The 72,089-nt window shown below is 35.2% G+C and overlaps 4 protein-coding genes and 1 long non-coding RNA gene across 7 annotated transcripts; all 5 read right to left on the reverse strand.

The window, feature by feature from the left end:
* Positions 1-412: 412 nt before the first annotated feature.
* Positions 413-1,381, reverse strand: LOC132644961 (uncharacterized). Its single transcript, XM_060361658.1, has one exon. It carries the CDS (start codon positions 1,214-1,216, stop codon positions 623-625), a length of 594 nt encoding a protein of 197 aa, XP_060217641.1. The 5' UTR covers positions 1,217-1,381; the 3' UTR covers positions 413-622.
* Positions 1,382-12,959: 11,578 nt separating this feature from the next.
* On the reverse strand, positions 12,960-15,712 carry LOC132599835 (uncharacterized). 3 transcript variants are annotated; one of them, XR_009567037.1, is made up of 3 exons: positions 14,616-14,805; positions 13,669-13,836; positions 12,960-13,550 (listed from the first exon to the last, which is right to left on the reverse strand). It is a non-coding gene; the product is annotated as an uncharacterized LOC132599835 (long non-coding RNA). The 3 variants fall into 3 exon arrangements; XR_009567039.1 differs by adding an exon at positions 14,812-15,712 and having other exon boundaries at positions 12,968-13,836; positions 14,616-14,696; XR_009567038.1 differs by adding an exon at positions 14,812-15,711 and having other exon boundaries at positions 12,969-13,836; positions 14,616-14,701.
* Positions 15,713-17,635: 1,923 nt separating this feature from the next.
* LOC132644240 (uncharacterized) lies at positions 17,636-18,892 on the reverse strand. The gene has a single exon (XM_060360820.1). It carries the CDS (start codon positions 18,890-18,892, stop codon positions 17,636-17,638), a length of 1,257 nt encoding a protein of 418 aa, XP_060216803.1.
* Positions 18,893-23,123: 4,231 nt separating this feature from the next.
* Positions 23,124-23,726, reverse strand: LOC132644241 (uncharacterized). The gene has a single exon (XM_060360821.1). The coding sequence runs from the start codon at positions 23,724-23,726 to the stop codon at positions 23,124-23,126; it is 603 nt and encodes a 200-aa protein (XP_060216804.1).
* Positions 23,727-35,364: 11,638 nt separating this feature from the next.
* On the reverse strand, positions 35,365-35,937 carry LOC132644242 (uncharacterized). Its single transcript, XM_060360822.1, has one exon. It carries the CDS (start codon positions 35,935-35,937, stop codon positions 35,365-35,367), a length of 573 nt encoding a protein of 190 aa, XP_060216805.1.
* Between the last annotated feature and the right edge of the window lie 36,152 nt (positions 35,938-72,089).

A 72,089-nucleotide genomic window follows, 5' to 3' on the forward strand; every position in this document is an offset into this window, starting at 1 on the left:
ATAGTTGTCAGCTTTTACTTGTCTAGTTTGAAAAAGAGAGAGAGAGAGTTCCTAATTTATCCTTATAAATAACTATAATCATTTCCCAAGTAATTTATAATAATTAAAGGGTGATATTGTAAACTTATCATTTATTAGTTGCTTCTTAAGGCTAAGCGCGAAACTGAACAAGTAAAAATGGATGGAGGAAGTACAAGGTTAACTTACGAACTTTAAAGTTGAATTAGAACCAGAAAAATACTCCAATAAATATCAGCTGAATGAAGAACTGAAAATGTGGGTGGGAATTGGTTGGTGTCATAGTTGTACAATGTTCATTCGAGCTCCAGCTTTGAGTTGCCAAAATGATTGCCTCCCACCCATTAACCACAACTTTACCCTCATTGACTGTCGTCAATGTTTATATTACTAGTGCCAGTGTAACGCAGAATCATTCTGGAGAAGAAAATTTTGATACATTTATTTTGCAGTTTGGAATGGAACGCCTCATCTATCTACAAAAATGCCGCAAGGCCTCCTATACAGAAAAAATAATACTAGTGCAGGATTGGATACAAGAAATAGTGAATTCGTAGATTGTCATTAGTGGAAAGCGTCTGCAGCTCTCCATCAACTTGCACCTTTAATTAGCGAGCGTCTGATGGTGTTGTAAAAATGACATTTGTTTTTGCAGCTTTATTTGCTCATAGAACTTTGCAATAAACTCCTCAGCCTTCATATCAATTGCTTCATCGCCGCCACCAGCACTGATCTCATCCTCAGACACCTCGCAGCTTACGTACTCTTCCTCCTCTTCATCATAATCATCATCCGCACCCTTCAAGAAACTTCTCCTTGGAACATCGTCATTGTTATGATGGTACGTTTCATCGTCATAATCATTATCGTTATCAAAATCAAAGTCAAAGTCGACTTGAGGTTTGATGCAGGGAATATTTGGCATCTTGAAACGCAAGGAAGCAGGGCGATGCATTTTAACGTGAATGATAGGGGTGTCATCAAAGGAAAACTCACGCTCTCCATAATGTAGTGCCCTGTAGTGATCATTGGTATGACGGAGGCTTTTAATATATTTAGGAAGCAAACGGAGATCCACAAGGTGCCTGTTCTTGAAAATGCCACCTTTTCTTGCCCATAACAAGGCTAAGCGTAGAACGTTCCAAGCTCTACGAGCAACCACTGATCTCTTGCTCTGCATTCTCGACTTTTCTTGCATGGTTGCAGTTCTGTTTTAAGAGTAGAAAATAGCTGGCAACGATAGTTTGAGATGAGAGTGGCAAAATATAGAGAAAGTGTGTGCACTTTTTGGAAAATCTTTTTGGCTTTTTGTTCTATGTGTTGTTTATGAGTAAAGAGCTTTTGAAATGGTTGTGTCGAGAGAGAGGCAGAAGCTATTAAGCTATATATACTACTAATGCACAGCTAAGAAGTTTGAGAAATGAGAGTGAGCTCAAAAGTTACGCGGTTTGAGGGAAATATGTCAAGCAAGAAATTGAAAAGAAATGAGATGAATTGATAGGGGGCCCCATCCCACACCAATTGACCAAGTCCAACTCCTAAGGCTAAGGCTGGCATAGGGAAGTGTTTGCTGTTCTGTGGGCGGTGCAAACTAGTGGGGCACACGCCTTGTACGCTGCGGAATCAGGGAAAAACGAAAAAAAAAACAAAAAAAAACTTACTACTCCTAGATTAGTTAATTACTACTAACACAGTACTACATGGAACTAATAAATACATAGGAATTTCTTTAATGTAGGAAATTTTTATGACTTAATCATTGTTAATTAGTATGTATGATCTCATATTAATTTATCGATTAAGGTGGTTTATAATTTACTAAATATTCTATGTAACTCACATTCGTGTAATTAGTGCAGACAAAGCAACACGAATACCCGCGACAACCGATCAGTGACATCTACGATCTAAAAGTATTGGGAAAGTGAATAAGTTGTTGCTCCCCTAGCCTTGCCTCTTTCTTTTCCTGCTTTGCTAATCTTCGACCCTCTAAGGCGCGTAAAGCTAGTTGCCACGCGATAAATTACTGTAGTATGGATGTGAATAAGTATTGTCTAAGGAATCAACCTCAGCCCTAAATTGTCTTTCCCACTTTTAATTGACGTACATATCCTTCATTCTGTATTTCTACTTCCATAAATTTATCAACAATTTAATTGCTGCCGCTACTCATCTATTATGAGTACTATATAATTATAAGTATAAATGAGGTAGAAATAGCCATGCATAAAGATTTAGAAAGATTTCTGTTTTTATTCTCTTTATTACTTCTGTTGTTATATTGAATAGAGTGAAAGTGAATCTTCCCCTAGAACTAAAAATAATAATTCAAATCTACTTTTTCCATAGGTCAAGATAAAAAATAACATGTCCTGCATATTTTCATCAGGAAGATATTGTTACGACACGTAAGGACAAAACTACTTTTTCTTTGTCTCTTTAGATGGGGATTCAGGTTCTGTTCAAGAAAATTGTGAAAGGCAATTGTTGCCAGCTACATCTTAATTTGCCAGCTACATCTTAATTTGTCCAAGATTAGGTAATCAATTATGAATACATTTTGCTCCAATCATGTAGCCCCTACTGCCTTCACATTTGTTGGCTGAAATTTTTGGCTCCCAAATTCCGTTGCATTTTTTAAGTAAGCATCAATAGCAGCGAGTTACACATTATTCGTTTATTACTCTTAAAAGAAATACAAGATGACATAGATTTAAAAAAGAAACAAGAAGGGGCTTAAGTTGTATACGCGGCCCCTTTTTATGTTGTTAGATTGCTTTAGAATCAATAATGGTAATTTGATATATCAACTATGTATCGACAACCTAACAGGAGGATAGTTAATTGAAGTTCCTTGAGTAAACATTTTTTATATTGTCAGTATATGATTTAAATTCAAAAGATAAAAGGTCTACAAGGTCATTTGGGCGTTGCAAAATCAATACCAATGATTAACTTAGGGCCCCAATGTTGATAATGACACAGTTTAATTTCGTCAATTGTTTAGGTGAAACTTTGTTTTCACACTAGACTTTTGTTGTTAAAAAGCAAGCAAGTGCGAAGCAACGTTTTCCCCCTCCAAGTACACATTACGTACTTTCATTAGTGTTTTGTTTGAAAACACAACTATTAGTATGTACTTTGGCTTGAAAATTCGACGAAAACAAGCTGATTAATTTGCCAATATTTTCTTTGTGCTAGTTCACTTACAATTTAATTAAATGCTGGCATTGTTGTCTTGTAGTGGCTAGGAATGAATGATTGAACAAAAAGAAGCATTTAAAAAAAATGAATCTGTGGTGGTACTCAAGTGAAGCTTCACAGAAGTACGTAGGAACAGTGTTTTAAAAGGCGAGGGCGTAAGGCGGGCGTAAGCCCCATGGAGTTTTAATTTTTAGTATTTTATAAAATGATATAATTATAATAAATACTTTTAAATAGGTGAAATAACGTAAAAAATTGAAGAAAACTATAAATAAGTGATATATATATATATATATATATATATATATATATATATGCTCCACCCCCACAAAAAAACTAATTAGAACAATCTATTATATGCTACTTACAAGTACCAGTGACTGCTCGTTACTTTTTTGAGATAGTAGAAGACAAGATAAATAATTGGAAAAAAATATATATTAGACATTCTAGCAATAAAAAAAGGTCTTGATTTTTAAATTTAATGTTTCAGTTCCTTTTTAAAACATTTGAGTAATTACATGTTGACTTTTGAGAATTTGGGCATTATATTAAGAACTTATTTAACAAATTTCGTTTTAGTTTGAAGAAGTTTTCTGGGCTTACGCCCCAACATGCCCCAACAAAAAAAACTTGCCCCAAACGCCCGGGCGTATGCCCCGAATTGCTGGGCTTACGCCTTTGGAGACTTTCGCCCCGACCCATCGCCCCGGGGCATTTTTGGTACGCCCCGCCCCAGGGCTCCCCCCGAAAATGCCTTTTAAAACACTGTGTAGGAATACCAATAACAAATAACAACCTAATTAAAAGAAACCACTACTTATAATTCAGCAACAAATTCCCCCTGAAATTAAAGAAGTAAGATGGTATTAATGATTTTGGGTTGTTGGAGTGGAGTCCGGAGCCTAAAGGGTATAAAAATACACGGTATAAACCAAAAGGGGATAGCAAAAAATTTACAGACCAAAACGGGTATAATGTGGAGCAGTCCACGTTATACCCCAATTTTTTTTTCCGTGATTGTTCTGCTCCACGTTATACCCCAATTTTTTTTTTCCATTGTCAGAACAATCACAGAATTTTTTTTAAAAAAATTAAAAGGTATAACGTGGACTGATCCACGTTATACAAAATTATTTGTATAACGTGGATCAGTCCACGTTTTACAATATATATTTGTGAAACGTGGTACTGTCCATGACTCACATTATTGCCCTAAAGTTTCTCAGCTTTCTCCTCCGCCTCTTCCTCCATCTTTTGAAGTTACAGAACCTCTTCATCTCCTTCTCCTTTTCCTTCTCCTCCATTTATTTTCTTTTTAAATCCTACATTACAGTCTAATTTTGGAGCAACTTCTTCATCTTTATCTTTTGTTGCTATTTAAATTAAGGTATTTTTTCTAACTCATATAATATTGTATATTTATAGTAGATGTAGATATCTATTTGTCTTATATATCTTAATTGTTATTTTTTATTTGTGTTATTTTAATACGTATAAGATATATGTTTGTGTTATTTGTGTTATTTTAATTTGAACTTAAGATATGATTGTTAGAAGCATTATTATATAAAAGGTCCGATTAGTTTAGTGGCACTTTGAAGAAATTTGTTGTTATGTTAATGTTATTTTTGTGGATTGTTATATAAAAGATCTGAATAACTAATTGTTTTTCATTGTACTTTTAATGTGATATTTATATAGCCAGAAAAGTGAAACTTAATTGATGCCTCAGTAGCCCAAAAAAAAGATACTTAAAATGTCATGATAATGCTTTATTATATGGGACCTAAGTCTAAGTGGGTGGACAATTATTTTGTCTATACCTTATAGGTATTAATGTGGTCCACTATCAGTGGTTTCTAAATAAGGCGTATGAAAGTTGGCTTTATCTAGCCAGTGCATATTTGTTTTGCTAAAATTGGAATAATATATTTTTTTAATAGTAAGTTACTCCAAATAGCTTGGTCTGAACAAATCAAAACAATGTCACCTCCAGCGCATCTGTGGTTAAAAGCTCTTCCGGAGGAGAAATGGACATTGCATAAGGACAACGGTCATAGGTGGGGGGCTATGACAACGAATGTCTCCAAGTCTTACAACGGTTTATTGAAGAAAACTCGTGGATTGCCCGTTACTGCCATGGTCCGTTATACGTTTAAAAATCTTGTTGATCGGTTTGTTGAGAGAAGCACCCTTGCTGATTTGTTGGCTGCGGATAAAAAGTTTTGGCCGCGCGCTGTTGAAAAGAAGTTTGATGAATACTGGGAGAGGTCCCTAAAGCATACTGACATGCAGCAATACAATGCAACTGAAGGGGTCTTTGAGATTCTGACATTTGCATACGAAGGTAAAGGCGGAAATATCCATAAAGTCTCTGCCGAAGGGAAAAAGTGTTTGTGTGGGAAGTGGAGAAACTACCATATGCCATGTTCACATGCAATTAAATTTTGTGATATCCGCGGAATTCAACCAAAGACATATATTAGCAAGTACTACAGTTGCAGGTTTTACAAGCAAACGTACAGTGGAAAATTTTCACCGTTGGGTGATGAGGCATATTGGCCACCTTCTCCCTTTAGTTTAATTGCAAACACTGAATACGAGCAAACTTCAGGAGCACGGACTACAGCTAGAAGGAGGAATGAAATGGATATATCTCCTGCTCGCATGGCTAGAAAGTGTAGTACGTGCAAGCAAATAGGTCATAACAAGAATCGCTGCCCCGACAGAAATCAGTAGTTGTTGTTGCTTATTGGTTTTTATGTTTTTTCTTAAGTTGTACGATTGTTGTTTCCTTATGTAATCTTCCAAGAATATATAACATGTCTTGTGCCGTTTAATAGTTAGTATGTAATTTAACATTTACTACTCAGTTAATGTGTGACGTTTATTTAACTTATATTTTATTTTTTATTTCTGTTCGCATATATAACACATATTTAATTATTGCATGTGTTACTATATTTATTGAGTTAATCACTGAAATTAACTATATGCTTTAAAAATTAAAAAAATCAATAATTTTTTTTTATTAAAAATACAGCCGAATATGATTTAAATAGAGGCAACGTCTTACAAACTATTTGTAAAACGCTGGGGAAAAAATTAATGAAAGGTATAACGTGGATTGATCCACGTTATACCTTTTAATTGTTTTTTAAATTTTTCCGTGATTGTTTTGACAATGGATTTTTTTTTTGGGGTATAACGTGGACTGATTCACGTTATACCCGTTTTGGTCGGTAAATTTTTGGCTATCCCCTTTTAATTTATACCGTGTATTTTTATACCCTTTAGGCTCCGGACTCCGTTGGAGTGTATGCAGTTGATTGTGGGTTTTGTCAGCTTCTTGGAACTTAGTATGTAATATGTAGTCCCCCACTCGGCCCTGTTTCCTGCCCACTGCGATGTTTGGGGCAATTTATTTCATTCTTTTAGTTTTGCCGTGGCCTTATCTATAACGTTTTCATGCTTTGCGGGACCTTATATTCCACCCACAGTTTCGAACATAGTAACAAGATGTATGGTTGGTTGGAGTCAGGGTTTTTGTTTAAGGTTGTGGACCATAATTATTTTTGCATACTGAATTCTTGATAGATTACTCATTCACGTTAAATGAACTTTTAGCACAAAATAAAGTTTGAGTCAAATTATTGGTTCTGCTGAACCCGTAGTTACTGTTGTGCTTGTTGATGATAGTGTTTAACTGAACACGAAATTAAAGAATGATTTCTTTTAAAGCTTGTGATTTTGTACAAGTCATAGGTATTTGTGTAACTATAAGTCATCTCATTAAGATCAAAATGAGAAATTCAAAATTAAATAATTGTAAAATATAAAAATGTGTATTCTTTTTGGGACAAAAACGATACCATCACATAAATTGAGATGAAGGAAGTGCTTATTTAGAAGTTGGACATACACACTAAACAAGTTTATCTTATATGAGCTTAGATTATTGGTCCCAATTAAGTTCATATAGAGGAGAACTCTTTGTAGTCCATAGACACCAAGTGGACGTATCAAAAGGTGACACGTGGAGATGGTGACATGTCAGATTCGAGTTAGCAAGCAAGAGGTTTAAGGAAAGCATACGACGTTCCGGAGAAGTAATTTGGTAATCGTTACCGGAGACAGAAACTATAAAGGACCCGGACAAGCATGCCAACTCACTAGTGAAACGTCATTCAATGCACAACCATTTCAAGAAATCTCAAATCTTCCTCTAGTCTTAAATGTGCATTAATACCCTTTATTACCACATTGTCAACCCTTAATTACCTTTTATTGCAGCATTAATATTGGTAATTAAGGGGGCATGATTTGTGGATCATGCACCCCATAACTCTAGTATATATAGATGTTCTTATTTCATTGTAAGACATCTAAAACATTATACAGCAGCACGAAATCCAAGAGATATACACGACATACAAATCACACTTGCATTGTTCTTAAGTTTCTTTGCTATTTTAATTCAGATCCAAATAGGACCCAATTAGTAGCCTGACTGGAGCCACCGGTTCAAAGCTATTTCAAGGCTCAGGCTATTCTTAACTTTCTACTTGTCTATATTTCGTTCATATTGGTTTCAATTACAATTTGTCACTTTGGCCCACGCGTCCTTGACCACACACATAAATTCAACTGAATTGATTTCCGGGTGAACAGTTTGGCGGCCATCGTGGGGCTAGGATAATTGTGGTATCATTGTGACCCTGCCAATTAAACTAATTCTCTTTAGATCTTGTTGTTAGATTCAATTGCTGCAAATATGACAAACACTAGTAATGACCAAACTCATCTCACTATTGGAAACAACGATGGAGCAACAGCCTTAGGAAACGATCTAAATTTAGGGGTTATAGAGGAAACAACGCCTGCTAACGAAATCCCCGAAGAAGCAATGCAGATCGTAAGGGAACAACAACGGTCAATGATAGAGGAGAAGGAATTAATGAGGCAAACTATCTCAGCACTTTCTGGCAATCCAAACGCTGGAGTCAGAAGTCCTGTAGGGACACCCCTGACACCAACTGACGAAAACAACACACCCAGTGGAGATCGAATGGAGGGTAGAACCGTTGGGAATGAAGACGCATCCGGGAGCAAGTCTGTCCCGGATGATTCTTTTCGGGCACAAGTCTTTCAATTTATAAATGACATCACCGATAAGCTAAACAAAAGCGCTAAGGAAGAAAAATAGAACGCGAAGGAGCTTTAAGCCCGTATCGATCAAATCCCGGGGACTACACGGGTCCTTGAGGGTTCGGATGCAAAAAACCATGTTCAATTAGCTTATAAACCAAAAGTTGTGCCGGAGTTGATCCCGAAGAGCTTTAAGATGCCGGACATTCCCGAGTATGATGAGATGATAGATCCGTAGGAGCGCATAACGGCCTACACTATGGTTGTCAAAGGAAATGACCTCAAATCGAATAAGATCAAATCGATCCTGATCAAGAAATTCAGCGAGACATTGGCTATAGGGGTTTTAACTTGGTATTCTCTTTTGCCCGAATACTCTATTGATTCATTTGCTACCCTAACAGATATGTTTATTAAAGCACATGCTGGGGCCCGGAAGGTGCAAACGCGAAAGACAAACATCTTTCGGATAACGGAGACCGAGTTACTCTATAACTTTGTCACCCGGTTCAAGAAGGAAAGAATGTTGCTGCCCGTGGTTCCGGATGAATGGGCAGATGAGGTTTTCGCTATGGGTCTTAACCCCTTAAGTTCAAATGCTTCACGAAAACTCAAGGAAAATTTGCTAGAGTTTCAAGCACCAACGTAAAAAGATGCTCACAATCGGTATACGTCGAAGATTCACGTAGAAGATGATCAGCTAGATATGTCGATATCTTTTGTGGCCCGGAATCAAGGTCAATTGAACTTTGATCGGAGGCATTCTAGACATTGATTTGAACTATACTCGCCAGGACTACGGAGTGACAAAAGGTAGGAGTGTTTCCGGAGTGAGTCATTAGAAAACGACTTAGATAAAAAATAGTAATGTCTATGAACATTGGGACTGTCACAATAAGTACCGAAAGCATCTGAAGATGGCTTCAGGACAATAAAAAAAAAGGCACTGTTCCCAAAGGAATTATGTCCGTTAAAGATATCGGAGATAGCCCCAACTGGCTCCAAAATAAAGAAAATGACTGGGGACTGCCAGATAAGCCCCCCAAAAAATAGAAGGAACCAGAATCGAGAATTGACTAGACCCAATAGATGTCAGCACGAGTGCAATTCTCTTGCAATATACTTTAGTTCATTTCTTGTAAACTGTCGTATATGCAAAGTTTTAAACACTTGTGTACGTTCAAAGAATGGAATGAAGAAAAACTTGCACCTTCTAAACATTCTCGTATATGTCTGAATGAAACCAAATCATTCTTAGATTTGCCCAAATGAATAGGAGACGTCCTCTTCATACGCACCGAAACATAAGGGTCCTCTCTTATAAAGACGTCTAGTTAAATGGCTAATAGGCCGGATGAAAATTCTTGGTCATTAACATTCCCGGCTTCGAAGGCTGCGAGGTTATAAAAATTTCGGGTATAACTAATAACCCTAGAGTCACGAACTCTAAAATTAAAAGTTTCGGGTACAACTAAAAAACCAAGAGTTAAAACTCAAAGATTAAAAGTATCGGATGAACACTAAAAATTTGAGATCAAGATTTCTATAGTGGTGGTACTTTTTTAGCACCAACTGGCCGTTGACGTAAGAAAAACCAGTGGTGGAGTCGTCATCTGAATCCCTGAGTCCTGCACTCCTTTTCCCTTCGCCCGGTTTTTGTCCCTATTGATTTTTCCCGGTAAGGTTTTTAATGAGGCAGTCGCAAGGGTGGTTTCACGACTTTCTAGCAAGAAGGCGAAATCTTCTACTCCCCCATCACGTCTCAGCGAGTAATCGAAAAGTGAAGGGACTATCTGTATAGGGCAAAATTCGTAGACACCAAGTCAACGTATCAAAAGGTGATACGTGGAGATGGTGACATGTCAGATTCGAGTCAGCAAGCGAGAGGTTTCGGGAAAGCATACGACGGTCTGGAGAAGTAATTTGGTAACCGCTATCGGAGACAGAAACTATAAAGTGCCCAGACAAGCATGCCAACTCACCGGTTAAACGTCATTCAATGCACAGTCGTTACACGGAATCCCAAGTCTTCCTTGTCTTAAATGTGCATTAATATCCTTTATTACCATTCATTGTCACCCCTTAATTACATTTTATTACAACATTAATATTGGTAACTAAGGGGCATGATTTGTGGGTCATGCACCCCATAGCTCTAGTATAGATAGAGGTTCTTATTTCATTATAAGATATTTAAAACATTATATAGCAACACGAAATCCAAGATAATATACACAACATACATTTCACACTTGGATTGTTCTTAAGTTTCTTTGCTATTTTAATTCAGATCCAACAAGAACCCAATTAGTAGCCTGACCGAAGCCACCAGTTCGAAGTTATTTCAAGGCTCAGGCTATTCTTAACTTTCTACTTTGTCTATATTTCATTCATATTGTTGTCAATTACAAATTTCATTACTTTTTTTTTATCACTTTGATCCACGTGTCCTTGACCATGCTTCCGAGTAAACACTTTTGTTGCAGTTGACAGTATAAATTAAAACTAGCCATCTTATTGTACGCGTAACCTCAAGGTTACATTGCGTTCAATAAAACCTAATATGGACCAATTTTGTATTAGACCCTGGGTGTAGTGGTAGTTTAGTTCTCGAAACTGTCTTTTTTGTGAATCCTTGAAATATCGAATACGTCTGACGTGTTCTCCCATCTTAGAGCCTGTTTGGATTGGCTTACATTAGGTGCTTTTAAGCCAAAATAGTTTTTAGACACTTGATTTATGACAAAACATAAAAAATAAGTCAAAAGCCGTAAGCCAATCCAAACGAGCTTCGCTTCTAAATTCTAGTGGAACGAAATATATGTTGAGAATTTTTATAGTCAGACTCCAACTAGCTTAAACTGGTGCATAGTTTATACTCCCTCTATTTCAATTTATGTGAACTTATTTCATTTTTAATCCGTGCCAAAATGAATGACCTCTTTTCTAATTTGGAAACAAATTCACTTTATAAAATGATTTACAGCCACACAAATATTCAAGACTTATTTTGAATCACAAATTTCAAAAGTTTTCACCCTTTCTTAAATATCGTGTCTAGTCAAATGGGTTCACATAAATTGAAACGGAGGGAATATGTTGTTTGTTTTTGTTGGAACTTGTAATTCAGCGAGCTCATACTACTTTCTACAAGTTGTACTGTACTACTATCATCATAGGCGACGGAGGTGAATTCAACCTATTCTAAATCAATACTCCAATTGGTAAAGTGTATATAATATTAAGCTGCAAACATACATTCGGTTTAGTGATGATAAAAAAAGTACTACTACGCCCCGATTCATGTGATACTAATTTTTATTAGTTAATTTTAAAAAATTAACATATTTTTTATATTTTGTAGTAACTTAATTAACTTTAAAGTATTTAACCCTTAGTGTGATGATTTATTGGCACCCACATATCTATGACTTACTCCCTTTGTTCACTTTTACTTGCCACCATGAACTTTGCACATCCCTTAAGAAATAATAAATGAAATGCATATTTTATAATGATGCCCATATTAATTGGTGTATAATTGTACTGGATTTAGAAAATAATTTGGAATGAGCAATTAATGCTAAGGGTAAAACAGGAAAAAAAACTATTTTCTCTTGATATTCGAAAGTGGACAAGTAAAAGTGAAAATCTATTTTTGAAATAGTGGACAAGTAAACGTGAACGAAGAGAGTATTTTAGATCTCATATTCCAAAAAAAAAAAAACTTTTCTAATATCATGTCCAATCAAATAGTATTACATAAACTAGTATACGTACTTACGCGATGCGCGATCAATTGATATTTACTTTATATGAGACAGGTTATAATAGTTAATGCTTATAAAATACGAACCAATATTTAGCCACTATTTCAAAAGTCATTGCTCGAATATTTAGCCACTCTTTTGATACGGAAAAAAAAATTCTCGATAAATATACCCCTAACTTTGTATATGAATTGATATTAACTTCTTATCATGTATGGAGTATTGTCTAAAGTCTTCACATTTTTCACATTTATGTTTTTGAGATCCTAATACTTTCAGAATTCACATAGTTTAGTTTCTCTTACCAATGTTTTACATTCTAAAGCTAAGTTTTCAAATTTCTAGATGTAGCTTTTGACTTTAAACATTTGTTTTAAAAGGTTAATTCAATGTCTCTTCTCATGCCAAGTATTTGCTAAAGAACTTGAGATTTGCAGTTCTATCCCAAGTTTAGTTCAGGTACCGTACCACTATCTTTCAAGTTTCATTTCGAATTAGTACTTGACGTTAATCTGAAGCCATAGATAATATGGATATCCATTTTATTCATAAGTTAATCCATATTAAATATGGACCGTTAGATATTTTATCCATTTTTACTTAATCAACTTTCAACATGTCCATATCCGACCACATCAGCCTGTCTGCCACTCCTAGCCATAAGATCAATAGATCTAAGATCCCCCAAAAGTGAAAAGATGTTGCTGGTTTATTATTGACATGGTGGCTTATAATCTACAGTGACCAAGGAATCGCCTTCAGAAAATAATTGCAATACATATATAGTATCAACGAACCATCTTGAATAGTGTAAGCTACACATTTCCTCATTTTTAAAATATAAAATCAGTTTGACTTAGCTGGCTATCTTCTCGAACCAAAAAATACTCTAGATATATTTTTTGCACACAATGAAAGAATATTTACATTCTTAAGATCCATTTTCTCTAAGTAAAGTATAGTTTAAGACCGCCTTTGTAGTTTTTATGTCAATACTCTGCACAATCTTTGAAATATTTCATAGGTATAATAATAAAATGTCCTTCAAAAGGCACTAAGATATTCTTGAAATGGAAATGGAAATCTTTTTTATACGAAGAGCACAAAGTATGTATGAGTACTTAAATACTGATGCACAACTATAAGTACTTCTTTATGCAGATGCTATTTATGCATTGTCTTGGACTATCCAATTCTCTGTGCATGAGTGGCTAATACGCCAAGAACCAACCTTTGCATAATCATGAAGGAGAACCGCACAACCTACAAGCAATGAGCTTATTGGAATTCCATAAGCATTTTCTCTGGTAAAAATCAAGATCATAAGACTGGTAAATTAAAAGGATGATATATTTTGAAACAAAGCTGCATGCTAGCCCATCCTGTGTGCCAGATTTCTCAATTCTTCTGAGAGGTGGGAAAAACATGATAAGATAATCATATGCAATTAGCAAGAAAATAAATAAGCATCTATGCATCCCAAACCTACAGTCATATTTTACAGAAGAATTGGACTTAGATATACCTCTCTCGAGTTTAGATGATGTCGATGATTGGGAGCATTGTCGTAAGGCAAAAAAATCCCCTCCATGCTTCTCTTTGCTCTGTTTCTCTTCGGAACTTAGGCTCATCTTCGTTAAAGTATATACATATACTAATATATCATTCATTATATAGTCCGCTGCATTTGAATCTGCTTATGTAAAAAGACACTCAGTAAGTAAATATAAGAAGTAAGCCGACATGCATAAAAAATTGCAAGTAGATACAAATAGTTTTTTTTTTTAAAAAAATAATAAAAAATTGTGTGATAAAAGGAAATACCTTTCTTTATTGTCATAGAAGCTTAAAGATTGATTTTGAAAAATAATAACCTCAATTGACTTTTTATTAAAGTAAACTAATACTCCCTTCATCTCAATTTATGTGATATTTTTCGTTTTTCGAGAGTTAATTTGATTAAACTTTGAAACTAAATTAGCTTAGATTAACTCAATATTTTAAGATTAAAATTTATATATTTGAAAACTACATGAAAAGTACTACAGTACGATAAGTTGCAACTTCTCATATATCAATTTGGTGAAAAAAATATATATTTAATTATTGGTCAAAGTTCATACAATTTAAATCTTTGGGAGTGAAAAGTACTCACATAAAAGGGGGGTTACCGGAGCCGGAGTTCCATTTAGCAATAAAAGAAAAAGAAAAAAGAAGTGAGAGAGGGAGTATATGCTAAAATAAGGCAGCAAATATACTAACCTCAATAGACTTTATAGATTGAAAACAGACACTTATGAGTTTTCACGGCTTCTATTGATATGAAATATATGGTGTTGTGTTCGTGTGTGTAGATATATAGAGACTCAAGTTGGGTTTTTCTCATAAATATGCAAATGACTAAATGGGGTCGGGAAAAAAGGATTGAAAACTTGTAAAATCTACTTAAAAGGGTGGAAAAAAAGTACTTACAGTTCCAACAGTAATTTCCCTGATATGAAGATCAATCTCCGAGTTTTCTGTACTGCATAGCGTTCTTCTAAGCAAGTCCAACTGTACTGAATACAAACAGGACTTTGTAAAATTACGATGTAATATTGACGTTGTTTGAATCTCAGATATCAACTAATTACATTTATTTATACAAAATAATAGTGGAAGAAGGAACCTGATATTAGTTGTAGATTCTTTAAAAACACACACACACACACACACACAACTTTCTGGTTTGGATTTGCGAAACAGAGCAAAAATTGCTTCGCCTTTTCTTGAGAACCTAAAATTGCGGAATCGATCAGTAGAATCTGAAATGAAAACATGAAATCTCGCTTGAAATATGAAATTTTTAACCCATATCTTGTGAAGTAAGAGTAATGGCCGGAAAACGTATTGATTCCGTTCAAGGTGTGGCATCGATATTCAAATACAGAGAAATTTAGACGTGTATAAGATTGATGTTGAGTTTGAATACTTCTCCTTTGTTGATTGTTGATTCATTCTCTAGTTGTCGTACCAATGAAATTGAAGACGTGAAGAGCAACATTTTTTTTCTTCCTGAAAATATGCGGTAGTCCTGGAAACTGTTCTAGTTTACTCATGAAAACTGTTTATTTAATGGCTGACTCTTTTAGTTATTGCAGATTCAGGATATGCATTTAGAAAATTCAAAACTTTTACTCCCTAAAAAAAAGGAGTTCAAACATGGAAAAAGATTGGAATAAATGAGATCGTGGTAAACTATTACGGCTGCAAACAAATAGGAGGAAGTATTAATTTTTTTCCTGAATGAGCGGTTTTAATTGTTTTCTATCTATTGCAGTTTTCTTTTTTATTTGTTGAGTAATAGTAATTTGCTTGTTGAAGTTTTTCTTCAACTGTTGCAGTTTTTTATTTATTTTTATTTTGTATTTTAAATTCTTATTTTACGGTGACGACACTTGTCATTCTTACATGTTTTTGCCTCTCCTATTATTTATAGATAGATTAGTAAAAACGAGCAGTAAAAAGAGCGTCATCATACAACCACTTAGCTTAGAGAGGTCATTTTGGGCATCGCAGATCAAAGCCAATGATTAACTTAGGAACCGAGGATTGATGTGACTAGCATTCAATTTGTTAGGTTTGATTTTGTTGAAACCTTTGCTTTCACCAGACTTTTTGTTCTTAAAACAAGAAGCAAAGTACCGTTACTACTAAATTTATTCTTGTGTTTGAAAGACCCAACAATGTGTTTAATTTTCTTTTGAAAATATATTAGAGAACAAGCTGCTTAGTTTTTCTATCTGATTCATGAACTATATGTTGGCATTCTTGTCTTGTAGCATGATTAATAGGAAGCTTGCGGCGATTGATTGATCAGAAAACGAAAGGTGTTAATTAAAAGTTATTCTAAGGGTCAAATGAAGCTTCCTAGAAGTTCGAGTACCAACATAAAACAAATACTGCTAACAAACACTTACAGTACTTTTTTTAAGGAAAAGAAGAAGATGTTGGTTTTTTATTTTGTTTTATTGAAGGGAAAATACGTATGTGTTATGATATACTTAGAGATATTCTACATTAATTGTGGATATTTTTTTCTTAGTTTAGGAATCATAGAATATTACGTTAGGTTCAATTTGTTTTCTTGTATAACAATCGATGAATTTTCTCTTTTATTTTTTGTCAATGAATTGGTTTATTGATTCTTTTGAATTTCTCGTTTTCTATATTTCTAATATAGTAAAGAGCTAGGACCCCTAATGTTATGCACATTTCGTTGTTCGCGGCCGAGTAAAAATCATCTTTCTAGTGAGAATCTTAGTTGTCGGTGAACAAATAAAAACTATCTTTTCCGGTAAAACAAAGGTTAGACATCCTTTCCATTGTTAGCGAGCAAGTAAAAATCATATTTTCGTTATTGGTTAGGGAGTAAATACATCTTAAACATTCGTGGTTAGCATGCTAATTCATACATCGGTGGTAAATGTTTCAAATAATTTCTGTAAACGTTCGTGCTGAGTATGGCTAAAAGCCTAAAACCATACATTGTTCGGAGTAATTGTGGAATGTGGAAACCTCTTATTTGCTTGTTCTCGAGACAAATCAAGAAGTGAAAGAATATAATCCCCGGGGAGTTAAAGCAACTCCATATAGGCTACCTATTGGTTTTGGTCGAATCAATCTAAATATCCTATGTGTCCTCCGCTATTCGGTTTTAGCATTCTGTCACAGTTTTTTTATTTATTGTGATATCCAGAGTGCTATTCATTAGCTCATATGATGTCTTCAAAAGAGTATAAAACATATATATCGAGATTAATTATCACTTCACAACACACATGACTCTTGGTTTTCACCAAGTCTCAGCTTCCTAGCCGGTTCAATGCTCTAGTAGTCAAACTCAATCTGGTTTCTTCTAACCGCCTTGAGTTTATGTCTTCAAAAGCGTATAAAACATATATATCGAGATTAATTATCACTTCACAACACACATGACTCTTGGTTTTCACCAAGTCTCATCTTCCTAGCCGGTTCAATGCTCTAGTAGTCAAACTCAATCTGGTTTCTTCTAACCGCCTTGAGTTTGAAGGGGATGATAAGATATATATTAGAGATATCCTATGGTAATCCTGAATATTATTCTTAATTTAGGATCTACATTAATTATAAATTATTTTATTTTATTTTATTTCTTATTTTTCTTGTCTATAAATACCGATGAGCTCTCTAATATTTTTATCAATAAATAGAGATATTCATTTGCTAATTTCTCGTGTGTTTTCTATGTTTCGAAAAATACATATGCAATTGCTTGTGGTTTTGTGAGGTTCTTTGAATGTAGCACCCGATTGAGCCGGTTCTTCTAGTTTCCTGCCCGCTGGTCAGAGGCGGATTTTGGATTTTAAGGTTGTGGGTTCCCAAAAAAATAAAATTAACATGCGATAATAATCAGACAAAAAATAAGTATTGAAATTCTTCATATAAATGAAAAGTAGCGAACCACATTATCATTACAATTGTACTCGACGAACTGCCATCTTTTGAAAACAATTAATGATTGCTTCATTAGGTACACTTTCAAATACTTTATTCTCTATATAACAAAGTAAGCAATCATTCAAAAATTCATCACCAATTCTGCTACGCAAGTCATTTTTAATATACTTCATCGAAGAAAAAGCTCTTTCCACCGTTACAGTAGCGACAGGTAATATTAAGCTCAACTTTACAAGCAAATAAACAAGTCTCCAAGTCTTGTGCAAATTTGTTTTAACCAATGTCTCTGAAAGATCTCCATGTCTTTTCAAGTTAGAGAAAGCATTGTTCACTTCTCGTACGTAGTCAATATAGTTGTCAAGCTCAAAACTAAGATCCTCAAGCATGGAAACACCAAACTCATCCCGATAATGTGTAGCAAGTTTCATAATCCTCTCTTTATCATAATTTGCAAAAGAATTATCCGGACTCAAACTAGCTATACCAAGAAGTAGATCGGTATTCACTTCATCAAAACGATTGTTAAGCTCTGCAAGTTGCAAATCAATAATAGCATTAAAAACTTTTACACGCAAATGATGAGAATATTTAACACTTGAGCTCTTATGCTTTGATTTTCCAAGAGCATAATTTTTATCTATTTCGGGGATCACAATATCATGCTTGACACAAAATGAAGAGACGTCTTTTACCAAAGAATCCCATTTAGACTCTCTCACAGATTGCAATTGTCTCTTTGTGAAACCAACAAGGTTCATCGCACTTACGATAGCTTGATCTTTTCTTTGCAAGGCCATATTCAAATCATGTGTTGCCAACACTTTCAACATCAAATGCAATGTATACACAAACTCATAAGATCTTATGTCATCTACTAAACTTTTTGCTAGTGGTCTCTCTTGATAATTTGAACCCTCCTTAGCAAGAACTCCAAGTACATGAATAATTGAAGAGAATAAACTAATAAAGTTACGCACTGTCTTAAAATGAGAGTTCCAACGTGTATCCACTGCCCTTTGAAGCCCAAGTTCTTGATTCAATCGACTTCCTGTATGAACTTCACCAAGCACTAGTAGTTCCTTTAATTTTTCTGCTTGATCGTCTCTAAGCATCTCCCTACGCTTAAAAGAACCCCCAGCAACATTCAAAACATTAGCAAGAATATCAAAAAATTGATCTACCTCATGATGCTTCTTTGTAACAGCTACAATAGTCAATTGCAATTGATGAGCAAAGCAATGTGTGCAATATGCCGAAGGAGAATCTTTCATAGTCAAAGTTTTAAGACCATTGATTTCTCCATGCATGTTACTAGCTCCATCATAACCTTGTCCCAAATTTGAGATGAACTCAAATTATGTTGTAAAAGTAAAGAATATATTGCGTCTTTCAACGATCTTGCAGATGTATCTTTAACATGAACAACACAAAGGAATCGCTCCATTAGTTTACCCTCTTTGTTGACGTACCGTAAAATAAGAGTCATTTGTTCTTTATGAGAGACATCCTTAGACTCATCAACTAATATCCCAAAGTAATCCTCATTCAAGTCTTCAACAATTGCTTTCACTGTTTCTTTTGCACAAGAACTCACAATGTCTTTTTGGATACTTGGACAAATCATGATGTCATTTTGTGGAGCATTTTCTAACACAACTTGTTTCACATCTTCATTCTTATCCGCATACCACTTTAAGAGATCTAAAAAGTTTCCTCTTCTTGAAGAAGTTTTACTCTCATCATGACCTCGAAAAGGCATTCCTTCTTTTAAAAGAAACCTTGCAACATCAATCGAAGCATTCAAGCGAACCCGATATTTTCCTTTAGTTTCCTCATTTTCCTTGTCAAAACAAGTTAGAATAGATTGTGCTTGATTATCTAAATCTAACATCATCTTGAAACACCGATAATGAACACTATTCACTTCACCCACATGTTTATTAAGTCTTTCTAAACCCTTATTCCAACTTCTGAAATCATCCACTGTGAAAGGATCGCCTACTTGTTTTCCATATCCTCCCGTCTCATTTTTAAACAAGTAACAACATAAGCAAAAAGCTGCATCTTTGTCAATGTTGTATTATAACCATCCAGAATATGAAGTGCCAAACCAATCAGAATGACAAGAACGTGGTTTTCCACCAAAATATGTTACTGGAAAAACAAAATGATCATCAGGTTTACATGGACCCTTGTTAATGTAATATCTCCTCACTCTATCACGTAGATTAGGAGAATGAGATGAAATTTGTTTTCTTTTAGTAGGATCAGATTCAAGAGGACCCAAAGCCAACATCTTGTCTTTACCTGATGGTCGAGAAGGATTGGCATCATCGACGTTGTGAATAACTGGACTTTGTCGAGAGCTTAGTGGAGGAGAATCTGAAGTGGTTTGGGGCTTGAAAAAATTTGTGATCATATCTCTCACTTCATAATTTCGACCTATTTAAATACAAAATTTTAATTTAAAACAAATTACATTCTAGGACCAAATATGAGCTTTGCAACCTTATCACAATATGCACAATATTTACTATGATATGTGAAATAGAAAGCAATTGCAATATTGATGACAATGTCACAAACTCACAATCTACACAACAATCACAATCATAGAATGTCACAATCTACACAACAATAGTAAAAGAAGAAAAATACTTTACATAGAAAAGAGAAAATAAGCTTACTATGCAGGAGGAGAATGCAATGGCATGGAGAATAGGAGATGAGAATGAGATTGAGCCTTGACTCTTGAGCTTTGGGATAGAAACAAAATGAGAGATGAGGATTTAGGATTTTTTTGATACTTTGTAGAACAATAGAAGAGAAGCTATTTTTAACCCTAGCTTTTCTTGTTTCTCATTTGTTTGGTTTCAAATTTAATTTGAGATATTGGGATTTGGGTAAAGTAATAATTTATTGGTTGATTCTTTTTAGTTGACTTTATAATGTTTTTTTTTAAAAACAATAAAAGAAGAAAAAGAAGGTGACATGTTATGCTGGGTCTCTGTTTTGGTCGCTGCTGCCTGCTGATTCAGAAAAGAAACGTGACTGCTGCTTTTAGAAGCAAAAGAAAGCAGTTTTTTATTTAAAACAATGAGAGCGCCCAGTGGGACTCGATCCCGCATCAGCTGGGAGAAATCCCCTCTAGCAGTCTGCCCTTTACCGTGTAATCATCCATCATTTTAGTTATGAATTCCCCACTGTAAATAATTATACTCTTCAAAATTTACAATATAAAAATAAAATTTACGAAACCCACACCCGTTAATGTAGATTCGCCCTGCTGCTGGTATATGCCTGTATTATATTGGGGCACTATATATATTTCATTCTTTTAGCTTTAGCCATATATATGGGACTCATCTAAAAGCGCTCTCATGATTGGAGGTCCCACAACCAACAATTGGCAGATACTGAGTTGAGATATTTTTAAAAGGTGAAAGTGCCAGTGTTTGAATTTATCCCAGGTTAATTGGACTAGACAACTTTTTACACCACTTTATGAGTTAAGCCTTGCTTCCTTGATAATATAACATAAATTCCTAACATGGAAAAAATAAAATTTGGACATATACTACAATGTTGTAAATCCATGTTCTGCTTCTGGACCCAAAAGGGTGAAATATTTAGAATCCGCGATTTTTATAGGATAAAAAAAAAAAAAAAGTTGAACCAAACTAACAAAAAAAAAAAAAAAACATAAGTAGGTTTCATGCACTAATTTAGTGCGTGAAAGGACCAAACTGTAAAAATAAGAGTTTGGCCTTTCACGCACGAAATTCGTGCGTGAATGAGCCCGACAAAAGTCGTGCGTGAATTAGTATATTTGTATATTGGTTCAAGTCTACATGGATATGTAACCACATCTTCAATGTGATAACAAGCTACAAATAATATATTTTATGGTATATAGCAAAAAGAACGATAATTTCTATATCTACAAACAATTTAATTTTAAACTTTTTATTTTATCTTTAATGAGATTATTTATAACTACACAAATATGTATGACTTGTTTTAGAGTATAAATTTTAAAAATTCCCCTTTCTTTCTTTTTTAAATTTTATGTCCAGAAAAAATGCATCACATAAAATGAGACAGAGGGAGTTGAAATTATTATATATTTTATTGTTCTCGATTACTATATATGATGATAAGCATTCCACGAAAGACTTTTACGACGACATCGTCCATGTTAATTTTTCTTAACCACAACTTGGATCATTTTAGTTGTTGTGTTCAGTAGCTTCGACGAATTAAAATGCTTATAAAGCTATTAATTTAAGGATCAGGGTTGAAATCTTGGAATTCAGCGGTAACGTATTTATATCTTATCACCATCTCTGTGCATGCTTAAGTTTCTTAATTATTTTTATACATCAATCAACATTCAAAATTAACTTGATTGAATCGCGTGTCATCATTATCTTTAATCTTCATTAATTATGATAAATACAACAATTACAAGTAAATCTCTCGCTTTAACATTAGGTATAATACTTACGTGACGACATAATTAAATATGTATTGAACTTGTATATGTATATATGCCGAGGCGATGTACCAAACAAATATGCCTAGGCGGATACTAGATATCAAATTTATCTGAACCCGATACTTAACATAGAGAGTAATTTTATGTGTAAAAATTAACTAAAATTATAACAAATAGTAATAAATATGAATCCATAATTTTAAATATATAATGAATTCAATATGAAGAACTTTAAAAATTAAACTCATCAAACTTAAATCCTAAATTCGCCTCCACAATATATATTAATATAAGAGTTGGAGGTTGATGTGGTTAGAAAGAAATGCAGGCTCGTGAATTAGGTGGATATTGAAGTTGACTTGGATTTGAAGAAGTAAAGGAAAGGGACCATTTGACACTTACATAGCTTGCTATCACATTGAAGATGTGGTTACATATCCATGTATACTTGAACCAATATACAAAAATATACTAATTCACGGACGATTTTTGTTGGGCTCATTCTCACACGAAAATCATGCGTGAAAGGCTAAACTTTTATTTTTACAGTTTGTTCCTATCACGCACTAAATTAGTGCGTGAAACCTATTTATGTATTTTTGTGTTAGTTTGGTTCAACCTTTTTTTTTTGTCCTAAAAAAGTCGCGATATTTAGTCTTTTGAATATGATCGAGCTAGGATACATAATGCAGATAAATTAGACGATTTTACAACTGAAACCAGTATTAAAGAGTACTCTGATAAATTTCCGCTGAAACAATAGCGTCATGTTTGGTCAAAATTCTTCTCTTTTATTCTCGTCAACGTTTGTTTAACAGTCTGGACATATTTGATGCAGAGTTACTTCGAAAAGAAATGTATTTGAGACCTGCTTTTATCAGTGGAAAAATGAATACCTCTTCTATGTACAAAAATCCCGCAATGCCTCCTATATAGAAAAACAAGTACTACTACTAGCTACTAACACTTGACGTCTGCAACTCTCCGGCAGTCAATTTGTATCTTTAATTAGCGAGTGTCGCATGGTATTGTAAATATGATATTTGTCTTTCAAGTTTTATTTGCTCATAGAACTTTGCAATAAACTGCTCAGCCTTCATATCAATTGCTTCATCGCCGCCACCAGCACCAACACTGATGATCTCATCCTCAGACACCTCGCAGCTTACATACTCATCCTCCTCTTCATCATAATCATCATCCGCACCCTTCAAGAAACTCCTCCTTGGAACATCGTCATTGTTATGATGGTACGTTTCATCGTCATAATCATTATCGTTATCAAAATCAAAGTCAAAGTCCACTTGAGGTTTGATGCATGGAATATTTGGCATTTTGAAACGCAAGGAAGCAGGGCGATGCATTTTAACGTGAATAATAGGAGTTTCATCAAAGGAAAACTCACGCTCCCCATAATGTAGTGCCCCATAGTGATCATTGGTATGACGGAGGCTTTTAATATATTTAGGAAGCAAACGGAGATCGACAAGGCGCCTGCTCTTGAAAATGCCACCTTTTCTAGCCCATAACAAGGCTAAGCGTAGAACGTTCCAAGCTCTACGAGCAACCACTGATCTCTTGCTCTGCATTCTCGACTTTTCTTGCATGGTTGCAGTTCTGTTTTAAGAGTAGAATATAGCTAGCAACGATAGTTTGAGATGACAGTGGCAAATTATAGAGAACTTGTGTGTACTTTTTGGAAAATCTCTTATGCTTTTTGTTCGAGGTGATCTTTATGAGTAAAGAGCTTTTGAAATGGTTGTGTTGAGAGAGAGGCAGAAGCTATAAAGCTATATATACCACTAATGCACAGCTAAGAAGTTTGAGAAATGAGAGTGAACTCAAAGTTACGCGGTTTGAGGGAAACATGTCAAATAAGAAATTTAAAAAAAAAGAGATGAATTGATAGGGGGCCCCACCTCCCCCCCCCCCCCCCCGCCCGCACCCAAACAAACCCCAAATTGACCAAGTCCAACTCCGAAGGCTAAGTGTTAGTTGGGAAGTGTTTGTTGTTCTGTGGGCGGTGCAAACTAGTGGGGCACACGCCTTATACGCTGCGGAATCAAGGAAAAACGAAAGAAAAAAAAAACTTACTACTCCTATATTAGTTAATTGCTACTAACACAGTACTACATGAAACTAATAAATACATAGGAAGTTTCTTTAATGTAAAAAAAATTCTATGACTTAATTATGGTTAATTAGTATATATGTATGATCTCATATTGATCGATTTAAGGTGGTCTATAATTTACTAAAAATTCGATGTAACTCACACGTTCGTGTGCAAAGCAGTACAGACGAAGTAACACGAATATCTTTGAGAGTCACTCTCAACTGGTTGGTGACTTCTACTATCCAGAAGTATTCAGAAAGTGAACAAGATGCTGCTTCCTTGGCCTTTCGTCTTTCTTTTCATGCTTTGCTAATCTTCGACCCTCAAACGTGGGTAAAGTTAGTTGCCTCACGATAAATTGCTGTAGTATGGATGTGAATAAGTATTTTCTAAGGAATCAACCTCGCTCACGAGCCCTAAATTGTCTCTCCTACTTTCAATTGACGTACATATCCTTCATTCTGTATTTCTACTTCCATAAATTTATCAACAATTTAATTGCTGCCGCTACTCATCTATTATGAGTACTACTCCCACTGTCCCAATTTATGTGACACTATTTGCTTCCTGAGATTCATAGCTTGTTTGACCAAGTTTTCAAAATCAGCTTATTTTAAAAAGTATTTTTCTAAAAAACACTTTTGCCGAAAAACAGTTTATGTTTGGATAATTAATTTAAAAGATACTTTTAAGTAGCAATTAGTGTTTGACCAACCTTTTAAAAAGTGTTTCTAAGTGTATTTTTTGAAAAATATTTTTGGGCAAAAGCTATTTTGTTTTAGCTTCTGAAAAACTGTTTCTGCTACTCCCCACAAGCACTTATTTTCTTCCAAAAGTTTGGCCAAACACTTCTTTTTTTTTCTTCAAATAAGCACTTATTGAAAAAATAAGTACTTTTGGGGGGGGGGGGGGGGGGGGGAACAAGCTTGACCAAACGGGCTATCAAACTATATGAACTTTGACCATCATTTTAATATGTATATTTTCATCAAATTGATATGAGAAAAGTTGCAATTTATAGTACTTTTCGTGTAGTTTTCAAATATATAAATTTTAATGTTAAAATATCGAGTTAATCTAATCCAATTTAGCTTCAAATTTTAGTCAAATTGACTCTCAAAAAGCGAAAAGTGCCACATAAATTGGGACGGAGTGAATATATAATCATAGTGTTACTTATTCTACTTATTAAGTATACATGAGGTAGAAATACCCATGCATAAATATAAATATTTAGAAAGATCTCTGTTCTTTTTCTCTTTATTACTTCTGTTGTTATATTGAACAGTGTGAAAGTGAATCTTCCTCTAGAACTAAAAAAAATTCAAATCAACTTTTTACATAGGTCAAGATGAAAAATAACATGTCCTATATATTTTCATCAGGAAGATATTGTTACGACACGTAAGGAAGGACACAACAACTTTTTCTCTGTCTCTTAGATGGGGATTCAGGTTATGTTCAAGAAAATTAAAGTATGAACGCCAATTGTTGCCAGCTACATCTTAATTTGTCTAACGTTAGGTAATCAATTATGAATACATTTTGCTCCAATCATGTATGTAGCCCCATTACTGCTTTCGCATTTGTTGGCTGAAATATTTTTGGCTCCCAAATCTGTTGCATTTTTTGACTTAAGCAGCAATAGCACCAAGTGACACATTATTTGATTATTACTCTTAAAAGAGTTATACAAGATGCGATAGATTTAAAAAAAGAGGAAAAAAAAAAAGGAAGGGGCTTAATTTGTGGCCCTTTTTACGTTGTTAGATAACTTTAGAATCAATTATAGGTAATTTGATATATTAAGTATGTATGACAACTTAACAGGAGGATAGATATTATTTATACCTAGCTAGTTAGTTAAATGAAGTTTCTTTAGTCAACATTTTTATATTGTTAGTATATAATTTAAATTCAAAAGATTAAAGGTCAACAAGGTCATTATGGGTGTTGCAAAATCAAAACCAATGATTAACTTAGGATCCCGATGTTGATAATGACAAACTTTAATTTGGTCATTTGTTATGGTGAAACTTTGTTTTCACACTAGATTTTTGTTCTTAAACAGCAAGCAAGTCGAGGCAACGTTTCCCCCTCCAAGTACACATTACGTACTTTCATTAATGTTTTGTTTGAAAAACACAACTATTAGTATGTACTTAATTTGGCTTGACAATTCGACGAAAACAAGCCGATTAATTTGCCAATATTTTCTTTGTGCTGGTTCACCTACAATTTAATTAAATGCCGGCATTGTTGTTTTGTAGTGGCTAGGAATGAATGATTGAACAAAAAAGAGTATTTAAAAAAACGAATCTGTGGAGGTACTCAAGTCTTCACAGAAGTACGTAGGAATACCAATGACAAATAACAACCTAATTAAAAGAAACCAATACGTATAATTCAGCAACAAATTCCCCCTGAAGTTAAAGAAGTAAGATGGTATTAATGATTTTGGGTTGTTGGAGGGAGTGTATGCAGTTGATTGTGGGTTTTGTCAGCTTCTTGGAACTTAGTATGTAATATGGAGTCCCTCACTTAGCCCTGTTTCCTGCCCACTGCAATGTTTGGAGTCAGATTTTTTGTTTAAGGTTCTGGAACATAATTATTTTTGCATACTATTTCTTGATGGATTACTCATTCGTGTTATATGAACTTTTAGCACAAAATAAAGTTTGAGTCAAAATTATTGGTTCTGCTGAATCCGTAGTTATTGTTGTGCTTGCGGCCCCGATGATAGAGTTCAACTGAGCACGAAATTAAGGAATGATTTCTTTTAAAGCTTGTGATTTTGAACAAGCCATAGACATTTGTGCAACTATAAGTCATCTCATTAAGATCAAAGTGAGAAATTCAAAATTAATTAATTGTAAAATATGAAAATGCATATTCTTTTGGGGACAAAAATGATGCCATCACATAAATTATTTGACCATTTTAATATGACTTGTATTACGCACCATTTTAATGTGCAATTTAAGTGTTGATTTGACAACACACCACACATGACAATTTCAGGAATCTATTTAACATGAATGTTGGACGAGTGAAAAACTCATCAATTTCATAAGTCTAAGTCTTACAAGTCACTGAAAAAAAAATCAAAGTTCATAGAAAAAATGTCTCAAAATGCTTCAACTGTTAGGGTTTCACTATTTTGGGATGGAGATATCGTGGAGGACAATTACTTCGTTCGTTACAATATCAAACCAAAAGCCCATGTTAAATTTCCAACAACTTTAAATTATGAAACACTAGTCAGTTACATGCACAAACTATGCATTAATGGGTTTGCTCACTGCCGGCCAGTGATATCCATAGATGGCACGCATGTATATGGTGCGTACGACATCAAGCTCCTAATTGCAGTAGGAATGGATGCCAATGGGTCAATATTCTCTCTTGCTTTCGTAATTGCTGCTAACGAGAGCAACGACACATGGGGGGATCTTTTTGACCCATTTGAAGACTCATGTTATTAAGGATCGTACGGGCATATGCATGCTGTCTGATCGTCATAAAGGCATATTACACAATATGGATAATTTGTCGGGGTGTCAACCTCCCCTTGTTTACCATCGCTATTACTTAAGGCACTTGAAAGCAAATTTGCAATCAAAGTTTCACAATGGCACTCTAAAAAAATTGATGTGGGAGGCTGCGATGGAGTATCAACAAAGAAAATGGGCTCCAAAAATGGATCTGATCAGGGCAGTTAGTGAACCCGCATACATTTGGTTGATGAAGCTCGAAATTGAAAAATGGACGCTTCAGGCTGATGGAGGCAAAAGATGGGGCATGCTCACAACAAACATCTTAGAGTCTTTCAATGGCTTGCTGAAATATGCTCGGGGACTACCTGTCACCGCAATGGTGAGAATGACTTTCAAGCAGGTTGTGGAGTGATTTGTGGTTAGGACAAGGCAGGCCAGAGCGATATTAGCTGAAGGCGGGACATGGATGCCAAAGCCCTCCAAAAAGATAGAGCATTATAGAAAAAAATGTGAGCTTCACCAAATGACCGAGTATGACCCCATCCAACGTGTGTATGAAGTTAGGATGGGTTATTACAACTGTAAGGGTCGAAACGTGCATACCATTTATGAGGAAACAAGAACATGTACTTGTGGTAAGTGGCAAACGTACCACATGCCGTGTTCTCATGCTGTAAAGTGCTTCGAGAGAATGAAAAAAACGTTAACAAGTTATGTGGCAGGGGAATACAAGGTCCGCAGTTACCTTAGAGCATATTCCGGTCCATTTCATCCACTTGGTAATGAAACTTATTGGCCAAACGAGACGTTTTCGATGGTTGCTATCAAGGATTACATCAGGAAATTGGGCATTAACTCACGTAGTCGTAGACCCATCAAATAGATGTTAGTGAAAGAACTTACTCTCGTAAGTGCTCTACATGTAAGTAATATGGCCATGACAAGCGTTCGTGTGGGCAACAAGGTCGTGGTCGTACAACCATGTCTCGAAGTAATAGAGCCTCTAGAACTTAAAGATTGTATTGTTATTGTAATTTAGTATTGTATTGCTTTGAATTAGTATTGTAATTTAATGGAATGAATTATTTTTGAATTAGTATAAACCTCTCGTATTGGATGAATTATTATTAAATAAAATATTTATATTTGTACATTCAAATATAATATTTAAACATAAAGATAACAAGTTTCCAAACAATACAAAATACACATTACATTAAAAAAATGCGGATTACACAAAAGACATAGCAAAAACAAAAAAGACAAAAGAAAAATAACAACATAATATAAAAAATTAAAGGTAGATCAAAATATTTTTATTTGTACATTCGATTTGACTAAATAATAAAACACTTAAATTAAAACCCTATAAAATATGACACTTAAACTTAAAGATGATAAGTTTCCAAACAAACAAAACTTACGTCGGGGCACTTTACAACCCCTAAAATGACGATCCAAACGTTTAATTATACTTGATGTAATGAGCCGACATTATTGTACGCAAAAAAAAAAAGATATTAAGTTCTATATAAAATATTGATATTTTGAGGTTTTGAAACATGACTAATTTTTGCCCAAAGTATAAAAAAAACGTGATTTTGATAGGTTAAAAAAAAAAAAAAGTAGCCACTTTTGCCAAACTCAAAAAGTTACAGTTTGGTCCTTTCACTGTGCGTGAAACCTACTTATGTAATTTTTTTTTTTTTGTGTTAGTTTGATATTTTTTTTCCATACTAAAAAATCGCGGACTCAGAAGTTTGAGTACCAACATAAAACAAATACCGCTAACAAACACTTACAGAAATACTTTTTTTTGGGAAAAGAAGAAGATGTTGGTTTTTTATTTTGTTTTATTGAAGGGAGAATACGTATGTGTTATGATATATTAGTGTTATGATATATTAGAGATATTCTACATTAATTGTGAATATTTTTTTTCTTAGTTTAGGCATCATAGAATATTACGTTTGGTTCAATTTCTTTTTTCTTGTATAAAAATCGATGAATTTTCTCTTTTATTTTTTGTCAATGAATTGATTTATTCATTCTTTTGAATTTCTCGTTTTCTATATTTCTAATATAGTACAGAGCTAGGGCCCATAATGTTATGCACATTTCGTTGTTCGCGACCGAGTAAAAATCATCTTTCTAGTGAGAATCTTGGTTGTTGGTGAACAAATAAAAACTATCTTATCCGGTAAAAGAAAGGTTAGAAATCCATTCCATTGTTAGTGAGCAAGTAAAAATCATCTTTTCATTACTAGTTAGGGAGTAAATACATCTTAAACATTCGTGGTTAGCATGCTAAACCATTCTTCGGTGGTAAATGTTTCAAATAATTCTCAGAACTCGGTCAGTCTGATTTTCAACTGCATACTTGTACTATCTCTCTCTCTCCTCTCTATCTCTTACCCTTTCTCCCCAACGGTAACTTCCACCCCACCCCCTCTCTCGCCCCCTAACGACATTACCGACCAGGTACCTCTCTCTCCCCCCTCTCTTTAACCGACGAGCACCGACGGCAGGTTTCCAGCCAGATCTCTCCCCTCCCCTCTTCTCTTCTCTTTGCTTTTTTTTTTTTTGCTTTTTTTTTTGTTTCTGCAACCGGAAACCCCTCTCCAGTAGGTTTTCGGTCGGTTCAGCACAGGTATCCAATTTTTCCGGCGTGAACAGTAATCTCGGCGGTGAACAGTAATTTTTTTGCTGTGAACAGGTTCTTTCACCTGGAGTTGGTACCTCCAGTGGCCCATAAAATTTTTGTCCTTTAGCCTTGAATTTTTTTGCCTGCTGCTCTTTGCCTCTTGACTTGCATTTTTCCCTTTATTCCTCTCACTTATAGTGCTATCATTCTTGGCATAGTGGCCCGACTTGCCTATAGTTTCTTGCTAACTTTTGCTTCAGTGTTTATTCCAATTTGTTTTAGATAAATTTTTGAGCAACTTATTTTGCCTTAGTGGCTTCAGTGAGCGATGGTAGACCAGGGTCATGTTTTCGGTCGGGGACGGGGGCTAGGGTTAGGGGTGGTAAGTGGGTTCAGGGAGCGTCTAGATTAAGAGTATGGTCCTGGAACATTGGGACTTTGACAGGGAAGTCCATAGAGCTAGTTAAGATTCTTAAGAAGAGGAGGATTAATATAGCTTGTGTCCAAGGGACCAAATGGGTAGGATCTAAAGCTAAGGATGTGGACGGGTATAAGTTATGGTTCTCGGGTAAGTCGATGTATAGGAATGGGGTAGGCATTTTAGTAGATAGTGAGCTAAGGGACCAGGTGGTAGAGGTTAGGAGAGTCAATGATCGGATGATGGCGATTAAGTTGGTCGTGGAAGGGTTTACATTGAACATTATTAGTGCTTACGCGCCACAGGCAGGCTTGGACGAGGAAGAGAAGAGGCATTTTTGGGAGGATTTGGATGAAGTGGTGGCAGGTATACCGATCACCGAGAAGTTATTCATTGGAGAAGATTTCAATGGACATATTGGGTCATCTTCGGGGGGCTATAACAATGAGCATGGTGGTTTTGGCTTCGGGGACAGAAACGGGGGAGGGGTCACACTCCTGGATTTTGCAAAAGCTTTTGGATTGGTGGTAGCCACTCGAGTTTTCTGAAGAGGGAGCAGCACTTGATAACCTTCCGTAGTTCGACAGCTGCGACGCAGATAGACTTTTTACTCCTTAGGAAGGATGATAAAGGTCTTTGTAAAGATTGGAAGGTCATTCCGAGTGAGAACCTTACGACCCAACATAAACTCTTAGTGATGGATGTGGAGATTAAGAGGAAGAAAAATAAGAGGGTCATGGATGACCGGTAGAGGATCAAGTGGGGGAGTCTGACTTTGTCTAGTTCCCAGGAGATGGGGGAGAAGTTGATGGATATGGGGGCTTGGGAGAGTAGGGGGGACGCGAGCAGTATGTGGCAGAGGACGACCAACTATATTAGGGAAGCAGCTAAAGATGTACTAGGGATCTCGAGAGGTCAACATGGTAGGCACCGAGGGGACTGGTGGTGGAATAGAGAAGTCCAAGGGAAGGTGGAAGCAAAGAAAGTGGCGTATGAGAACTTGGTAGATAGCAAAGACGATGAGGAAAAGCGGACGAATAAGGAAAGGTATAAGATTGCGAGAAAGGAAGCGAAGTTAGCAGTTTCGGCTGCAAAAACGGCAGCTTTTGAACGCCTATATGCAGAACTAGAGGAGAAAGACGGGGATAAGAAGTTGTTCAGGCTAGCCAAGGTAAGGGAGATGAAGGCACGGGGATCTGGATCAAGTAAAATGCGTCAAGGACGAGAATGGAAAAGTATTGGTGGAGGATGCTCTCATTAGACGGAGATGGCAGTCATACTTCCATAAACTCTTGAACGAATAAGGTGACAGAGACATTGTGTTGGGAGATTTGGAGTACTCTGAGAGGCGTCCTGATTTTGGGTATTGTAGGAGTATAAAAGTAGAGGAGGTAAAGGGAGTTGTTCGTATGATGCGTAGAGGAAGAACAACCGGGCCTGACGAGATTCTTGGGGAGTTTTGGAAGAGTGAAGGCAGGGCAGGTTTGGAGTGGCTGACTGGGTTGTTTAATGTCATTTTTAAGACGACGAAGATGCCCGAGAAATGGAGGTAGAGTATGATGGTTCCTTTGTACAAGAACAAGGGCGACATTCAAAGTTGCAACAACTATAGAGGTATCAAGCTACTAAGTCACACTATGAAAGTGTTGGAAAGGGTGGTGGAGATGAGGGTGAGGAGAGGCGTGTCCATTTCATAGAACCATTTTGGATTCATGTCGGGGCGCTCGACTACAGAAGCCATTCATCTTGTGAGGAGACTGGTGGAGCAGTATAGGGAGAGGAAGAGAGACTTACATATGGTTTTCATCGATCTAGAAAAGGCTTACGATAAAGTGTCAAGAGAGTTTTTATGGAGATGCTTGGAGGTTAGAGGTGTACCTGTGGCATACATTAGGGTAATCAAGGACATGTATGAGGGAGCCAAGACCAGGGTTAGAACAGTGGGAGGAGACTCGGAATACTTCCCAGTGGAGATGGGGTTGCATTAGAGATCAACTCTTAGCCCTTTTTTATTTGCCTTAGTGATGGATGGTTTGACGTGGCAAATTTAAGGTGAGGTGCCATGGTGCATGTTATTCGCGGATGACATATTCCTGATTAACGAGACCCGCAACGGAGTGAATGCTAAGCTAGAGGTTTGGAGACAAACTCTGAAGTCTAAAGGGTTCAAGTTGAGTCGGACCAAGATAGAGTACATGGAGTGCAAGTTTAGTGACGAGACATATGAGGCTAGCGTGGAAGTGAGGCTGGGTACCCAGGCCATCCAAAAGAAAGGAAGTTTTAAGTATCTTGGGTCTATTGTACAAAGAGATAGGGATATTGATGATGATGTCACGCATCGTATTGGTGCAGGGTGGATGAAATAGAGGCTCGCTTCAGGAGTGTTGTGTGATAAGAAGGTGCCACCAAAGCTTAAAGGCAAGTTCTACAAAGTGATAGTGAGACCGACTTTGTTGTACGGGGCGGAGTGCTGGGCAGTGCGTCCAGAAGATGAAAGTTGCGGAAATGAGAATGTTGCGATGGATGTGTGGGCACACCAGGCGAGATAGGATTAGGAATTAAGATATCCGAGATAAGGTGGGAGTGGCATCAGTGGAAGACAAGATGCGGGAAGTGCGGTTGAGATGGTTTGGGCATGTGAGGAATAGAGACACAGATGCCCAGTGCGGAGGTGTGAAAGGTTGGCTATGGACGGTTTCAGAAGAGGTAGAGGTAGGCCGAAGAAGTATTGGGGAGAGGTGCTTAGACAGGACATGGCGCAGTTCCAGCTTACCGAGGATATGACCTTAGATAGGAGGCTATGGAGGACTCAAATTAAGGTAGAAGACTAGTAGGTAGTACCATATATCCCGTCGTACTAGTAGTCGCAGTTTTGATCTTCATTTTCTTGTTCTTTGATTCGTGCAACTATATGTTGGTCCTTGTACCACAATTATCATATTTATCTGTGGTAGCTACTGTTTCTGTTTTCTCATGCTGCTTTATCATGGCTTTTTTGCTTTCGTTAGTTTCATTTTCGTATTGCTTTGAACTGTTTCTGCTTATCTGACCTTTTCTCATCATGTTTTCTCTTGAGCCGAGGGTCTTCCGGAAACAACCTCTCTATCTTCTGAGATGGGGGTAAGGTCTGCGTACATTTTGCCCTCCCCAGACCCCACATTGTGGGATTTCACTGGGTATGTTGTTATTGTTCGTGCTGAGCATGGCTAAAAGCCTAAAACCATACATTATTCAGAGTAATTGTGGAAAGTGGAAGACTCTTATTTGCTTGTTCTCGAGACAAATCAAGATGTGAAGGAATAGAATCCCTTAGGTGTCAAAGCAACTCCATATAGGCTAGCCTATTGGTTTGGGTCGAATCAATCTAAAAATCCTATGTGTCCTCCATTATTCGGTTTTAGCATTCTGCCACAGTTTTTTTTTTTGTATTATGATATCCAGAGATTCATTAGCTCATACGATGTCTTCAAAAGCATATAAAACATATATATCGAGATCAATTATCACTTCACAACCCACATGGCTCTTGGTTTTCACCAAGTCTCATCTTCCTGGCCCGTTTAATGCTCTAGTAGTCAAACTCAATCTGGTTTCTTCTAACCGTCTTGAGTTTGAAGGGGATGATAAGATATATTTAGAGATATCATACAGTAATTCTGAATATTATTCTTAATTTAGGATCTACATTAATTATAAATTATTTTATTTCTTATTTTTCTTGTCTATAATAGCGATGAGCTCTCTAATATTTTTATCAATAAATTGAGATATTCATTCTCTAATTTCTCGTGTGTTTTCTCTGTTTCTAAAAATACGTATGCAATTGATTGTGGTTTTGTGAGGTTCTTTGAATGCAGAACCCGATTGAGCTGGTTCTTCTTGTTTCTTGCCCGCTGGTATGTGCCTGTGTTATACGGGGGCACTGTATTTCATTCTTTTAACTTAGCCATATATATTGGACTCATTAAAATGATTGGAGGTCCCACAACCAACAATCGGCAGATACTGAGTAGAGATATTTTTAAAAAGTGAAAGTGCAAGTGTTTGAATTTATCCCATGTTAATTGGACTAGACAACTTTTTACACCACTTTATAAGTTAAGCCTTGCTTCCTTGATAATATAACATAAAATACCTAACATGGAAGAAATAAAATTTGGACATATATTACAATGTTGTAAATCCATGTTCTGCTTCTGGACCCAAAAGGGTGAAACATTAGTCTTTTGAAATTGATCGAGCTAGGATACATAATGCAGAAAAATTGGACGATTTTACAACTGAAACCAGAAATAAAGAGTGCTCTGATAAATTTCCGCTGAAACAAGAGCGTCATGTTTGGTCAAAATTCTTCTCTTTTATTCTCGTCAACGTTTGTTTAACAGTCGGACATATTGATGCAGAGTTACTTCGAAAAGAAATGTATTTGAGACCTGCTTTTATCAGTGGAAAAATGGAATACCTCTTCTATGTACAAAAATCCCGCAATGCCTCCTATATAGAAAAACAAGTACTACTACTAGCTACTAACACTTGACGTCTGCAACTCTCCGGCAGTCAATTTGTATCTTTAATTAGCGAGCGTCTCATGGTATTGTAAATATGATGTTTGTCTTTGAAGCTTTATTTGTTCATAGAACTTTGCAATAAACTGCTCAGCCTTCATATCAATTGCTTCATCGCCGCCATCAGCACTGATCTCATCCTCAGACACCTCGCAGATTACATACTCATCATCATAATCATCAGTTGTAGCCTTCAAAAAACTTTTTCTAGGAACATCCTCATCATTACCATGGTCACGATCACTATAGTTGCCAAAGTCAAAGTCAAAGTCGACTTGAGGTTTGATGCAGGGAATATTTGGCATCTTGAAACGCAAGGAAGCAGGGCGATGCATTTTCACATGAATGATAGGAGTGTCATCAAAGGAAAACTCACGCTCTCCATAATGTAGTGCCCTGTAGTGATCATTGGTATGACGGAGGCTTTTAATATATTTAGGAAGCAAACGGAGATCCACAAGGTGCCTGTTCCTGAAAATGCCACCTTTTCTAGCCCATAACAAGGCTAGGCGGAGAACATTCCAAGCTCTACGAGCAACAATCGATCTCTTCCTCTGCATTTTCGACTTTTCTTGCATGGTTGCAGCTCTGTTTTAAGAGTAGAAAGCAAATGCGATTTTTTGGAAAATTTCTATTTTTCCCCCCTTTCTGGTTGTGTTGGTCTTTATGAGGAAAAAGAGCTTTTGGAGTGGATGTGGCTTGTAGGGGGAGAGCAGAAAGCTATATATATATAAACTGTAATGCACAGCTCACTAAGTTGAGAAATGAGAGAACTCAAAAACTTACGCGGTTTGAGGGAAATTGTAAAGGAAGGTGCAGGTGAAATTGTTAGGGGGACCCACGTCCTAAAACTCCAAGGGCTGGGTTAGCCAAATGTTTGTTTAAGTGTGAACTCTGTGGAAAACACGCCTAGTACGCTGTGGGCTCTGTATACCTGTTAACCGGTTCGAACCGGACCGGACTGGTAACCGGTTAACAAACCGGCCGGTTTCCGATTTAAAAATTGGAATCGGCCATTGGTTCCGATTTACCAGTTAAAAAATCGAAACCGGACCGGTACGGTTTTAACATGTTCAAAATCTTTTTTTATTTTTGTTTTTTGTATAGTATATATATATTATAGTATTTATTAGTATATTGTAGGTATATTTACATATGTTATATAAGTTTATAAGTAAAGTTTATATATTTACTGACTAACAGCAATACAGCATATACGTATGTATATATATATATATATATATATATATATATATATATATATATATATATATATATATATATAGCAGCACATGATCCGCAAAGATGGAATTCAGTAATAGATCTTTTGGAAAGGAATAGTAGTAGCAGACTATATAAAAACATATAGTGATACAGACGCAGAAACAATGTATAAATATTTAGAAACTTTTTTAGGAGAATCAGCCAAAGCATTATGGGAAGCTTATAAAGAAAATTTTCCAATGGAATTTCAACACTTAGTATCCATGGGAGCAAATCCATACAATTTTACTAATAAAATATATACTTTAATTACAGGGGAAGATCCAAATAGTGAATTATTAGTACTACAAAGAAATGCGGTAATAAAATTAGAACAACTAAGCATAAGTAGTTGGTTTTGGAGTAGTAATAGGAGAAGGTAAGATAAAGTTACAACCTCATATATAGCTAAAAAAAGCTTTAGAAATGTCAGATAAGTTAGACAATGTTAAGGAATTACAATTTTTTTTAGGAATAGTCAATTATGCTAGAAATTTTATAAAAGATTTAGGAAAAATAGCAGGACCATTCTATTCAAAAACTGGATCTAATGGCCAAAACACTTTAATACTGAAGAAATTAAATTAGTACAAAAAATAAAAGAAAAAATAAAGAACATTCCCGATTTAAATATGCCTCTAGAAACAGACTATTTAATTATAGAGACAGACGGTAGTTTTGAAGGATGGGGAGCAGTACTAAAAGCAAAACCCAATAAATATAGTAATAAAAGTGAAGAAAAGATATGTGCTTATCAAAGTGGTAAGTACAAAGAAAAGGGAAACATGAGTAGTATAGATGCGAAAATTTTAGCTGTAATATATGAATTAAATAGTTTTAGACTATATATTCTAAATAAACCAGAAATATGAGTACATTTTTCTTGTAGTATATCGATTATATGTTGTATTCTATGTCCTATAGACCATTTTAAATTAGGATTCTGCGCTATTCCGTCTCTCTTATTCCATCTATCTTCTATTTCTCTTCCTAAAGCTCCTGGTAGTTTATTAAATAATTTTTTACCTAATTCTTGATCAAATGCATTTCCACTAATAGTACGGTAGTAAAAATAATCGTTTAAAAATTTATTAATATTTAATAAATTTGTTTAGTTATGAATCTTATTACACTGTTCATCTCTTTCTCTTAATCTCAGTTCTTAATATCCGTCTTCTTTAACCACACCCTGGTTACCACGGCCAACATCGTCCCTTATCATTTGGACATTAAAACGGCATTTCAAACACCTAGGAATTTACAGGTTAATCCATCGAGTATATTAAGAAATTAAGAGAATAACCATATACTAAGAGTAATAGATTCATAATAACAGGTAAGTAATTGTGTTTTTGTACATTGTACTAAGGGATTTTGTCTGGAGAAATATAGTAGTTTGGACCCAATACTCCTCTAACATAGTTTAACGCTTCAGTGAAATCATTAAATCCTTTAAAAAGAGGTTTTCTTATGTCTTTAATAGAGTCTAAAACTTCTATCCAAGTTTGTCACTTTGCCAAAAAGTGAAGATGAGGGATGTTCATCTCTCCAAACAAGACGGAGACTACCAAAGACACTTACGCAAGGAGCAACTTCTACAAAGAAAAGTACACTTGCAAAAAAGAAGAAAAATGAATAAATAGAAAATATAGTAAATGGTATCCTAGTAGAGACAAAAGAGCTAAATGTAAAAATTATTATATAAAAGGATGTACAATGTGTATAGAAAAAGAATTTAAAACAAAAATAAATAAAGAGGCAACTCATAAAAAAATTGAAGACCCGACTATTAATCTAAGAATGATAATAATGATGATGATGATGATGATGATCATCATCATCATCATCATCTGATCATCATCATCATCATCGTCATCATCATCATGATAATGATAATAATAATAATAATGATAATAATAATACTAATAATTTTTAATAAAGCTGTTCAGTTATGAATCTTATTACACTGTTCATCTCTTTCTCTTAATCTCGGTTTTTAATATCCGTCATCTTTAACCACACCCTGGCTACCACGGCCAACATCGTCCCTTATCATTTGGACATTAAAATGGCCTTTCAAACACTTAGGAATTTGAGTTGAGCCGGGTGCTCTTGGGGAAGTTATACTACATATATATATATATATATATATATATATATATATATATATATATGTGTGTGTGTGTGTGTGTGTGTTTAAGTTATATGTATACTTATAACTTATATATTATAACTTAAGTTATTTATAGCTTAATTTTTTTCTAAGTTTATAAATTCGTATTTTATAAATTAAGTATATTTATATTATAAGTATATTCTTATTATATTTTAGTTATTTTTCAAGTATATAACTTTCTAGTTTTTAATTTAAGTAGATGTATATTATAAGTATATTCTTAGTATATTTTAGGTATATTCCTAACTTAATATAAGTAAAAATATGAACACAAGTAAATAGAAGAAAGCTCAATGAGCTATATATTTTATTCATTCTTGGATAACATTTACTTGCAAGTTGTAGTTTTTTTTAACTTGCAAATAATACATGAGTTGCAAAGAAATAGTAGACTAATAAAATCACCAATTGTCAATCATTTGGTTAATTTCCCCCATATCATATTCGGCCATGGAGATATCTTCAAAGTCTTCCATTTGGTCCGCTCCACTTGCTATCAAATCTTCAATCTCTTCCTCTTCGCCTTCCACTGCTTTTAAGTTTTGGTTGTGTCGCTCCGATCTAATTCAATCGCAAATGCACACTAGTACTTGCAAGCTAAATCCGGATAATGAGTGTCTATGGTCTCCAATTTGTTGTCTTCCTTGACTAAATGCACTCTCCGAAGCCACGGTTGATATTTTAACCGTAAGGATATCTCGAGCTATTCTTGAAAGTATCGGATAACTTGCCTTGTATTTCTTCCACCATGCTAAGACGTCCAAATCATCTAGTTCCTTGATATCCATATTTGGCTGCATCAAATAAAAACGATATTCATCAAAGTTGGCATTATGAGAAGGAGTTGGATGTGAATGTAAAACTTTTAAATGTGACAAACCCTTTTTGCTACTTTGAGAAGTAGTAGGGCGTAGAGCAACGGGTGTAGCATTTTCTTTCAAATTAGGATAATGACTAAAAACTTTTTCAAACTCGGCATCAATCGCGAGCTCGGCGTTAGCTAAAGATGGTTCAACTTCCTTTTCAATTTCTAAAAAGGTATAAAAATTTGTCCAACCAATGCTCTAGTATAAGACATTTTTAAACAAGGATTTAAAAGAGAACCCAATATAAATAAAGTTGGGATGAGAAAAAAATACTTCTTAAATTTTGTTGTCATATTAAAAATAGCCGCTTTGTTATATCTCGTATTTTTGTACGTTCGATTATTCGTAAATAAGTTTAAGGACGAGATTATTTTTGGGATATGAGATAAGGACTTTTAATCCCGATTTTAATAATACACGGTTTTCTTATTAATTACAATTGGTGGAGATATTAGTGAAGATTAGGAATTAATTAACCATGATCAGATTATTAAGTGAGGATTAATGATTAATTAAGCTAATTAGACCACTAAGTAGGCCCCACAAAACATGGCTGAATCTGATTGGTGTTTAAGTTGAGTGGGACACATGTCATAAGGGTGGACACGTATCCCATGGAGGGGCTGCCTATAAATATTGTATGTGATGACTAATATTTGCCTTCTTCCACACAAAGAAACCCCAATTGAAGCTAGAGCATGAACAACCATGGCTGCCACTGCTCACGGCCAGCCATGGTTTTTTTTTAAAAAAAAAATTCTCTAGATTAAATCTCCAAGGTGATTTAAACGTTCAAGTAGGCAGCAACATAGGAATATTGAGTTGAGGAAGAGAAGTGGTGCAATTGGTGCAAGTGATCGTAGGATCTGTCCTAACTAATTTGAGGTAAGATTTTTTCTTCTTGTAATGTAATTGGAGTTAATGATGTTGTAATGGAGAGATTAAAGTGTATTAGACGAAATTGGAAGTAAGAAAATTGCAGGATTATTGTTGGCGTTGCAAGTAGGCAGAATTGGAATTGTTCTAATTGGATTAAGTTTGATTAATGTTGTCATTATCATGGTATTGTATTGAAGGCAATTTGTTATGTTGAAGGGCTGGAAATATAGTTATAGATATGTATGGGTGTTGTTGTTCATGATAATATTATACTCGTTCCATGTGTTTGTGATTTTGCGAAGTAAAGGTCGAAGATTGTATTTCGATGTTGTGGTCTCGATGGACTGTTTTGAGCTTGTTATTGAAATGATATTGAAGTAGTTTTCTTATACATGGATGGTAGTTGGTGTTGTTGTCGTGTTGCTGTTGTTGATATGCCTCTTGAAATTGGAAGAAAGAAGTGTATAAAGTAGCGTATACGAAGTGTATATTGGGTTGTTTGATGTATATCCTTGTATATGGATGATTTTAGTTCAAAGGGACTTGAATGAGTTTGTTGTTGTTGTTGCGGGCTACTGGTTACATTGTAGTGATTAAAGAATAGGGGAACGCTGCCCGTTTTCATTTTAGAATTGAATTACCATTTGATATACATCATATACTAGCGTCATCTAAGTTCATATACGCATTCCCTTGTTATAGGATTGTCGTAAGCATTAATGAGTTCATTGTTGGTTCATATTGGCGATTTGAGGTATGTGAAGCTGACCCTTCTTTCTTTTTGGCATGATCTTTATAAACAAATAGACGACGAGCATGTGACCTTAAAGAAACTCCTATTCTTAGAAACACTAGGATGGATAATGTGCTTGATTCCCAGAACTTACTTCATTATGTCTTGATACGTGTCTATGATTTCTGAAGTCTATTTGATATATTCCATAGTGACATTCGAAGGATACTTGATATGACTATTGTCTTGATTATCAAATGATGGTTCATTTTGATTATTCCATTGAGTCTCAGATATAACTTAGTTTGCATATGGTTGCTCACTACTCTGCTCGTGTATGCCTCAATGTATCTTTCACCGAGTCCCAGGCCGGGGTACGTTCTCGTGCACAGTTTCACTGCATTGTTCACCGAGTCCCTCACTAGAGGGCCGGGATACGGTATATATATATATATATATATATATATATATATATATATATATATATGATATGATATGATTATATGATGATATGATGATGTGATTATGGCGCTAAGGATGGTATATGATAGATTTGTTCACTGAGTCCCATAATGGGCCAGGTATGATATATGATATTGATATGCATGATTTACATTTCATAAGACAAGTGTATTGGTATCTCTGATTGTCATACTTGTCTCCTGTAATCTCTATTTCAGTCATGATCCTCTTTATTGTATCTCATGCTTTATATACTCAGTACATATCTCGTACTGACCCCCTTTCTTCGGGGGGTTGCGTTTCATGCCCGCAGGTACAGATACCCGATTTGGAGATCCTCCGGCTTAGGACTTCTGCTCAGCTGTTATGGAGAGCTCCATTGTTCCGGAGCCTAGACTATTTAGATACAGATCTCTTGATATAGACTTATATATATGTTTAGGGGTACGGCGGGGCCCTGTCCCGTCATATTTCACTATTGATACTCTTAGAGGTCTGTAGACATGTGTGGGTTGTACGTAGGTTTTGGTCAGCTATGTCGATGTGGTTCGTTTTGGGTATTTCCGTATATAGTGGAAGCTTTGTCGGCTTGCGTATTATGTTATGTGTTGGTTAGCTGTGACTCCTCAAGAGACAGATTTATGATGATATGTGGCATTATGAATCTTTAGTTGCCTTTATAAGTTTCCCTATAGTTCTTGGTTTCAGTCTGACTATATCTAACAGGTTCGTATACGAGTGTCCAGCTCGGGCACTAGTCATGGCCCATGGGGTTGGGTTGTGACTCGCTTGATAACCGGATTTATTTTTATACTCTTGTAAAACTCTAGCTATTTCTGCTAAGTAGGCTAAAATTCCGGTTACCGTGGGATAGAATTGTTTAGAAAAATCAAGAATTGCATTATAAAAAATTTCTAAGAGTTCAACACATTCCTTAACATCTTCCCAATCTGTAAAATTTAACCAATCATCATTATTAATATTATATTTGTTGTGAACTTGTTGTATGAGAATCCTATACTCATATGCTTGTTGTAGCATAATGTAAGTGTAGTTCCACCTAGTCTCAATTTCTACTTGAATTTTTCTAGGTCTAAGGTTATTTTCCACACAAGAATTCTTAAAATCTTTAAGTCTTCCCCTATTAGCATTACAAAAAAGAAACGCAATCGCATCTCTAACTTTTTGAATAGAATCTTCAAAACACACAAGACCATATTTAACAATTAAGTTTAAAATGTGACAACTACATCTCACATGAAAAATATTTTTTAGCGGAGGGTTTAATTCCCTTTTTAAAAGACCAACCGCCTTTGTATTATTAGAAGCATTATCTAAAGCAATATAAAGTGTTTTTCTATAAATGTTAAAAAATCTCATAATAGTAGACATTGAATCCGCTAAAATTTTTCCATCGTGACGACCTTTCCCTTCATCATATAAAAAAGCTATAATTCTTTTTTGCATAACCCAATTATCATCAATTCAATGATATGTAATAGCAAAAAAATTTAACTTGTTAAGACTAAGACCCAAATCAGCGATAAGAGAAACATTACAATTTAAATAATTAAATACATGACGCAAATAAAATCTATATTTTTTATACAAATCTATAACATCCGCTCTACAAGTACTTCTAGGAATACCCTCAAATAACGGATTATAACAACGTTGAATGTAAGTAACAAACCCCAAACCTGAAGGAAAGGAAAATGGTAAACAATAATAAGCTACCATTTTAGCTATTTCTACACGCTCTTTTTTCTTGTCATACTTAAAAATTTTACCGGTTCGTGGGTCTATCGTCATTTGAATACCCCCCACATTTGAACTCGTTTGCTCTCCCCAAACATCCATATGTTTCTTTCTCATATGACTATTTAATGTACCCGTTCCATCATCCTTACTAGTTCCTTGCCTAAAACCAAATATTTGTCTACATATGTTACATTTAGTTGTTTGTCTTTCCTTATCCTTATTCATAAAATTCCAAATTTTAGCGGTTGGCTTACGAGTTCTAGGAGGTTTGTCTTGTGTATGTGATTGTGTAAGACATGTATCTCCTATGGGATTTTCGGGGGCTTGTGTTTCATCATCATCATCATCATCAATTTCATTAAAAGTGTCGGTATAATGTTATTGCATTGCCTCATGATCTAAAAGTGGATTATTTCCACCAACATCAATACCTAAATTAGGTATTTTTTCCACAAATGTTTCCTCATTAAACCCACCCCTAACAATACCACTACTACCGACACCACGTCTAAATCTCTTCGCCATTATTAAATAGAATTACTTTAAATCACACTCAAATAAATCACAAGAAAATAAATTGCAACAAATTAAATTGCTAGAATTAAATTGCGAAAAATAAAGATAGAGTTGGAACGAAAGTACCAAATTGCCGGACTAATTTCCAACAAAGTGAAGGCGGCTAGAATTGCAAATCCACCAAAGCTACTTCGGATTGTTGCAAAATCACCAACTCCACAAACAATATTATAATTGCAAAATTAATAATTGAAACTATAATAAGACTTTATAATATTTAATTGAGAGAAATTTAAAGTGGCTAATTGTTGCAAAGTAACTATAATTGAGAGATTGAGAGAAAGAGAAGAGTGAATTGGTGTGGATTAAAATGAAAATGGAGAAGGGTTTATATAGGGGTGGGGGATGGGTTAAAGTGTTAAAAAAAAGTTTGGGGGTTTGGGGGGGCCAAAATGGGGGTTTGGAACCGTTTGGCAACGACCATTTTTGCAAATGGACCATTGGCCAACGGTCCAACCCACAACCCAACGGCTACATTTAAAAAAAAAAAAATCGACCGGTTTAACCGGTTCCGATTCCAAAAAAATCGAAACCGGACCTGTATTTATTAAACGGTTAACTGGAACCGGTTAAGCGGTTTCACCGGTTCCGATTTTACCGATCCGGTTACCGATTTTAACCGGTTAACGGGCTTAGCGGACATATGTTTGGCTCGCAAATTCTTTGCATTTCTTAAAATAGTAGCTAGTTATATTACTTGGTTTATTACTCTTTAGAGTTCCTACTTCCTGTACTAACGAGCCGTTTGGACATGATTTGAAACCATGAGATGAAACCATGATTTGAAATCATATTTGGACATGCAATTTCGATTTTTTTAACTTGTATTTTTTCTTATAGACATAAAAACCCCACAAGTTGTGAAAACAATCAAAATATTCTCAATTCTTATACAATCTTACCAAATGAACAAGTCATAATTCATAACAAAACTTATACGCTACTAGAAGGCCTTTCTATAAAATACAACATCAATTGATCAAACTTTAGTTTGGGTTTCAAACTAAAGTTTATATTACTTGGTTTATTATTCTTTAGAGTTCCTACTTCCTGTACTAACGAGCCGTTTGGACATGCGATTTGAAACCATGAGATGAAATCAGCGTTTGGACATGCATTTCATCTCATCGTTTCAAACCATAGTTTGAAAAATCCCAAATCATCCAAAAAGGCATGATTCGGGGTTTCAAACCACGGTTTCAAAAATTTTAAATATAAAATTTGACCCATAAATTCATATTTTGTAAAAAGACCCATAAGTTGGTAGATATTTTTAACAATTACTCCCACCAACCATTTACCAACTTTTATTTATGTCTACCATGTGGGAGGATTATATTAAAGAGTAGTTACATTACTATTCATGTTAAATTTTCTTTTTTATTGAACTAAAGTTTAATCAATTGATGTTATATTTTTTAGAAAGGCGTTCTAGCATCATATTAATTTTGTTATGAACTATGACTTGCTCATTTGGTAAGATTGTATAAGAATTGAGAATATTTTGATAGTTTCACAATTTGTGGGGTTTTTATGTCTATAAGAAAAAATATAACTTAAGAAATCCAAATTGCATATCCAAACATAGTTTCATCTCATGGTTTCAAACCATGTCCAAACGGCTCCTAAATTACTACAAAATCAATTGTAGGCAATTCTGAATGGAGTATTAAATATAAATTGACCAGTGTTTTAAAAAGTGAGGCATGAGATTACTTAACGGGAGCGAAGCGTAAGCCTATGAATCTTTAAATGTTTGATTATAAGTTACTCCCTCCATTTACTTTTACTTGCCCGCTATACTAAAAATAAATTTTCACTTTTACTTATTCACTTTAGCATATCAAGGAAAGACAAACTATTTTTTCTTGTTTTACCCTTAACATTAACTACTCATTTTCAAATCATTCTCCAAGTTCAATGAGACTATACATTAATTAATATGAATATTATAGTAAAATACATACTTCATTTATTAATTCTTAAAGGGCGTGCAAAATCAAAAATGGACAAGTAAAAGTGAATGGATTAAGTAATAAAATAACATATATTTTTAGAAATGTTATCAAACTACACATTTACTAATCCATAAACTTTATCATTATTATAATTTAAAATATTACACCTTCATAAATAAATACTTATTCAAATAAGAGAAATAGAAAAGACAGGAAGACCAATAGTAAGTGAATATACAAATATCTGCTATCTTTCTAGAAGATGTTCAAATGATATTCACATTCACGAATCACAATGCTCTCAATTAGTACATATACAATACTATGACTCGATATTTGAATTGAGTTACTCACCATCTTCATGTTACTTAGATGCATAGAACTTTTAGATCATTTCGTTAATGAATTTTGAGGATCTACAATGTTAATTAGATAACTCAACATATGATTTTCAGTAGAACTGTTGGGCGAGCACCGACGGCTGAGTGTTGGACATATTAATGGGCACAATCAGGCACTTGTACATAAGCTTCACAGAGCAAAGCCTCATACATGAGTCTTAGAACGTTTTGAAACATTGATAGTGACAACCAAAGAAGAATAACAAATAATCTCAGCCAAACAGTTGCTAGTAGATATTTACTATAGTGGATACAATTTAATTTCAAAAAATAAAAGGCAAATAGGCAATGGAAGGAAATGTCATTTCAGACATTGCATTCAAAATCAATGACTAACACAGGCCCTAATTGATGGTGATATTGACAGCTTAAAAACATTTGTTTGGGTTTGGGTTCGGGTTCAGGGCAAGCGCTTTGTTCTTTATGCAAGCGCTGCATTTTTTTCCATCCCACTCCAAGTGCACATTACTATTTTCTTTCGCTGTTTGTTAAAACAAACCACTTAATTTGCTAAGATTTTCTTTATGGTACTTCAATTAACTACAATTTAATTATATGCTAGGATTGTTGTTTTGTAATAGAATGTTTAATGTGTCGATTGATTGAAAAAGGAAAGTCGTGTTTCAAAAACGAATATGTGGGGCCAAATGAATACGAACACCAATCTGTGGGGCCAAATAAATACGAACACTAATACTTATTATAATTTGAGACACTCAAAAAATAATTTTTCCCTAAAATTAAAGAAGAAGAAGGTGGGTATTGATTTGGTTTGTTGGAGGGAGGGTATGCAATTGATTATGAGTTTTGTCAGATTCTTAATGTAGAAGCTGCTTCTTTTGGATTCCTGCTCACTGCTCTGTCTGTGTTATATTGTGGCAATATATTTATTCTTTAACTCTGTCGTGGACTCACCTAAAATGTTTTCATTCCTAGAGGGACATTATATCCGCATATATAGTTTAGAAATGATAATACCTATATATAAAGTGTCATATAAAGCATTCAATTTGTATTAATTTGTTGAATTGTCGTTTTGATGATTAACAAGCATGATATTTGTATTGGGTTGGTTGTGAAGGATCTAGTCTCGTTAGGTGATTCTTTATAATGTCTGGCACTTAATTTTAGCAGATCTACGGTTCACTTTCACGCGTAACATTAGTTTATATGATATTATATGACCTAGTAGCAACCTAAGTAATAGAGAATCTCGAAAGACCTATATTGTCAATGACAAGTCTAAGTTTATAAGTAGCGTAATAATAGAAGTTTATTTTAAAGAAAGATGTGAGTTTTCTATGTACTTCCTTTATTCTATATGTTAAGATCAACTTTAATTCTCTTCATGTTTGTCTCTCCAGCCTTCGCTACTAATTGTGCGGCCAAAATATTGTTTGAGATAATTTCCTTGCATATTTACGCACCTCTATACATTGAGAGCGCTGCGAGAGTAAAAGCAAGTAGATAATTTCTATTGAGCAAGAGAGATCAAATTGAAGAACCAAGTCTTACTATTGATGCTCCTTTAAGTTCTATTGTTTGTCTGGAATATAATCTTGTAGTTGGTGTTTTTGAGTTGTATCCTAATTTGCTTATTCTAGAAACAATTTTGTTAGATATATCTGTCACACCCCTAATGAGGAGTATGACGGGCTCCGACCCGTAGGTCGAAAACCACCTGACTTAATAGTTACTTTGAACATCACATACCATAACTCAGAAAACACCTGCACACAGAAAAGGCCCAACATAGAAATATCCGATAATTCAATACATATGTACATATGCGGACCGACAAGATCGCCACAACATAACATATATCATAAAGCCGGCAAGGCTATCAGAAAAATATCAAGAAACCAAAACAAGGCCGACAAGGCCATACATAATATTTACATATCCCACTATGTCCATGAGCCTCTAAGAGTATACATATGAACATATATTATACTAACAGAAAAGTACCAAAAGATAGCAAATCCGGAGTAGTAGCACTTGCTAACACCGCTGAAGCTGGAAAATCCTACTGCGGTTGCTCCTTGATAACTCTGTCAGAGCCTGCAGCACGAAATGCAGCGTCCCGTGCAATGGGACGTCAGTACGGATAAAAGTACTGAGTATGTAAGGCAGGAGAATAACAACATAATTAAGATATAATGTAACAGTAATAAGGGCAAAAGAAAACTGAACATATGGAAGTAGCACAAGACACATTGCATGATAAAATCATTTGTATGCATATATATATATATATATATATATATATATATATATATATATATATATATATATATATATATATATATATACACGTAACAGATAGTATCCATGCATGGCCGTAAGACTCGGTGTTATATGTGTAAAATCATGTCTGGCATTAAGGCTCGGTGTTATCATCATTAGCCCGCGTCCGGGGTAACATCATAACATGCCCACTGCAGTGGTGTGCGCATCTACGCGCCATTCCCGGCCGACTATAGCGCGGCACGGTATAGTAAAATAGTGCAATACATTTATATATATGTATATACCATGCATGAGAAGTCAATGATCTCACCTTGGACTTTCGGAGCGACATAAGGTCGGTAACTTCTGAATAGCTTATGGAATTCGTATGGAGCCCAAAGAAGTAATCGATGATGATAAGTAAAATAATATTTTAAGAATCAATAAAATAACAAGACATTAAGATTTGAAATACAAAGCATGGGAATGGAGTGGATTTGTTATGGAACGCTTGTGTTTATATTCTAGTTGGTTTCGTGCTAAAGAAAGAGGGAAACGAACACCTTACATACCTTATCCGTCAAGCCACCACTTAAAGAATTTCTTACACCGATGCTTTCCCTTCACCCGAACCTATATATCGAGAAATACATCTTTAATCATACTTTCATCATATTTCCATCAACTTATAAGCACTAATTATTGAAGACTAATTTGGGTTACGAAAATTTGGGCAGCATCTCCCCTATATCATCGACTTCCTCCAAATACCAAAACAATACCAACAACATCAACAACAACATCCTCAATATTCTACAAGATAAATATGTATATTTTCATCCAAAACTCTCTTCAAACCTCAATCCATAAGCCAACAACATCAACACAACAAACTATAACTTTTATTCTCGTAAATATTCCTAAATCAACGTTAATAAAGAGAGAGATTCAATGATTCATACCTTATCTTTACTAGAGTAGCAAGATCTTCAATATTTACTTTGTTTCCAAGTCAACTCCAACACAGAATGAAATTATAACTAAGACTACACGCTGTCCGGACCTTGATTAATACGCCGTAACTTGAAATTAACTCAAAATCCTTACCTTTTATGTGATATAAGAGCTCTCTTGGTTGCTGAATTTTCTGGAAATTTTTAGAAGATTATGATGGAGAAAAATGGGGTTTTAAACCTTTTTATAGTGGCTAAAAGTCAGCAGCACTGTAGCAGTGATGTTTCTGCTCTGTCAACCTAAATTGCAATGTCCATAATTCTCTACTCCGATGTCCTATCGACGAGTGGGTTGTTGCGTTGGAAACTAGACTCAACGAACTTCATTTTAGAATTTTGAAATACCTTAAAACTCCTAATATACATGAAGATATACCCCTCCAAAGTTGACCCAAAATTCTATCCTTGATTCTGCCAACTTTTTTTTTTTTTTTTCAAATTTTTGACGAACTTATTTTCTTTGATTTGCTTGGTCCTAAAGTCTTTCATAGCTCATTATATGAACTTAAACCCTCGTAACCATGAGATAGGTGCATACAATCTCCCATATCCTAGGAAGTGCTCCACGTCTACACTTAAACAGCTAATGTCTAATAGATTTCACGTACAAAACTACGAGGTGTAACACTATCATTCAAAGAAACGTTGTATCTTTGAGCTAGAGTTAACTTGAAGGTGTTTGTACAATCACGATGATTGTAGGTAGAAGAGTGACTAGGTTTAGTTTCTTAGGTTACAAAATTTGTAATTTGTAACTGTTCATTATGTTTTGTGAAGTTTTCAGAGAAATCGCAGAGATGGATCGTGATTTTTACTCCCTTGAATAAGAAAATGTTCCATGTAAATATCCTTTGTTGTTTCTTTTCATACTTTATTTACAAAGGGAGTAGGTTGAACCAGTAAAAACATGGTCCTTTGTACTTAAATTCAACAATTGAGGGATTTATTCTCAAAAAATGTTTCATCTTTCAGAAAGTTGTTAGGCCTAAATCTGTACTCACTGTGTGGTTGCATTTTAGGGGAGGTTACTACCAATTGATAGCTTGATCAGTTGGGGCATATTTATGAATTCCAGATATGCTTTACGCGAAGAATATGATGAAATAAGGGACCATTGAGGTGTGGACAATGATTATGCTATGGATGCAGAAGCATAGTTCATACCAAATGTTTGCTAGGAACATCATCTGAAATGGACTATTAAACAAGCTAAAGGTGAGTCATAGAATGTTAATATCTTCAGGATAGTAATATGCTGAAGTTGTCCATAAATATGAGAATCTTTGAGAAAGTATACAGAGGAAGTGAAGTAATCACAAGGGAGTAGTATATATGAAATGTACGAACGAAGAAATTGCACGGTTTTGCCCTTCAATAGGCTGGTCTTTAATTTTTGTCCTTCAAAATCGAATTTATACCCAGCAGGCATAAGTAGTTGTTGGAGTCAAGGAGTTTAGTGCAGCAAATATTTTTTAAAACTGTAGAAGTTTAATAGATTGTTGCTATAGGCTTTTGTTTTTTCTTATTAAAGATAGCTGGCTTAGTGAACTAGCTAGGCTATGGTTTTGTACAGATTCACTGGCGATTAACATATGAAAGTTAGTTATCAAAAGAAATTCAAGTGGTGTTTGGGCACATATTTAATTTGTCAAAAATAGAAGTTTTGTGAGCGTGGAAAAAAATTACACTTGGTTGTTGTTGTTGGAAAAAAAATTCACTTAAAAACTTATGAATTTCACTTTTTCAAAGTTAAAACTTGCCTTCAAAAGATCCGTCCAATGTATAACCAAGCGTAGTTTTCAAAATTAATTTCAGAAAAAATTTATGTCCAAACGAGCCTTAAGTATTTTGGTTTTACTTCACCGTGTTCGTAAAGTCAATTGATTTTATAGTCTTTTATAAATTTGTGCGTTTTAGTTCTTTGTACAAGAAATTTTCATTTTTATGCATAAGGAATCTGAAAATAACACACAAAAGATCTAAAAGATTATTTTATTTTATTCAAAATTGTAAGTGGCGACAGGAGATCTTTTCCTCTATTCTATTCAAGTGTAAGGTGGAAGTGAAGATCAAGAAACTAGTCATATCCAAGAGAGGAAGCTTCAAGTATCTTGAGTTCATAATTCAAGGAGACAGGGATATTGACGATGATGTCGCACCTCGTATTGGAACGGAGTGGGTGAAATGGAGGCTCGCCTCCGGGGTACTGTGCGATAAGAATGTGTCACCTAGGCTTAAAGGTAAGTTTTACAGAGTGATTGTTATACCAACTTTTTTGTATGAGGAGAAATGCTGAAGAGTAAAAAATACTCACGTTTAGAAGGTGAAGGTAGCGGAAATGAAGATGCTCAGATGGATGTGTGGGCATTCCCAGAGAGATATGATTAGGAATGAAGTTATGGGGGGAAATATGGGAGTGACATCAATGCCGGACAAGATACGTGAAATGAGACTGAGATAGTTCGTCCATGTAAAGAAGAGGTGTGAGGATGCGCCATTAAGGAGGTGCGAGAGATTAGTGGTAGTAGGAGTTAGGAGAGGTAGGGCGAAGAAGAATTAGGGAAGGTGATTAGACAAGACATGACACAACTTCAGCTGATTGAGGACATGACCTTATATAGAAAGGTATGGAGGTTGAGGATTAGGGTAAAAGGTTAGTAGGTGATGGAGTATTGCCGCACTCTCTGTTTGTGGGGAGAGGTGGGCGGGGGGGCTGGCCTCCTCGCCTCCCCTTTTCTTTTAGTAGTAGTATTCAATTATCGCCTAGTCTCTTATTCTTCTATGTGTATTACCATTTATTGCTGCATTTGTTTTGCCTCTTGTTATTAGCAATATCATTTACTCTACGATGTGCATTACCCACTGTTGAACATTTGTGTTTTATCTTGATATTTTGCTGTTATACTTTTTGTACCCGCTTCAAATTACTTTTCTGTTCCTTTCATTTTCTTTTATCTTTTTTCTTCTCTTTTCCTTTCTTTGAGCCGAGTGTCTTTCGGAAACAACTTCTCTACCTCACAAAAGCAGTAATAAGGTAAGCGTACATTTTACCCAAGTTATGTGTACATCCTACCCAACTGACTTGTGAAATTACACTGAATATGTTATTATTGTTCTATTCAAGTGTAACGCTAATTACTAACTTGGTCGTGTCGTATTCAATTAAAATGTTCCATTTTTCATTTCAAACTAAAATATTCTAGAGAGTTGGGCCGTTTAATTATAAGTGACTTTTAAGTTTTAAAATTGAAGAGAGGTGATTCAAGTTTTAATTATTGAGTAGAGGTGACTAAATTTGATTAGTGATTAAGGGGCTTTGAGCTTGCCCAATAGTTTCATTTTTGACACTTTGGCCCTCTATTTTATTTTTCATACTTTGCCCTCAAGTTTTATTTTTAACACTTTGACCCTAAACTTTACTTTTAATACTTTGCCCCAAAGTTTTATTTTTAACACTTTGACCCAACCACTATAAACCCTAAAATACAAAAATCGGGGAAAAAAATCCTCTTCAGCGCCGTTTCCTCCATTTTTGTTCTTCCCATATGTTCTTCGTGCTGCTTTCTTCTTCTTCTTCTTCTTCTTCTTCTTCTTCTTCTTCTTGGTCCGCCCCTGCTTTCTTCTTCTTCTTCTTCTTCTTCTTCTTCTTCCGCCATTGCTCAAGAAAAAAAATCACCCGATTTTACAATTTTTTGATTGAATGTCATTGGTGTAGCACTGGAATTACTTCATAAGTGTTTTCGAGTCCATTGGTAAGTTAAACAATACTGTTTCTTTCAATTGTTCATCTGGGCATAGTTGCCTTATTTGCTGATTTTCCCAGATTCGTAGTTACAGCAGTATAGTTGTTGCAACAAGTTCTAAAGTTGTTGTGTAAGAGCTTCTGAACTTTTTGCATCAGCTGTTGTAGTCGTAGTGTTTCTGCAAGAGTTGTTGATAAATTATGAAGTTGTTGCAACAATTACAAAAAATGTGAATAAATAATTTACAGCAGTTGTTGTACTTTATGCAATAACTGTGAAATCTATTGGAGAGCTCCTACTCTTTCCAACAACTGAGTTACTTATTGCAACAAGTATGATACTTGCTGCATCAATTACAGTAGTTGTTGGACATATTTTACAGTTGTTGGATGAAACAGAGACTGAAGCTGTCTCCAACAAATAAGTGAGTTGTTGCAACTAGTAACCTACTTGTTGCAACAAGTATGTTATTTGTTTCAATAAATCACTTAGTTGTTGCATTTTGTTGTGAAAGAGAGAAAAACTGAAGTTGTCTCCAACAAGTAATCAAGTAGTTGGAACAGGTTACATACTTGTTGCAACAAGTATGCTAGTTGTTCTAACAATTCATATAATTGTTCCATTTTGTTATGAAACAGAGACTGAAGCTGTCTCCAACAAATAAGTGAGTTTTTGCAACTAGTAACCTACTTGTTGCAACAAGTATGTTATTTGTTTCAATAAGTCACTTAGTTGTTGCATTTTGTTATGAAAGAGACAAAAACTGAAGTTGTCTCCAACAAGTAATCAAGTAGTTGGAACAGGTTACATACTTGTTGCAACAAGTATGCTAGTTGTTCTAACAATTCATATAATTGTTCCATTTTGTTATGAAACAGAGACAGAGACTGAAGCTGTCTCCAACAAATAAGTGAGTTGTTGCAACTAGTAAGCTACTTGTTGCAACAAGTCAGTTATTTGTTCCAACAAGTCACTTAGTTGTTGCATTTTGTTATCAAACAGACAAACTGAAGCTGTCTCCAACAAGTTACCAAGTAGTTGGAACAAGTTACATACTTGTTGCAACAAGTACGTTAGTTGTTCCAACAAGTCATATAGTTGTTCCATTTTGATATGAGACAGAGAAAAAACTGAAGCTATCTCCAACAAATAAGCGAGTTGTTGCAACTAGTAACCTCCTTGTTGCAACAAGTCGGTTATTTGTTCCAAAAAGTCATTTAAAGTTGTGATTAAGTTAACTAATTTGGGTTCAAAATTACAGGAAAAAATCACTCAACACTAACTTAATCATAAATTTAAGTGGCCTTTAGGCTTGGGGTGGTCAAAGCTGTCGCCTAGAGTAATTTCAACACTTGACATTCAAGCATTGTAATTACTAGTTGTGACAACTTTGAACATCCAAGCTCAAAGGCCGCTCAAAGTTGTGATTAAGTTAACTAATTTGGGTCCAAAATTACAAGAAAAAATCACTCAACTATGAACTTAATCATAAATTTAAGTGGCCTTTGGGCTTGGGGTGGTCAAAGTTGTCACCTAGTGTAATTTCAACACTTGACATTCAAGCATTGTAATTACTAGTTGTGACAACTTTGAACATCCAAGGTCAAAGGCCGCTCAAAGTTGTGATAAGTTAACTAATTTGGGTCCAAAATTACAAGAAAAAACCACTCAACTATGAACTTAATCATAAATTTAAGTGGCCTTTGACTTGCGCTGGTCATGACAGATTTTCTTTAAACAAAATATCTTCAGGCACCATTAATGGGGGACTCAATAATAATAATAGGTGTTGATTGTCATGGTGAATGGATCAAGGTGAACAATCGATATATTTGGCGATGGAAGGGTAGTCACATGTTAGAGACGATAGCGATGACTGTCCCAAGAGATGTTGAGTTTGATGATTTTATGAACTTAATCATTAACTATTGTGAATTAACTTGTGAACCGAAAGACCTTGTCATCACTTACATGCATAGCTCTTTTGAAAACCAGAGGGTCTTTCCTTTTAAGATAACCGATCAGAGTCATTTGGGTACTTATTTGAAAGATGTAGATAGGCCCATTTTAAGGGTATACGTGGTTGGAAGCCCGGTCGAGAACCATAATTTAGCTCAAGACCAACAAGATGTATTAAATGATAAATTGGAAGGGGTGGATATGGATATTCCAGATAATAGAAGTGCAAAGCCCCATAGAAGTGGGGGTGAGCCGATCCCTATACCCGAACTTGCGAGTAATACACCGTGTGCTGGACAATCGTCACAGTCCAGCCATGTTCAAAATGATGAAACACGTTTTGATAAAGGAATGCCATTCAATTCGCGAAGTGTGTATTTCTTTAGATGTGAACATCTGAAGTGCAAGTGGTGGCCAAGGGATGTGAAGATTTTAAGTTCTAGCAAACACGGAAGAAGGTGGACAAAGATGGCTATGCGGAAAAACAAATTCTCCTTATGCAAAACAGTTGGCCACAAAAAAACAACATGTCCAAGCCGAAATGCTCCATAGTTGTAGATTATATTGTGTTGTAATAATAGTTATCTGTTGGATCTTTATGACATTTTAATGTTATTATTTCTTAACATGGTAAGTTATATTCTTGGTGATTATGAACTTGGTTTATATGATATGTTGTTCGTGTTCAAATCACTAATGTAAATATTCTTGCTAATAAATTGTTGTACAGTTTCCAACAAGTAATGAATTTGTTGCAACAGCTCTGTAACTTGTTGGGTTTTATCGAACAAGTAATAGGACTTGTTGTAGCAACTAGTAAGTCGTTGAACATATTACAAAAAATCGGAGTTTTTAAGCAGATGCAGCTAAGTTATATGTTGGGTTTTTTCTAACAAGTGGAGTGACTCAAGTTTTAATTAGGGGTAAGGCATCATTACCCCCCTCACCTAGTAGCATTTTTCTACAACACACCTTACCTATTTTTGTTCCTATCACCCCCCTAAACTATTTAAAACCGTAATATTTTACCCCCTTAAGGTTGACGTGGCTCTCTTTGAGAGAGTGAGAAACATAAAAAACGGGAAAACTTTTTTTTTTTCTTAAAAATCTGTATTTTCTTAAAATATGAATATAAATCTAGTTTTCCACATTTTAAAAAAATAACTAATTTTTTCAAAATTTTATAAAAAATCAGTTTTCTTTCAAATTTTGACAAGAAAAACACTTTTTCCGGATTTTATTTGAAAAATAAAAGTGTCCTAAGAAAATGAAATCATGAAAATCAAGATTTTTTAAGACATTTTAAAAAAAATAATCAAGCTTTCCATATTTTTAACAAATCCATTTTTCCATATTTTAAAAAAAAAAATCATGTTTTCAGTTTTGTTTTTTTTAAAAAAAAAAAAACATATGGGTTTTAAAAAAAATCAAATTTTCAAAAAAAAAAATTAAAAAGGGTTTTAACTTTTTTTTAAAAGAAAATTCATTTTTTTAATTCGCGTTTTTAGTTTTTTTTTTTTAAAAAAAAAAAACGGGTTTTAAAAATAAATTTTTTAGAAGAAAAATCAGATTTTTATTTTGTTATTCTTAAAAATTGACACGTGAGCTGAAATTTTTATTTAGTGATAAACAATAGAAATCAAACAAGTAGAGTGACTTGTTACAGAAAATGAGTAACTTGTTGTGTTTTATCCAACAAGAGTAAGGACTTGTTCAACAACTCACTCAGTTTGCTGCAACAAATACTAAACTTGCTCCAACAGATACTACTTGATTCACCCACATTTAGTGATCAATAAAGGGATTCACCCACATTTAGTGATATTTAGTGATAAACAATGGAAATCAATCCTATTTATTGATCAATATATATACGTAAGCAATTTCATGGTGTTTTGGGTCAGGATAGATGATCAACTAAGTCCAATACGCACTAAATGGAGTGATCATTGAAGTGAATTGATGGGATTCACCCACACTTAGTGATAAACAATGGAAATCAATCCTATTTATTGATCAATATATATACTTAAGCAATTTCATGGTGTTTTGGGTCAGGATCGATGATTAACTAAGTCCAATACGCACTAAATGGAGTGGTCATTGAAGTGAATTGATGGGATTCACCCACATTTAGTAATAAACAATGGAAATCAATCCTATTTATTGATCAATATATATACTTAAGCAATTTCATGGTGTTTTGGGTCAGGATAGATGATCAACTAACTCTAATACGCACTAAATGGAGTGATCATTGAAGTGAATTGATGGGATTCACCCACATTTAGTGATAAACTGTCACACCCTGACCTTACTAGGGTGTGATGGGCACCCGACCCCACATTCGGAGCCGAGCGAACCCGCTGACTCTTATTACCCACTTAATCTCTTTAGACTCTTACATCAATAAGAAATGAAAAACATAGTAAGCTTTCAGAATCTTTCTTTTCCCTCGTACTCAAATCAAATGGAATCTGTAATCACATGGACTTTATAACATAACATAAGATGACACATCGGCTGGTGGAGCCGTTTACAATACCGACACTCTATACCCACGACTCTGTCTACAAAGTCTCTAACTTCGAACAAGACATCATAGCACAGTACTCTGACCCGGCAACACTCCAGAGCAAATGGAGCTTGCCAACTCCGCTGGAACATCTTCTATCATAGCTTCTACTCATCTGGGTGTACCTGCGCGGCATGAAACGCAGCCCCCGAAGAAAGAGGGTCAGTACGAGCAATGTACTGAGTATGTAAGGCATGAATAGTAACATAGCAAGAGATGTAATTATGAACAACAACAGAATAGAGATATAGAGCATATCATGAGATAAAAGAGTAACCTGTACATCTGAGTGCCTCTTAGGGCGGATGCCATGCATGCTTAGCTTTCCTTTGAAAACATTTCTTTTTCATATACATAGAAAATAGAACATGTCATATCATAACGCCGAATACGTCGGCTCCCCCACATATGTCCCGCTTCCGGGATGATATTACGTCAACTGACCAGGTGGCAATGCGTCTATAGCGCAACATATGGCCCTTTCCCCATGTCCCCCATATGCATATACATATATCATATAAGCAGCATGCATGAGAGCCCAAAGAAAGTCATATATCCATTGGAGTGACGTAGGGTCGGTAACCTCCGATTACATTATGGAATAACCATGGCCGATTTGTCTCACCTCGAAGGAACAATTATTATAAGATGAGACGAGCAACGAATAACAGCATACATAAACCGACACCTGAAGACTCAGAAACAAGTTTTGGGTCAATCCGACTTAGTATGAGAAAGTTATGAGCATTTGAAGTACAGGACCTTTTTACGAACGTTTCGGAAGCTAGTTTTGGAAAAAACAAAGCAATAACCATATCAAGTACCTTTAAACATGAGATCATTCTTACCATAGTCATCTTAGAGATATCCTCATCCTCGACATCATCAATGTCATTGTAAATCATATCCATCGTTTTTGTCATAAAAGCTTACAATACCATAGACCTTTGTTTTGGAAAAATACGAACATTTTTGGAAAACATTGACGGGTTGTCGAAAAAGAATCATGCCTTGAAATCATAAACATCTATCTTTTGAAAACAAGGAGAATATGGAAACGATTATGAAATCATAACATCGGGATCATGCCTTTGAAAGAAAGGGACGAGTCTTAACATACCTGTTCCACGTCCTATTAGCTACGCTTAATTGTCCAAGCTCGTTATCGCTAGTCTACATTCAAGAAGATTGACGCAATCATTAGATTCATCACCATATACTTGTCTTAATCCTTCAAATGAATTCATTTATAATCTGCCGAAATTTTGGCAGCATCTCCCCTGTAAATACACCATCCCCGAGAATCTAACTCGACCCAAATCATCAATCAACAATCCGAGAATTCAACTCGGCCAAACTATCAACAACAATACCATCAATCATACCAACAACATCAACAATCAATTCAAGACGCATTCTAACATTAACAACCTTTTTCATACAATTTAACGACAATTCATTTATATTCAATTCAATTCACATAACATTCAAAACGACTCAATCAACATACTACTTCACCCAAAACCTTCCAATTCCAACAAGGACAATAACAACCTATTTCCTTCTTTCAAATTCAATCACAACAACCCAACTTACAATCTTCCAACACATGTCTCATTTCCAAATTCATGAATTATATTTACAACCCATACATTATCAAATTTATTCTTACAACTATAAGAAACCACACTAACGTCACATTAACTTCTTCAATCATGCACAAACAATTTCAAATTCATTTCAAGCCACCAAACCTTCATTTTACATCATGGAATTCACAACACAACAATCAAATTACTAAATAAAATTAATTCATCACTTCTACACAACACAATACATACACGGCCAACACCATCACATACACGGCCACAACACAACTTCCATATTTTTATGAATTTCATCCATTTCTTCACTCTACAACATATACAAACCATCCACAACATATAAAAGAGGATCAAACCTTACCTTTTCCACTTAGTTCTTCAACTTGGCTAGAGTTGTGCCTTTGCAAGAATGAATGGTTTTCTTGTTCCAACAACCACTCCATGTTAATTAGGGCCTTCAACTTGCTTGGAATACTAGAAGAAAAATATTTTTCTTGATCAACTTCCATGGCTTCAAATTTGGCCATGGTGGCCGAATGCTTCTCCATTTTCTTTCTTCTTGAAGTTTCATGAACTTGTGAGGGGATATTGTGTCTTATTATTTCCTCCACCACTCATCTATATTTATAATTAAGTCCCTTAAATAAGAATATGGACACATGGCCTCTTCTCCCTTTTTCTTGAAGTTTCTTTAAATTAAAATAAAGATGACTAATGTCTTGCCTTATAAGCTTTGATCTATAATTATTGACCAAGCCTTGGGTGGGACCCACTCCCCCCCCCCCCCCACGGCCACAAGTGGCCCTTCAAGAATTTTCAAGACTTCTTGTGAAATTCCCATTTTTCCCCTAGCCTTCCGCAATATTACCATGAGCCATTTTGTGAATTTTCCTATTTACCCTTGACCTTTCTCAATATTTCCATACTACTAATGTTCATAAATAATATTCATAACCAACTTGTACATTAAAATAATTTTGGAAGATGGTCATTCCCTTAACTTACCACGACTTCCTTTAAATATCCGAATGTACAAAATACGGGCTATAACAATGGAAATCAATCCTATTTATTGATCAATATATATACTTAAGCAATTTTTAGTAATTTGTTGCAACTTCTTTCCACAACTGTATGATATGTTGCAACAGATTAGTAACTTGTTTCAGTAGATTATTTACTTATTGGAACGGATTAGTAACTTGTTGGAACAGATTAGTAATTTGTTGCAACTTCTTTCAACGACTGTATGATCTGTTGCAACATATTAGTAACTTGTTTCAGCAGATTATTTACTTGTTGGAACTGATTAGTAACTTGTTGGAACAGATTAGTAATTTGTTGCAACTTGTTTCCACAAATGTATGATCTGTTGCAACAGATTAGTAACTTATTTCCGCAGATTATTTACTTGTTGGAACGGATTAGTAACTTGTTGAAACAGATTAGTAATTTGTTGCAACTTCTTTCAACGACTGTATGATCTGTTGCAACAGATTAGTAACTTGTTTCAGTAGATTAGTTACTTGTTGGAACGGATTAGTAACTTGTTGAAACAGATTAGTAATTTGTTGCAACTTCTTTCACAAATGTATTATCTAATGCAACAGATTAGTAACTTGTTTAAAGAGATTAGTTACTTGTTTGGAACGGATTAGTAACTTCTTCAACAACTGTATGACCTGTTGCAATCATTTAGGCAACTTTTCTAAACAAATTAGTAGATTAGTAATTTTTTGCAATTTTTTTAACAACTGTACTATCTGTTGCATTTGTTGCAACAACATTCATAAATAATAACAAGGACAAAAAAAAATTGTTCAAGTAGTAATTTGTTAAACAGCCAGCTCAGGGCTCCAAAACTTTATCTATCACACCCACTGCCCACCGCCACTGCATCCTCGCCACTGAGTTGTCGCACAATAGAGTCTCAGGCTTCATCATGTTAGTGCCGGTAAGCAAATGCTCAATAAAAGCAAGTGAATACGATCCGCATGCCATTGCAGTTTCATAGCGGGGGAGATTCTCCTTCAGCACAAATTTCCAATCTTCGTTGAGCAGCTTTTTAGGCAAGTGTTCAAACATGCCACTCTGCTTCAGTAGTTTCGGCCATAATTCAATGACTGGCTGGATGAAGAACTCATCCTCTTGGATTTTTGGGACGTTGCAGTCATAAACATTTATCACCCCCTCCTCAATTATGAATTCGAGGGTGACAAACTGTCTGACATTTATGTTCATGATAGTAAGCATCCTTTTGGCACCAACCCACTCACGACCACCTTTGGCTGGTGCAGTACCTCTACAGTAAGCGATAACATCATCATCCCATATAAAATCATCAAGCATTTGATTGAATGGAATATCTTCCGACTGTGTGTTTTCATCCGACAACTCTGTGTATCGCTTGAGCATGATATTGTAGAAGTTGAGATCTAAGATTATATCTGTGGAAGAATAGTTCTCAGTGAAAGTGCTTTGCCTCACACGCGTTAAGAGCATAATTTCATCAACATACTGCATTAAAAGTATAAGGAATATAAGTCACCTAAACAACTAAGTGAGTTGTTGCAACAAGTGTGCACTTGTTGCAACAAGTATTGGTCTTGTTGCAACAACTCTCCTACTTGTTGGAGTTGTTATACCCCGTTTTAACCGGATTGATTTAGGAATACAACATATTGGTGATTCCTATTTGTTTTATTTAAGGAGTCGCCACCTAATTAATTTAACGGTGAATTAGGACACCTAAATGTTAACTAAGGTAAAGTTAAAACTAAACTTCCGTTAATAATCTGCTTAACCAGTGTGATTCTAGGTAAGGGCTCTATATTATCCTAAAGGGAAGGGGTTAGGCATCCTTTAGAATCCGTTAACTTACGGTTATCCGACCAAACTTAGGTTAATTAATTCAGATTAAATATAATGCTTAAATCTTAAGAAAAATAGGTTATAAATGTTGTTGAAGTTTTTAAAGGAAAACATAATGATGCTATTTAAACTCACTTGAAGAAATACATAGTAGTCCACTTAAAAAAAATAAAACTTATAAATGTTGTTAAGCTTAAAAATAATAATTTTTATTGTAAAAATGAGACTTGCAAAATATAATGATTTGTATATAAATAGAAGCTTTTAAGAGAAAACCTAGCCAATATCTAGACTTGTTTTAAATAGACGTGATTGATTCAAACTTGAAGAGTTATTTATAAAAATAATACTTGAGTGCATATTAATGACGTTTTGAAATGTTTAGATAATAAGAATAAAATATGATTCCCTTCATTTAAAATATATATAATCATTCTATTTTGCAAATCGATTTTTTAAATAAAGTAAATATTAGACATTGTAAATGATTTTAACATGAAAAGAAAGGAGTGATACTTATGAAATTAATGTTAATATCTCTCTTAAATTTACTACCCATTATACTAAAGCTAAACCCACTAATTTACTAAAATTCATCTAAGTTAAGGAAATAAAACAAGATGAGATATTAGTCATACAAAGCAAATAAAAATGCACAACAATAATAATAAGGAAAAGAGAAAAGAAAAATTAAATGGATCTGGCCCATTCAAGGCCCAACATGCTGCGAACTATTCATGCTATTGGGCTTTGGCCCAATAAATTTTATGTTGTTGCTGCGGATTGGCTGCTGCTGTATGGGCTTTAACCCAATAATAATTTCTATATGCTGTTGCGGATGGACTGATGGAGAACGACTCGAGAGGATTTTGTTGGGCTTTTAGCCCAACACCGAATGTGGAAGAAGAACGAGTCACTCGGACTCGTATATGACGGTCATGCATGAAAAAAAATAAAAGGAAAAGGATTAGTATTCAATCAACGAATAAGGTCAAGCATACAAAATATAAACTCGAAATAGATCAGTAGGTTGTGTATATATTATGTATATCTGAAAAAAAATGAAATAGAGATAAGGAGGAAAGAAAAAGGACTTAAACCAATTCAAACAACACACAGAATGAGACTAGCAATCTCTCGACTATATGACCAATTCAATAGGCCAATGTTTACAACAACTACTATCATGAACAGTGAAGTAAATGTCAACTACAAAATAAAACATATATATGTCAAGATGGCCATATAGAACAAAACATCAGGCTTAAAGATTAAGGTAACAAAAAGGGAAAACACACACTCAAGAAATATACATTCCAGGAGAACACTTGTCAAACAGACGACACATTAAAATGCAAGATAGGTTATTTACATTTGTCACACCCCATTTTAACCGGGTTGAAATTGGGAGTCTGACGTATTGGTGATTCCTGTTTGTTCGTTTTAAGGAGTCGCCACCTAATTAGTTTAACGGTGAATTAGGACACCTAGAGATTAACTAAGGCAAAGTTAAAACTAAACCTCAATTAATAGTCTGCTTAACCAGTGTGATTCTAGGTAAGGGCTCTATATTATCCTAAAGGGAAGGGGTTAGGCATCCTTTAGAATCCGTTAACTTACGGTTATCCGACTAACTTAGGTTAATTAATTAAGTTTTAAATATAGTGTTTGAATTTTAAGAAATAACTTGTAAAATATAGTAGTGCCATTTGAACTAACTTGTAGGAAGATATAATAACTTGCATAACGGGAATGTTTCTTTTTAAAATGAGACTTATAAATACTGTTGAAACTTTGAATGAAAATAGTAATGTTATCTGAAAATAAGACTTACGAAGTATAATGTTTTGCGTAAAGAGGGGTTTCAAATGCTATTTATAATATGACTTGTAAAAGGTTTCAAATAATGACACTACTCAAAACGAGACTAACAATTTGTATAAAAGGATATTCTAAAATGCTATAAAGTTATGAGTGTTACTAATGGTTTAAATGGAAGTGGAATAATGCTATTCAAAATTAGTTTTACGAAATATGATAATTTGCATATAAAATAAAAGAAGATGCGGGGCAATGTTTTAATATATATTTGAAACAAACCAAACGATGAGGTATGAATTGACTTTGCATTTTAGAAAGATAAATGAAATACAAAACCGCTAATGAATTTACTTTATCCCTTTTATTGTTCCTTATTAAATACTTAGCCAAATATGTGTGGTTAATTCGACTTGAAGAATTTAAAATATACTGAAATTTATATTGGCACATTAATGACGTTTTGAAATGTTTAGGATAAAAATATGATTCCCTTTTTACTTAAAATATATAGTCGTGCCATTTTGTAGTTCAATTATTCCAGTGAAAAATAAACATTATAAGTATTATAAATAATTTTAACGTAAAATAAAACAAGAATGAAACCTATTAATTATTGGTTTACTACCCGTTATTAAGTAACTTCACTAAAGTTCATCTAAATTAACAGGTGTTAGTCACGCAACACAAATTAAATGCATAAAAAAAAGTAGATATAGTTTAAACGGGCTCAGCCCATTTAGGACTGCTACAATCGAGAATGGATTCAGCCCATTTTTGGGGCTGTTTGCGATCTGCAGCTGTTATTGGGCCTCAATCCAATTTCTTCTTCTTTTGCAGGTGGGTTGACTCGAGAGCTGAGTTAGGCTTTTAGCCCAACAGCGAATGCAGGAATGACGAGTCTCTTGGACTCGTACACGATGGTCATGCATAAGAATGAAAGGAAAAGAATTAGTATCTAACCAATGGATAAGCCAAACATAAAAATGTACATCGAAAAAAAAGGATCAGTAAGTTGTGTATATTCCGGGTATATGTGAGATATGTCCCATGTTTCAATCAATAACAGACTCGAGGCGTTGAACTAATTACCAGTTTAATCACTTGCAAAGACAAACGAACAGGATACAAAAGTATTTCGGATTATCAATATGCAAGCAATACGAACCAAATCAAGATATTTTTTACAAAAATATAGTTCTCTCAGACATAACAAACATAACAGATATTGCAACAAGCACTCAAAAGAGACAACACACAGCAGACGAACAAACAGATTTGCACATTGGATTCACACTTATCGGAGGCATGAACTAACTACTTATAAACAGAGGGAAATATCAGGGAAGAAGGGGAAAGTGTACATGATAAGAATAAAAACAACTAGAGTCTCAAGTATTAAGCAGGAGGTCTAAATTAGATATACCACTAGATTGATGGTGATTCTGCATATGAATTAGGACACAAGGACCAGTTTAGAATGACATGTGCAAACTGGACTGGATTAGGCAAAGTCCCCCACATTATTAAAGTTTAAACTGACCATGTTTTTCATAAATTATGAATCAACAATTCCATAGAATCCTGATTCAGTTAACAGAACCCAACACAGCATCCCAGGTTACTTCCATATCAAACAAAATCTACAGACTATACTAAAGCATATTTAATCATACTGATTTCATCTTTCAACAAATCATAGATGACTGAAACCAACTAATATTGAGCATAAACAAGTACCACTGAATCTGCAGGACTATGTTAAACTACCACAGACTTAAGCAATCAAATTTTGATTGAACATACAGACTTAACCTACAACAGACTTAACCTACATCAGGAGTTGTGTAAACATAAGTTTGGATTGAACAATACGCTGACTTTGAAATGTCAAAATCATCTTCGGCAAATGAATGAGCTATTCTAAACAGGCTCAAACAAACCTGATTGTGTCAGATTAGAGACCAAATCGAATCAGCGACCAACATTGACGTATAATCATTCTATCATATTTAAAACAAACAGATTTCGTTCATGTTAGAGTATATTACTCGAATAAAGAGAGTGAGAGAGAGGCAACACTGAACTGTTTTATTCACATGCCAATATACCTAAGTTATACACACAGTGCTATGTATATTAGATGTATATCGAACACATACTTCCCTTTTTGCCTTGATATCCACTGTATATTCTATGTATATTTATCTTTGAACAGATTCTCACTCTCGAGAATTCAGTCTAAAACCCCAAAATTACAATGTTCATCTTTCACAACTCATCTTAGTAATCAAAACACCTTGTTCTAACAGCATCTAAATATCAACAAACAAACGACGATAGGGACAAACTACACATTTAACTAACTAAAGCAAATGCTAAAGACCAAAAACAAGAGATGTATTAAGGTTTACCTTTTTGTCGTGCAGCGAACGGGATTCTAAATCTTCAATCTACCTCCGAACACTTATCAAATTCAGCTCGCATATGTGCGGATTCGAACTGATATCGAGGGTAAACGAAATAAAATTGATTTAATATTTTGACTTGGTAGAAATGACCCCTAAAGGACTGATGTTTAGGGAATCCTAGGAGACTTATGTTTTCTTAGGACGATATTTTTTGCGACTCGAGAAACTCGGATCTTAGGGAGTTTTTCTCCATCCGAAACCCCTCCTCTGTTTCGATGAATCAACCCCATTTTATAGGGTTTTGGGTTCAAGACCAAAATGACGAAAGGAACAGAGGGAGAAGTAACGTGGCGACAAGCGGGTGTGGGGGTGTCAGACGCGTGGGGTGTCGGTGGTATAATGGAAGTAACGTGGGGGTATGGGGGGCGTGATGGTGTCAGTGATGAAGTTGAGTGGAACAGATGGATGGCAGAGGTATGGGCGAAGTCAGAGGAAAAGGAGAGAGTGTGAGATCTGTGTGCGGCGGCTAAGGTTTAAGGAAAAGGGGAAAAAGAGGAGAAGAGGAGTGCGGTGGAAGAGGGGTGGGGAGATGGGAGGAAAGCGAGGGGAAAGGTGGAAGAGCGGCGGTGGGGTGAGGCGATGAGAAAAAGGCGGAAAACGAAGAAGAAAATGAAGGGGAACCCTTTTTAGGGTTTCCCTTATTTTCTTGAAAATGGGTCGGACCCATTCCATAAATGGACTGGGTCAATTTTTAGACCGGGTATTAAAGAATGAGCTAGCAAATTAAAATACGGACTGGTCTAAAAATTAAGGTAAAAATATAGGCTGGTTAAGAACTATTTATGAATCGATTGGACTTTGATTTGGGATCTGATACGTCACAAATACGGACTGAGTGCAAAAAATAGTTTGGCTTCTGAATTTGAATAAGAGACCTATTCAAATAACTTGTGTTAAAATATTGCTCGATATGAAATATGCAAACATTAATGCTCAGATAAAAAATGGCGTTGTAATAGCCGTGCAATAATATTTCAAAAATCCACAGTAAAATAAATACTATTATTTAATTATGCAAAGATAAATGCGATGCGTGTGCGTAAGCTGGTAAAATACTGAAATGATAAAAATTGTGAACTATAATAATAATAATAATAATAATAATAATAATAATAATAATAATAATAATAATAATAATAATAAAAATACGGTAAATAATAATAATTGATAGAATGATACAATGGCGGTATTGATAAGAGGCTAATAATTATAGTAAACATAATATATATTTTTTTTATTTTTTCCAAAAATATTAGAAACTTAAAAATAGGTATTTTGGCAGAGAGACGGGACAAAATTGGGTGTCAACAACTTGTCCCTCTTTGCCCGGTAATGATGAAAAGAGTTGTCGGGCAAAGACGTTGACTTAGTAGCCTATTTTGTCCCGGCTAAAGGAAACTTGAGAGGATTATGACCGGACTCCGGTCTCTGAGTTGCCTACATATCTCGGGCTATACGAGAATCAGGTCGAGTGTAGTTCTGGGACAATTACGACACTTGAACCCCAATTGGCGCAAAACTTGCAAAATATTGTCCCAGTGCTGAATTATGATAACACTGGGTATTGTGATAGAAACTTTAGAATTCTGAAAATTGAATTGCTGGAACGCAAGAGAATACTTGCAATTAGAGACGAGTGTTCGAGGTAGATCTTTGACCCGTGTCGGGAAGTTTGACTATCCTTCCCGACAAATTGCCCCAGTTCGCTGCCGAAGAAATAGTTCCACGATTTGATGTGTGATGCAAACTTTGATATTGCCAAAAGCCATGAGCTAAAAACAAATGTTAGCAATAAAGAAATATATGTAAATAAGGCAGGGTTGGAGAAGTTACACTTGCAACCCCTGCTTCGAAAGTTGAATCCACATTCGGAGGTGGATGCCGGAACTGAAATATAAGATTCCCGCATTCGGAGGTGGGTGCCTGAACTTGAATATAAAATACCCGCATTCGGAGGTGGGTGCCTGAACTGAAATATAAGATACCCGCATTCGGAGGTGGGTGCCTGAACTGAAATATAAGATACCCGTATTCGGAGGTGGGTGCCTGAACTTGAAATATAAGATACCCGCATTCGGAGGTGGGTGCCTGAACTTGAATATAAAATACCCGCATTCGGAGGTGGGTGCCTGAACTTGAAATATAAGATACCCGCATTCGGAGGTGGGTGCCTGAACTGAAATATAAGATACCCGCATTCGGAGGTGGGTGCCTGAACTTGAAATATAAGATACCCGCATTCGGAGGTGGGCGCCTGAACTGAAATATAAGATACCCGCATTCGGAGGTGGGTGCCTGAACTTGAAATATAAGATACCCGCATTCGGAGGTGGGTGCCTGAACTGAACATTGAAATACCCGCATTCTAAGGTGGGTGCCTAAATTGAAAATTGACATACCCGCATTCTAAGGTGGGTGCCTAATTTGAACATTGAAATACCCGCATTCTAAGGTGGGTGCCTGAATTGAACATTGAAATACCCGCATTCTAAGGTGGGTGCCTAAATTGAAAATTGACATACCCGCATTCTAAGGTGGGTGCCTAATTTGAACATTGAAATACCCGCATTCTAAGGTGGGTGCCTGAATTGAACATTGAAATACCCGCATTCTAAGGTGGGTGCCTGGATTGAAATTGACATACCCGCATTCTAAGGTGGGTGCCTAAATTAAATTTTGAAATACCCGCATTCTAAGGTGGGTGCCTAATTTGAACATTGAAATACCCGCATTCTAAGGTGGGTGCCTAAATTATGTCCACTTCCCATGGTGCAAAAAATGTAAATCCACATCCACTTTCAGGGTGCAGAAAAATAAATCCAAGTTCACTTTCACAGTTCAAAATATAAATCTACGTCCGCATTTCACGGTACAAAAATATAAATCCACGTCGACTTTGACGTCCGTATTATACGGTACAACAGTAAATTTACATCTACTTTCACGTCTGCATTATACGGCGCAAAAATAAATTCACTTTTACTTTCAAAAACATAAATCTGTATCCACTTTCTACAATTATATGTATATTTTTTTTGTAATATAATTCTATTTCCACTTCCATGCTCGCATCCACAATGTAAATGTAAATCCACGTCCACTTTAGAAATAGTATTGTAAAAAGATATCCACATCTTAATCCATGTCCCGTTGTGACGGAAGTTAAATATATAATTAACCCCCACAATTTGATATACGATGCAATATTTCGATCTTGTTATCTTATTAGCACACTTCATTCTAAAAGAATTTGATAATGATTTGAACATGTATGAAGTGATGACGAAATTGAGGAATTCTAACCAATAACAGGTGATCAAAGTCAGTGTCCATGATTATATGTATTTGATCCATCGATGAATGTCACGAGCTAAAACAACTGTTAGTGATAAGAATCAATAGCTGGATCTAAAAGAATTATACTTACAGCCCTTGGTTGAGAAGATGAACTTGTGTCCACTGTTGCAATTGAAATTTCGTGATGAGTGGAACGACGCCCACCGTTCGGCATAAGCTACCTTTGCATCCACGCTGAAGAGTATTTGCATTTTGAAGAAAGTTAACTTTTTTATCACGCCCATAATTTAATACATGCACCGTGTTCATGTTAATTGGACCTGTCTCAACAAAGAAAAATTGTGAGTTTAAAAGAAAATTGGTTGACTTGTGCATATCGGGGAACTTGGCCCTTGAATTGACTTTTGTCTCGGTCGCGTCCACGTTCTTCGATGTCTCACCACATATCTTGCTTTGCCGGGGAGTTTCAGTTATAAAAAAATGTATTTTGAAAATAAAAGTAATGAGATTTGGATGACTTTGAAAGGAAATACTTAGTGGCTCTAATATGTAACATGATTAAGAAGACTCGATTTTTGAATTTACTCACATTTTAGAAATATGGATGGACTTTTGTTTAACACCACTTTTATGCTACTTCTAAAAATTTGTCCCAGTTTCAGTCTTAGAGATGCTTGATTCTGGACAATTGAAAAATAAGAACTTATAATGAAAGTTTTCGAAAGTGATTTGACCGACTTCGAAATTTGTCCCAGTTTCAAGTCCTGGAAACGCTTGGTTCTAAACGATCGAAAAGTGAGAAAGTTGTAATGAAAAAATTTTGAAAGTGATTTGACCGATTCCAAAAATTTGTCCCAGTTTCAAGATACTAAAACACATGAATTTAAACGGTGGGAAGACCAAGTCTTGTATAAAAATCCTTATGTATTTTATAGGAACCAAAATGTTTGGACAAACTGAAGATAAAAATTTTAAGATAGAAGGGCCGAACCCGCCTCGGGTTGCCTACGTATCCCAAAGGAATCAGGCCAGACGTAGTTCGTGGTAAAAATAAAGACTTTTGAATTTTTGTTTTTTTTTTTTAATAAAGGGGGGGCCGAACCCGATATGGGTTGCCTACGTATCCGAAAGGAAATCAGGCCACACGTAGTTCCACCCATACAACAAAACACTGAAATATTTTGAAAAAGTGGCCGAACCCGATGTGGGCTGCCTACGTATCCAACAGGAAGTCAGGCCAAACGTAGTTCGTTACAAACAAAATGACAGAATCTTAATTTAAAAAAGGCCGTAACAAACATAGAGGCAACATGACAAAAGGAACTAAATGTTCTAGTTGATGCCTCCGGCCTACTACAAAAGGAAATTTAAACTGAAAATACTGAAACTCCCGACGAACCGGGGCTAAGATAGAAGTTCAATTTTGCAACTCAGGTCCTGGCTCAGCAGCCTATAAAGTCAATATTTCAGCAAAGTCTTTGATTATCGCAGCATGATCATCTTCATCTTCCACGAACAGGTTCTTGACTCCCTCCACGATATCATCATAGGCAACTTCAACAATCAGATCTGAAGGTTTTGAGAAAGTTTGATCAATGGTAGGAATAGGTTTTGGCAATGCAATCTCCTTCCTTTTATTCTTTCGTGCTTTCTTCACTTCTTCCTCAGTTGGCTCATATCCCAAACCGAATGTAAACTGTTGCGTAGGGAGAACGACTGGCTCAACCCGCCCATTTAGTGTTTTCCCTAGCCCAAATCCAGGTTGGTACCCATTTCTCACCATTTCTTTTGCAACCATAATTGCGGCGCATGATCTTTTGAACTCTTGAGTTTGACATACTTCACCCTCCTTAGTGACATTCACAACCTCCCAAGCGTGGTAAGCTGCTCCGTCGAACCCTCCTTCTGCCTCGATGAATGGGGTGGATTGCTCTAGATAGAAAGACGTGTCCCCTTCTCCATGTATACATATTTGTTGCTGATCCCACTCGAATTTGACAGTTTGGTGTAAAGTAGATGGTACAGCCCCAGCCAGGTGGATCCACGGTCTACCTAACAGCATGTTGTATGTCGTG

This window comes from Lycium barbarum, chromosome 6 (genome assembly GCF_019175385.1).
Source record: "Lycium barbarum isolate Lr01 chromosome 6, ASM1917538v2, whole genome shotgun sequence".
In the NCBI taxonomy this organism is placed as follows: domain Eukaryota; kingdom Viridiplantae; phylum Streptophyta; class Magnoliopsida; order Solanales; family Solanaceae; genus Lycium; species Lycium barbarum.

Bases quoted from the DNA above. Each gene is read 5' to 3' on its own strand.
- LOC132644961 (XM_060361658.1), bottom strand. From the start codon at position 1,216: ATGCAAGAAAAGTCGAGAATGCAGAGCAAGAGATCAGTGGTTGCTCGT.
- LOC132644240 (XM_060360820.1), bottom strand. From the start codon at position 18,892: ATGAAAGATTCTCCTTCGGCATATTGCACACATTGCTTTGCTCATCAA.
- LOC132644241 (XM_060360821.1), bottom strand. From the start codon at position 23,726: ATGCAAGAAAAGTCGAGAATGCAGAGCAAGAGATCAGTGGTTGCTCGT.
- LOC132644242 (XM_060360822.1), bottom strand. From the start codon at position 35,937: ATGCAAGAAAAGTCGAAAATGCAGAGGAAGAGATCGATTGTTGCTCGT.